The sequence below is a fragment of the Lepus europaeus genome, chromosome 3, assembly GCF_033115175.1.
Source record: "Lepus europaeus isolate LE1 chromosome 3, mLepTim1.pri, whole genome shotgun sequence".
Taxonomy (NCBI): Eukaryota; Metazoa; Chordata; class Mammalia; order Lagomorpha; family Leporidae; genus Lepus; species Lepus europaeus.
Window position 1 is genome coordinate 105,955,667 of NC_084829.1, and position 71,918 is coordinate 106,027,584.

The 71,918-nt window shown below is 46.2% G+C and overlaps 1 protein-coding gene across 1 annotated transcript; it reads right to left on the reverse strand.

The window, feature by feature from the left end:
* Positions 1 to 22,451: 22,451 nt before the first annotated feature.
* Positions 22,452 to 53,454, reverse strand: OSTM1 (osteoclastogenesis associated transmembrane protein 1). The gene is made up of 6 exons (XM_062186579.1): positions 53,031 to 53,454; positions 44,732 to 44,846; positions 35,400 to 35,497; positions 29,802 to 29,960; positions 28,131 to 28,296; positions 22,452 to 24,387 (listed from the first exon to the last, which is right to left on the reverse strand). The coding sequence occupies exons 1-6, from the start codon at positions 53,430 to 53,432 to the stop codon at positions 24,332 to 24,334; spliced, it is 996 nt and encodes a 331-aa protein (XP_062042563.1). The 5' UTR covers positions 53,433 to 53,454; the 3' UTR covers positions 22,452 to 24,331.
* Between the last annotated feature and the right edge of the window lie 18,464 nt (positions 53,455 to 71,918).

Sequence of the window (71,918 nt, forward strand, 5' to 3'; positions counted from 1 at the left end):
GGAGCAACCAGGACTTGAACCAGTGCCCACATGGGATGCCGGAACTACAGGTGGCAGCTTAACCCCAGTGGCACAGCCCCATAAATCTTTTTAAAAAGTAAAAAACCCACACAATTTGCACAATAAAAAAGATGAGAGTGAATCTAAAAAGAATAATAACTGCTCCTGGATCTCCTTTCCTTCAGCTGAGCAAAACCATTTTGCAAATGGTTTAGGACTTTCAGTAAGAAAGCAGAAAAAGGAAAAGATTCTAAGTTCTCTCAGTGATGGGAAATTTTTCCAATTAACTGTTAATGGTTATTAACTGGCCAGCATGGGCTTACATAATTAATGATTTTCATGACTTTCATTTTTCTTCTGCCTTTAAACATATTCTTCAATTGTCCAATTATAGGAAGGCACTGTAGGTGGCGAGAGGCATAAGCTGCTGAGTGTGATGCTCACCTGGACACTGCAGCACAGTGCAGGTGCATCTGGACTGGCCTCGTAGAGCCTCACTTTTCTCACCTGTCGTATATCGGGTGCCATGGTGTGTACACAACCAACACGGAGAAAACTCACTGTCTTAGCTCGGGTGGCTGTAACAAAATACCATGGCCTGGGTGGCTTAAACCACAGACCTTTCTTTCTCACGGTCTGGAGTATGGGAAGTTGAAGATCAAGGTGCTGGCAGGTGCAACTCACGGCTCAGGCCCTCTTCCTGGCTGGCAGCTGACCGCCTTCTTGCTGTGTCTTCACATGGTGGAAAGAAAAACTCCGCTGTCCGCCCCTCTTCTTCTGAGGACCCCAGCCCTGTCGTGGGGAACCCACCCCCATGACCTCACCTGAAACTGTCACCTCACAAAGGCCTGCCCTCCTGGGGGTGAGGGTTTCAACATAAGAATTGGGGGGGGGGGGAGGAACAGAAACATTCAGTGCATGATAGTAGTAAGAAGCGTTGAGCATCAATGACAAGCAAACCAGCAGCTGGTGATAGATAATATTCATGGGATATGTTATGAGAGACAAGGGTTAAGCAAATACATAGCTTGTGAAACATAAAACTCATAAAAATAGGTTAAGGATAGGTAGTAAGTAAATTAGCAACCACAAAACAAGTTACAAGCTAAAAAGGACAAAATGTCAAGAGCAAAAAAGTTGCAAAGACCACGTCATGTAGTATGGATTATTCCACCTCTGGCAGACAGTAACATCACTCTGTGTATCTGTCACCATTCTGTGACCTCTTGTGCTAGGTCTCCAAAATTCAGATAAAACCCAGACTTGTTCAGCACCCTGGTTGGCAACCTCGGCTCCAAGCGGGTGTTTATGCTCTGTGTCTTCCCAATAAAGCATGCAAGGGTGGGTTCCAGGCACTTTCTGCTCCACACTCCCCTGCTCTGGTCCTCTCAGCCACACCATAGGCAGTGAGAGAAAGGCCTCCACCCTGCTAAGGGCATTATCCTACCCAACCTGTGTCTCCCTGCTTCCCATTGTACGATTTCAATGGATTCAGTAAATCCTGATTCCATCCATTAAAGCCGGTCTGTGAGTCTTTCAACTCCATGTCTCTGAGACAGCTTTCCCCGAAGTGCACTTGGGGACTGCTATTCTTTACAACACAGCCTGATTTAGGTGAGAGCCACAGCAGCCCAACACAGGCAAGTAAACTGTTTCTACTCCGGAGTTCCCACCCCCAAGTCAGTGTTTATTCAAGCAACGCTCCCTCACATGCCATGTCGGCACGCATGAATGCTGGTATCGCTATGGCGGATGGACAGGGGCGGGAGAAGGGATTTAGAGGGAGAGGCACATCCCTCCATGACTCCCACCCAGTCATTGATTCAACGACCACTTAGCGAAGCCTCACCGTGCTCCCCCATGGTGGTGGGGTTGGAATGTTAAATAGGCTCCAGTGCCACCCCCAGGGGGCACCCATCCTCCAGGAGAGCCCAGATGCACAGCGCCTAAGCAACTAAGTAAGCCAAGTGCAGGAGAGGTGTTCATAAAGGGCTGTGGGGAAGACAAGTGGGTGTGGGTGTGGGTGTGATGTGGGTGTGTGAGCCCCGGGGGTGTGTGCGGGTGTGCCTTTGTGGAAGAGCAGGACTCACAGAGGATTACGATCTAGGAAGTGTTGAGAGAGGACTAGGACAAATTTGCTGGCCACGTGACCTTAATTTGGAAATCCAGTGGGAGGGATGACTACAAGCAAAGACCCAGGCTTGGGAAAGAACGTGAGTGTGCAACCTGGACAAACTGGGTGTGGATGGCGCACAGGGCACCAAAGGGTAGAGGCAGATGACCCCCAGGGAAGTGAGCTGGACAGAGTTCTAGGGAGAAAGACCCAGAGGCTCCCTCCTAAGCTAGCCCTCCAGAGGCAATCATATTTTTAAACTGCAGTCACACTTGATTCCCCTCTCCCTCTCTCTCCCTCTCTCTACTTCCACTCCAGTTGTGAGTCCTGTTTGCTCTAACTTCAAAGAACCTGGAGTCCAGCACTTACCGCCTGCAAGGTCCACCTGGGAACAGAGGCTGTCATCTCCCCGTGGGATTGCTGCAGCAGCTTCTGAACAGCTTTTCCCACTCTGTCCTCACCCACCCCTGCCCAGCGTTCCACACAAGCCAGTAGCCAGAGGGAACTTTGAAAAACTGAAGTCAGATCAAAGTGCTCTCGGCTGAACATCCGTCAAAGCGCCTCTCTCACCAGAGGGAAACCTGAAGTCCTCACAATGCCCTCCAAGCCTGCTGGGCTCTCCCTGCACCTCGCCTGCCATTCTCACCCTTGCTCTGCTCCAACCACACTGGCAAGTTCCTTTTGGCCACAGGACCTAGCTTCGCCTAGCTGCCCCTCTGCCTGGTGAGCTCCTCCCCCAGGTGTCCTCCTGCTGACTCCCTGTTCTCCTCATGCCTGCTCCATGGTTCCCATCCATGGGTCGATTCCATAAAACTTCGTGAAATCCCGCCATCCTGCACAGTGGTGCTGGGCTGAGGCCACACCTGGGCACAGGAGCGTTTCCTAAGCCACCTGCCTCTTCTCTTCCCACATTTGATTTCTGGTTCCTGTAGCTTATACGGCCACTTGACATAAAGCTGTCCCTCAGTGTCTGACATGAATCCTCAAGCCCCTTGTAGAACATTTTCATATAACCTGGGGATATCCTCCCATATACTTTAAATCACCTCTCACTACTTACAATACCTAATACAATGTAAATGCTATGTAAAGAGTTGTTATACGACATTGTTTAGAGAATAATCACAAAGGAAAAAATAAATGTGTTCCGTATAGATGCAATCATTGTAGGCTGAACTATCCGACATGCAAATGAGATGCAAAGTGAACAATGCTTGGCTAACAAGTGCTAGAGGGAGTTGATGGTCTGGGAGACAGGGAGGGACTATGGCAGGGTGTACCTGCACACACATCACTCTTTCTCATGGAATTCACAGAAAATTCAGGTTTTGCTTGGTGGAAGTTTCTGGAATCTTTTCCCTGATCTTTTTGATCTGTGGTTGGTTGAATCCGAGGATGTGGAAACTGAGAACGCAGTGGGCCAACTGCACTGCCTCCCTAGTTGCTTGTGTGTTGTTTGTCTCTCTTGCTAGCACAGGGGTGTTTGTGTCTGCTCACTGCTGAATTCTCAGCACCCCAGACCCAGGAAGGGCTCTGTAAATAACTGGGAGGAGTTGCACGAGGGAGGAACTCTAGAAGGTTTTAAGCAGAGGACTCCATGACCTTGACGTCGGAGTAAGGCAGCCAGAGGGGCCTGACAGTGAGGCGCGGAGCGCATGGGGTAGGCAAGCTCCGGCCACAGAGGAGGACTCTGTTCCAGGCATGGGTGTGAGCAGCAGAGATCAGAAGAGTGCAGCCTGGCGACAGAGATCAGTGCCAGCAGCAAAGAGTAAATTCAATTCAACCCAGCAAAGATTGAGTGAGTACTTGCTGTGGGAAAGCAATCATGGGAGAAACGGATGAAGGCATAGATGCGGGGTAGATGGGTGGCAGAACTTACGGCACTCCTCGGGATGCCTGCATTCCATATTGGAGGGCTTGGTTGAATGCCAGCCACTGCGCTCCTTGTCGTTTTAGCTAATTCCCACTCTGAAGGCAACAAGTACTGGCTCGAGTACTGGGGACCCTGCCACCCATATGGGAGACCTGGATTCAGTTCCCAGCTCCTGGCTTCAACCTGGCCAAGCCCTGGCCATTGCGGGCATTTGGGACGTGAGCTAGTGGATGGGAAATCTCTCTCTCTCTCTCTCTCTCTCTCTCTCCCTCTCTCTCTTTCACAAAAAAAGCAAAGAAAAAAAATTTTAAATACATAAACATAACACAAATCTAGGAAAGAGTTAACTCTTTTTTAAAAAGCAAAGACAACACACATTGTGCCCCCAGAGGCCCGGGATCAGTTGAGAAGAGAGGGCAAGCGAAGCTGTGTGTGTGCTGGGAGAGGTTGCAGGGCTGGCAGGAGGTACCTGACTCCTGTGAGTGGCAGAAATCAAGGAACGTGTCAGGGAGAAGGGAGTATTTAAGCTGGGTCTTGAAAAATGCATAGAATTTCAAAGGCAAAGAATGGAAAGACCAAGGTGGTGCATGATAAATTTCTCTGACTCTAAGGCCGGCGCCGTGGCTCAACAGGCTAATACTCCGCCTAGCAGCGCCAGCACACCGGGTTCTAGTCCCAGTTGGGGCGCTGGATTCTGTCCCGGTTGCCCCTCTTCCAGGCCAGCTCTCTGCTATGGCCCGGGAGTGCAGTGGAGGATGGCCCAAGTGCTTGGGCCCTGCACCCCATGGGAGACCAGGAGAAGCACCTGGCTCCTGCCTTCAGATCAGTGTGGTGCGCCGGCCGCGGCAGCCATTGGAAGGTGAACCAATGGCAAAGGAAGATCTTTCTCTCTGTCTCTCTTTCTCACTGTCCACTCTGACTGTCAAAAATTAAAAAATAAAATAAAAAAGAGAAAAAAAAAGATTTCTCCGACTATGCTGTCACTTAACATGACTTTTGATGGAGCTACTACTGATTCAAAAATAGTTCTTTCTATACTCCATCCTTTTTTTAAAAAAGATTCATTTGTGTATTTGAAAGGCAGAGTTACAGAGAAAGAAAAGGAGAGACAGAGAAATCTATCTGCTGGTTTCTTCCCCAAATGACTGCAATGGCTGGGGCTGGGCCAGGCCAAAGCCAGGAGCCAGGAGCTTCTTCCAAGTTTCCCATGGGAGTGCAGGGGCCCAAGCACTTGGGCCATCTTCCCCTGCTTTCCCAAGTACATTAACAGGAAGCTGGATGGGAAGTGGAGCAGCCAGGACTCCAACCAGCACTGATATGGGATGCTGACATCAAAGGTGGCAGCTTAAACTGCTATACCACTACACCAGCCCTGACCTCCATAAAATTTTTAAAAAATTTTAAGAAGTCTTGGGGGCTGGTGTTATGGCATAGTAGGCTAAGCCTCTGCCAAGCCTCCCATACAGGTGCCACTTCATGTCCTGGCTTCTGGGAGACCCAGAAGAAGCTCCTGGCTTCTGGCTTTGGATCGTCCCGGCTCTGGCCATTGCAGCCATTTGGGGAGTGAATCAGCAAATGGAAGATCTCTCTCTGTGTCTGTAGCTCTGCTTTTCAAATAAATAAATAAATAAAATCTTTTTTTTTAAGTTTTAAATAAATAAATAAAAGAAGTCTAGAGAAACTAAGAAGTGGAAGGGGAGTTATCCATTAATTATCCATTAATCTACCAATCTGAGTAATCTGGTCCTGTCTAGGGAACCATGCCAACAAGGTTTTAAGGAGCCATGACAGAATCATTTCCTTGTTCAGATGTGTTACAAAGGGAGCAGCAAGCCTGCAAAAGAAATGACTGCTGACTCCCGGACTTCGCCCCAAACGAACAATCCCCTGCCAAAGCCATGCTATGTTACAGGCAAGTTAAGATCCTTGGTAAGCAGGATGCCTGCAAAAAAGCCGACAGACACATCGGCTTGCTGAGCCTGCCTGCATTTTTAATAAAACTGTCAGATTAAGCCATGCCTAGCTGCCGTATGTTATTAATACACATTCTTAACCGTCAATTAGTTAACTGCCTAGTAAAAAGAACCTGGCTTATAAGATTGTTGCTAATGAATATAGTGCTTTGTTCTCCAGCAAAACATATGCTTAGGTTGTGCAATTAGGAGAAGGGCCCCCTGCCTCCCTCCCCATAGGGGGAACACGTGCAGCCCCGTAAAGGCGCTTATTATACCTGCGAGGGGGCAAAGTCTGTGGGTCTGTGGCTTATGGTATTATGACAGATAACAAAATCGCTCCATTATGTCAGTAGATCAATTTCTAAGCACTAGCAGGCAACTGGCTGCACACTGGACGCACCAAAACAAGGCTCCCATTGGTTTTGGTCCCAGCGTCTTATGACGGTTCAGCTGCTGCTGCCAGCCCCTCACCCCACCCAGGGGCTCACATGTCCATCAGAGCCTCTGCATGTGACTTCCGCCTCTGCTCCTGCCCAGCTCTCCTCTGCCGGTCAGCCTGGGCCTCAGGCCACAGCCAGCTCCAAGGAGAGCTCAATGAGTTTGAGCCCGGGGGTGGGGGTCATTTGGGCTCGTGAGAGAGACAGGACGCAGAAGCGTCAGAGCCTGCGGGTCCTCAGCTTCTGCCTCTCCCTCTCTCCCCTCTTTCTCTCCTCCACCCCCCCACCCCCACCCCCCCGCTCCTCATCCTTGTCCTCCGCACCGTGGGTGTTTGTGGGTGTTTGCCCTCTTAGAGAACGTGGTTAGAGAGCAGCTAGCGGAGACCTGTCTCCTCCAAAACGCTCTATATCGATGCCGATGGCCACACAGCCGTATAAAACCACGTCAATCTCAAGAGGGCCAAAGGTCTTTGCCTGATACTCCAACGGAGCACTTTAGAAGGCAGGGGAACTTACAGCCTCAGCAGAGTAGTAATCGTTCTTGCACATGCATGTGCCGGCAACACCCTGCCTTCAGCGGCACCCCCCGTGTGGGCTGGGAGGGGGCAGATGGCTTACGCCCCTGCCGTCCCCACTCTCCCTGCTCAGTTTCTGCAACTGTCCAAGCAGCCCCAGGTTTTTGTTTTTTTCAAAAGATTTATTTGAAAAACAGAGTTACAGAAAGAGGTAGAGACAGAGAGATAGAGAGACAGAGAGAGAGGTCTTCCATCTACTGGTTCACTCCCCAAATGGCCGCAATGGGCTGGAGCTGAGCCAATCCAAAGGCAGGAGTCAGGAGCTTCTTCAGGGTCTCTCACATGGGTGCAGGAGCCCAAGCACTTGGACCATCTTCCACTGCTTTCCCAGGCATATTAGCGGGGGAGCTGGATCAGAAGTGGAGCAGTCAGGACTCAAACCTGTGCCCATATGGGATGCCTGCGCTGCAGGCGGCGGCTTTTATCCGCTATGCCACAGCGCTGCTCCTGCAGCCCTGGGTTAACAAGGAGGAAATTCACTGAGGTATGGGCCATGTCAAATCATAATGTATATAAGATTTCATGAGTAAGAATAAAACCACAACCGTCCAAGTAGTAGTAATCTGGTGGGAAAAAAATGTGAACCCCATGAAAATCCACAGGGGCTTTCAGAAGCAGCTGGGGAAAGAGTCGGGCTCCATGGGAGGCCAGTGATCACAGCTGCACATGCATTGGGGAAGCCACACGGCATGGGCGGCACAACCACACCTCATCAATGCATGCTTTATATGTGATCATTTGGGACTGACAACACCCATGGTGTTGACTGGGACAGACCTGGGGGTGCCTGGGGTCACCCGGAAGGTGTAAATGAGGATGCAGTAGCCAAGCCCATCAAAGGTCTACCATAGGTCACGTTGTTAGGTCGGAAGTTAAAAATTAGCCTATATGTGTGTGTGAGAAGGGCCCAAAGAAACCAGCACCTGCTTTGGAAGCCCCAGCAGCCCAGCATTCTGCACTTCAGAGTCCTGCCCGGACCCTGATAACCTTCCAGGTGGTCCCAGCCCTTCCCCTGAGGAAAGCCCCCAAGAGGATTCTCTCTCCTCAGAATTAAATGGGTACCCTTTTGCCAGGGCTCCCCATCCTTTGTCCTGGAGGAGAGGGGGAGATGGGTAAAGAGACTCCCTTAAAAACTGGGAGTCCAGGCTGGTGCCACGGCTCACTAGGCTAATCCTCCACTTGTGGTGCGGGCACCCTGGGTTCTAGTCTTGGTTGGCGCTCTGGATTCTGTCCCGGTTGCTCCTCTTCCAGGCCAGCTCTCTGCTATGGCCCGGGAAGGCAGTGGAGGATGGCCCAAGTGCTTGGGCCCTGCACCCCATGGGAGACCAGGAGAAGCACCTGGCTCCTGGCTTCAGATTGGCGCAGTGCACCGGCTGTAGCAGCCATTGGAGGGTGAACCAGCGGAAAAGGAAGACCTTTCTCTCTGTCTCTCTCTCTCTCACTGTCTAACTCTGCCTGTCAAAACAAAACAAAAACAACAACAAAAAACCGGGAGTCCAAACAAAGACTGTGCTCAGCCCTCTGCTCTCAGTGAGCCGCCCGCCTGGCCTGCCCAGTGTGTTCTCCGTTCCACCGCGTAACCTCGCTCTCCCCAAGTCCCAGTGACTGGCGCTCTATCTGTCCCTTCCATTCTGACGGATGCCTTATCCCTAATAAAACCTTATTACTTCGCTCTCTGTCTCGGGCCTGACTTCTTTCCTGTGTGAAGACAAGAACTCCACAGCTTCCATGGCTCTTTTCTTTGGTAACAGTGTCCGTATGGGGGAGCTCTGTGTTATCTGCCCCCAGGTCTTCTGTGTACCCCTATGCCTCCTATAACCTGATCTAGTGGCTCTGGCACTACAACTTGCCGTTGCATTTCACCCTCTCTGCCAAGAGGACTGTGTGGCTTTCACGGGATGTGTAGAGCATGTCCTCTGGTGTAAGTGGAGCAGAGGGGAGGGGAAGGGATCTGTTGGAAGTGACACGTGGAGGAACTGGGTCCCGAGACACTTGAAAGAGAAGCCTGCGGGGAAATGCAAGAAGCATGAGCCCGTGCATCCAGAGCACCTGGGCCCGGCTCAGGCTCCCCGCTTCACGGCTGTGTGCCTTTGGACAAGTACTGACCGTCCCTGGGTCTCGGCTTCATCCAGTGTAAACGTGAGTGTAACAGGAGCCAGTACTGTGGCGCAGTGGGTTAAGCCACTGCTTGTGATGATGGCATCCCCTATCGGAGTGCTGGTTCGAGTCCCAGCTGCTCTGCTTCTGATCCAGCTCTCTGATATGGCCTGGGAAAGCATTCTAATGGCACAAATGCATATGTGGTATTGCCATGATTTTTTTGCAATAAAAATATTTTTCTGCAATATATGATGTTTCCTTCCCTGTTAGAAAAGCAAGGCAGAGGCTGGTGCTGTGGCACAGCGGGTTAATGCCCTAGCCTGAAGTACCAGCATCCCATATGGGTGCAGATTCGAAACCTAGCTGTTCCATTTCCATCCAGGTCTCTGCTATGGACTGAGAAAGCAGTGGAAAATGGCCCAAGTGCTTGGGCCCCTATACCCACGTGGGAGACCCAGAAGAGGCTCCTGGATCCTGGCTTCGGATCGGCGCAGCTCCAGCCATTGTGGCCAATTGGGGAGTGAACCATTGGATGGAAGACCTCTCTCTCTCTCTCTCTCTGCCTCTCCTCTCTCTGTGTAACTCTGACTTTCAAATAAATAAATAAATCTTAAAAAAAAAAAAGAAAGAAAAAAAAAAAGCAAGGCAGCATTACAGAGTAGAAAGAACTGAGGGGCGTGAATCAGCAGATTTGGTTTCCCACTGTCCTGGGTAAATCATTTCATCTGAGACTCCATTTCCCTGAGGAGATATTAAGCCAAGTAATGGAGAATCTTTTGGAGCCCTTCTGGCTCTAAGAGTCTGTGATTCTAGAGGGCAAGGGGGTGTTTCTGAGGATGAATGAAGGAAATAGAAAGAATAATGAATGAGACAAGAAGAGACAGAAGCAAAAAAGACAGAAAAATTCACAGGAGTTCCCGGCGTGGCATCGCACTAAGTCAACCTGCTCCCAGTTTCACTTCTTCAGAAATGTTCAATTCAGTTTTTTCTCCTGTGCACCTGCTGGCAGAAGTGCAATAGAGAACTAAATTGGAGAAAGGCAGGGGGAGCTGGAGGAAAAAGAATGAGAAACGAAATGATGACAGACGACGGCTCCTTCAGGCAAGCACACAGCCAGCCCTCCGGTGATGCGGATGGGGAGACAGCTCTTTCCTCACCTGACAATTCAGACTGGAAGTCCAGAAAGGTGAGAGTGTGCTATTTTGGGAGCTGGCACTGTGCCAAGCATCCCATATGGGCAGTGGTTTGAGTCCCAACTGCTCCACTTCCAATCCAGCTCTCTGCTATGGGCTGGGATAGCAGTAGAAGACAGCCTAAGTTTCTCCCTGCAACCGCATGGGAGACCTGGAAGAAGCTCCTGGCTCCTGGCTTCAGATCAGCGCAGCTCTGGCCATTGGGACCATTTGGGGAGTGAACCAGCAGATGGAAGACCTCTCTCTCTCTGGCTCTGTAACTCTGCCTTTCAAATAAATAAATAAATCTTTTTTTTTTTTTAAAAAAAGCATGTATTTTCCTCTGTGTGCTGCTCTCAATAATAATAAAATAATAAAAATAAAATAATAAAAATAAATCTTTCAAAAAATCAATCTGTGGTTTTCTCTTTTAAGGCATTTAAACAAATTTTTAAACATTATGTGTATTTATTATCTATGTTTTAAAAATTTATTTTATTTATTTGAAAGACACAGTTACAGAGAGAGGTAGAGACAGAGAGAGAGGTCTTCCATCTGCTGGTTCACTTCCCAGATGGCCGCAACAGCTGGAGCTGCGCTGATCCAAAGCCAGGAGCCAGGAGCTTCTTCCAGGTCTCCCATGTGGGTGCAGGGGCCCAAGGACTTGGGCCATCCTCCACTGCCTTCCCGGGCCACAGCAGAGAGCTGGATCGGAAGAGGAGCAGCCAGGACTAGAACTGGCGCCCACATGGGATGCCGGAGCTTCAGGCCAGGGTTTTAACCTGCTGCGCCACAGCACTGGCCCCTGTTTTCATTTTATTTGAAAGGCAGAGAGATACAGACAGAAAGAAGAGAGATTTTCCATCCTCTGGTTCATTCCCCAAATGCTCACAACAGCTGGGGCTGGGCCAGGACAAAGCCAGAGTAACTCAATCCAGTTTTCCCTCATGGGTGGCAGGGCCCCAAGTACTGCAGTTGTCATCTGCTGCCTCCCAGGTGCACATTAGCAGGAGTCAGGAACTGGAGGACTTGAACCCAGGCCCTCCAAAATAGGATGCAGGTGTCCCCAGCAGTGTCTTAAACCCCAGGCTAAATGTCCACCCCTCACTTGACACATGGGCACCAGTGCAAATTTTGGCTGCTCCACTTCCTATCCAGCTCCCTGCTAATGCACCTGGGAAGACAATGGAAGATGGCCTGAGCGCTTGGGCCCCTGCACCCACCTGGGAGACCTGATGGAGTTCCTGGCTCCTGGTTGTGGCCATTTGGGGAGTGAACCAGCAGATGTAGGATCTCTCCTTGTCTCTCCTTCTCTGTCTATAACTCTGCCCTTCAAATAAATAGTCTTTCTTTTTTTTTTTTAATCTTTTATTTAATGAATATAAATTTCCAAAGTACAGCTTATGGATTACAATGGCTTCCCCACCCCCATAACTTCCCTCCCACCCGCAACCCTCCCCTTTCCCACTCCTCTCCCCTTCCATTCACATCAAGATTCATTTCAATTCTCTTTGTATACAATAAATAGTCTTTCTTTAAAGTTGGTTATGGACATAAGATTGGTTAACCCAGCAGGAAACCATCTTGATCTACGGTCAACTTTGCTTTTCATATAACACTAGCATTCTTTATTAAAAGTCACAGAAACAATATCCGTTCAATTAAAAAATGAAGATGCAGGAGGCCAGCGTGGTGGCGCAGTAGGTTAATCATCCGCCTGTGGCGCCAGCATCCCATATGGGCGCCAGTTCTAGTCCCAGCTGCTCCTCTTCCCATCCAGCTCTCTGCTATGGCCTGGGAAAGCAGTAGAAGATGGCCCAAGTCCCTGGACCCCTGGACCCGCATGGGAGACCAGGAGGAAGCTCCTGGCTCCTGGCTTCGGATCAGCGCAGCTCCAGCCATTGCGGCCATTTGGGGAGTGAACCAATGGAAGGAAGACCTCTCTCTGTTTCTCCCTCTCTGTCTATAACTCTACCTGTCAAATAAATAAAATCTTTAAAACAATGAGGATGCAGTTAACATTTCTAAATAAAACACATTGCCCAGGTACAATTAAAGTCCACCCTTATTGATCATTAATAACCAGTAAACCCCGGTCTTCTTATTTGGGATCTTCCTGGTCTGGTCCTGAGTGTGAGAGCATTGTGGGGACACTGTCCTCGCGTCCACAGCTCTGTGAGGTCAGGCGGCATCTGTCTGGGTCACTGCCACAGGCCCAGGGCCTGGCACATTGCCTGCCTCATCTTAGGGCACTGGGATATTTTGTCAATGAATGAATGAGTGGCCCCAGTCCAGCACCACAGCTTTTGGATAAACTGAAGCTAGTGGGTGTGGTGGAATGAGAAGGCAGTGCCAAGATGGCCACTGGTAAGCGAGTGTCAGTTACTCAGGAATGGCTTCAGAAACCCCCTGGGAAACCACGTGGGAAACCACCTGGCAACAGGCTGTGATTGGTTAAGGCATAAACCACCCCTTGACCAGATTGGCTGCCTCGGCTATATAAGCTACTATACCAACTGAAATAAACGAGTCTGCGGGCTGCTCCCCTCTGGCCTGCTTTCATCCAACTCCCAGGGTCTGTGTGGTGACTCTGCACATCTTGCCCCCACTGCGCTCCCCCTCTCAAAACAAATCCACAGCAACAAGTGGGGTTACTCCAGGGACAGCCAAAAGGAGATAGAATTGAAGGGACAAATGGGACTCCAGGCAGCGGAGGGAGCCAACGTCCAGGGAGCATGCAATGTGCTGTTTTGGTTTGCTCTCAGGGGCCAACAATAGGAGGGAAGGGGACAGTGCAGGCAGAGGAGGCCCCCGGGGTGTGAACAGGGCAAGATCTGCAGGCTCACAGCAGAGGGAGGCCAGAGTGGGGGGTGGGGCAGTCCTGCTGGTGCTGTCACAGGACACTCAAAGATCAGACTTGGTCCCCAGAGGACTTTTCTTCTGGGGTGGCTTAAACAAATCAACGCAACCTGGTCTTTGTCCTGTCTTCCATGAGCTACATCACAGCCACATCGCCAGCAACAGGATGGAAGGAGAGAGAAAGACAAAGAACCCCCAGCGGCTCTCCCTGGGGACGAGGATCCCTGAAGCTGCCATTCAGTGCTCCTGCTCCACAGTCAGATGGCCACGCGGCTGTAAGGGGGCCTGGGAGCTGCTGTCATCACGCTGGGAAGTCACTTGGGACCTGAAGCTTCCCTAGCCATGGAGGCACACACAGTGGCTACGGGGCCAACCAGCAGGCTCTGTCTTCCCTTCTGTCGCCGGGGGAGTATTTAAAACTGTCGGCATTCCTGGAGTGCAAGAGGGCATCCTGACTGGTCTTCAGCCCCTCAGAGGTGGTGAGGGCGAAATCAAGAGAACGCTGGATCCTGGGTGTGGGTTGTCCTGGGTCTCCTCCTGTGCCCCCTCACCAGTCTCCAAAGTGAGCCATCAGCAGACCCATGGGCTTGCACTGGGTCACAGCCCGAACACACCAAACAGCACGGTCCGGGTGAAGAGGGCGTTGGCAGTAACTGGAATTACAGAAGGCACTCTATGGAGACAGCCCGGGTTAGCGCTCTGAAGCGGCTTCGCTAACCACGAGGGCACATCCTGCCGCCTGTGGCCGCCCCCATAATTCACAGGACTGGACTCCACTGAGTGGATGAGCACCACTCAGTGCTTTGGAGTGGATGAGTAGGGTGGTAAGTGAATGGGGAAAGGGGAGAATGGAGATGACACAGTAAGAAGACACTGCCTTAGCCCCTGCTGGTGGCAGCAATGAGCAAGGCTCGCGATGGGAATGGAAAGGTTCCAGAAAGAGATCTATTTAGAAGGATCCGGAAGTAGTTTGCTCTCAGGGGAGACCGCTGGAGGACGTTTGAAGCATCAATCTGCTAATTTTGTCTTTTCAGAATTCCTCTTTGAGGGGAACTGCTTCCCTCTACCGCTTTTCGTGGTTTTGATGACACTGCCAGTGGCAGGGTCTTGCTTTCTGACCACAGAGGGGTGTGTGTGTGTGTGTGTGTGTGTGTGAGTCGTGGGAGGCCAAGCATAGAAGCCAGGCCAGCCAATCATGTACCTCATCCTCTTGGGCACTGTGATGTGCTCCAATCTAGCCAATCAGTGCTTTTTCTGGGGCTTTTCCTTTTGGGCCGGAGGAGAAGGGGACCTACCTTTGGAAGTACGTGAGCGGAGACTGCCCACAGCCACTTCATCCACATGGAGCAAACCCCTGCTTGCAGCGGGAAGAATGAAGCCAGAGAAGTGGGTGAAGGGTGCAGGTGGCGACCTCCCAGGAGTTCCTGAGTCAGGTCAAACTGGAAGCCAGATCAGTTTCGGAACTTTCCAGTTATGTGATCCAACAAATCTCCTTTTATGCTTAAGCTAATTTGAGTTGGGTTCCTGTCACTTGTAATTAAAACAAGCCTGAGCTAAAGAAAATAGAGATAGAGAGTTAAATAACATGCTTTTTAAAAAAATATTTTTATTTATTTATTTGAGAGGCAGAGTTACAGACAGTGAGAGGAGGGAGAGGCAGAGAGAGGTCCTCTGTCCGTTGGCTCACTCTCCCCAAATGGCTGCAACACTGGAGCTGTGCCGATCTGAAGCCAGGAGCAAGGTGCTTCCTTGTGTCTCCCACGTGGGTGCAGGGCACCAAGCACATGGGCCATCCTCCACTGCCTTCCCAGGCCACAGCAGAGAGCTGAACTGGTAGAGGGGCAGCCAGGACCAGAACTGGTGCCCACATGGGATGCCAGCGCCACAGGCAGAGGATTAACCTACTGCGCCATGGTGCCAGCCCCGTAACATGCTTTTTTAAAAAATAAATTTGTCTAAGCCACATTGACTGAGTTGTAATTTCTACCCCCGATAAATAAGAAAAGGCTTGGAGTAGAAGATGGTCCGTGCACCTGTGGACTCTCACAGTCTGTGATTATAGTACATCCCCTCTTTCTAGCAGGACAATGAAGGGAGTGGGTGGAGGCGCATCTCTGTTACAGTCACAGTTGTCAGAGGGGGACCTCGCGATTCCCAAGAAGCAGTGCCCCCAAGCCAACTTCAGATCATCCACGGCCCTTTCCCTGGGAGGTCACGGTCAAAGGCAGGTCCCCTGGTTTTGCTGAAGAGTCCACACGGTTGCCTCGCAGAAAGGGCAGAACCAATCTTGCCTCCCCCTTCCCACCCTGCCCGTTGCACGCTCAGTGAAGGAATCGGGACCCAAACTAAACCCCACCTGGAAGAGCATACTTAATACTCATCCAACCTTGCAAGCGCCACCTGCCTAGCACAGACCTGTACCAACCTGCTTCACAGGGGAAAATTCAATAGCCTGCTATGCCCCCCGCCAGGAAGGCAGGCGAGGAGCTGTCCTGCTGATCACAGCCATCTGAGCCGGAGGTGCGGAGGTGCGGTGAGGCTGGGAAGTGGCAGAAAAGAAGCTGGAAGCTTGCTCCTCTCCCAGGCTGGCTTGGAAGTGCAGTGGGTGAGAAGGAGTTTCCTGCCGGAGCTTTCAAACTTTCTCCCCCTTTCTGCTACAATGGTCAGCCAGGGGCTGCTCAATTCTCAGGCTCCTGAGAAGGAAGACTTGGCATATAAAGACATGGCTGCAGGCCCAGCCTTGAGTAACAGGAGGGAAAGTGTTATCACCATTAGAGTGCAAAGAAAGGAGGGCTCAGCGGAGCTCAGTCTAGAAAGTTCCGCTGAAGGAGTGAGATGTGACCTGGATGCAAAGAATAGGTGAATGTCCACGGACGTGGGGGAACTTGGGTTCATTTTCTGGACCTTGACCCCACTTGGGGGCATTGCAGTGCTGTTTGCCAGATGCATGCCCAAGGCCTCTTGCAATTTTCCTAGCACGGTCTCACGGCAGGTGAGAGTCTCACCACTGTTAGAGCACGGGGGGCCTGCACCAAAAGCTGTACAATTGGAGCGCCGACAAGGCCTTTGGGTTTGGTTCTGCAGGTTGTTGCTGCCCCCAGGCTGTAACCTAGACATAGAAATTCACTGCTCCCAACGTTGCATCCGGAGAGTCGGCTGGGGAGCGCTAATCCTCCATGAAGCCGTCTTGATTGCCAGGGGAGAAACGACAACACCGTACAGTTTAACTGCTGACCCTTACAATGCAATACAAAGCAGCAGTAAAGTCCTCTGCCTGTAATGCCATGCTTTAAGCAGTTAATCTTATTTTAGCTGAATGGCATGTTCATCACAGCAAATAAGTAGGTAATGTGCGGAATTACTGCCGGGGAAAGAGAAATTAAATCAGTTATGAGCATCCTGTTGATGGGCTGAACTGTCCAATTGAACAGTCAGATCTAATGAATGTTCATTTAGCAGAGATTAAGCCGCAGATGGGACGCCTGCCCAGAAAAGGTATTATGAGAGACTTAAGACGCTAGATTCGGGGCGCAGTCCATGAGCCTTGGCGCTGGTTCTGGCTTCAGCGGGAGGGTTCCGGCACGGGCAGGTGCACCCTGGACTTTCCTGTTCGGAGGCTGCTTCCTCACCACGTACACTCCTCATGGGAAGCTGGAGGACTTTTCTTCCAGATCTCAGACGTCCTTCCCCTGGCCCTGCCACGAAGATGCCTCCCAACATGGCCGTTCAGGGGTTCAGGGCCGTATTTTGCCATCCTTCTTCAAACAAGTGTGACTGTGACTGCAAAACCACTCATTGAACTACAGACACAAAAGATGAAGCAGACATAGCCCCTGAACTGGAAGAGTTTATAATCCAGTTGGGAGAGGCGGGAGAATAGTTACAAACATGAGGAGCTAGAAACCGATGTGAGAGGACTTCATTGAGCACCAAATCACGTCAGGCAACCTGCGCCTGGTGTAGCCAGTAAGGAAAAAGATGGACTGGTACTTCCTAACAGTAGGGTAAATGAAGCCCTAGGAGCTGGCACTGTGCTGTAGACTCTCAGTTTACTTTCATTTTAGTTGCAGTCATCTTGCAAAGCAAGCCCATTTCACAGATGTGGAAACTGAGGCTCAGAGGACTAAGCTGCTTGTCCATATTCTAACAGGAAGAGCAGGAGTTTAAACCTAGGTCTAATTTCAAGGTCATGGCCTTTTCTTTTACGGCAAGTTATTTCTTAACAAGAAGCACGATGAGTCAAGAGCCAAAGGGCCTCATACAAGACGTCATGGAGGGTTTACCGGGGGCCGCCCAGTTGACACTCAGGAACTAAGCCGAAAGAAAAAACTGAGAATGTCTGTATCCATTTGCACTCTCATGATGAGTGCTGGAAATTCTTCTTCTCAGGCCATCCTCACTGCTATTCTTTTTTTTTTTTTTTTTTTTTTTACTGACAATCCATTTGATAGAACACAGTACCACCATGTAGTTGTAATGTGTGTTTCTTTAATGGACTGACTGAACACCTAATCATTACTCCATTAGCTTACTTTGTTTTAGAATTCTGTGCCTTTCCTTTGTTGATTTTTCCATTTAAAATGATTTTACTTTAAACTTAGTTTTACCAATTAAAATGTTAAATTATCCCATTTGTTTATAGCATTTTACATAAGGGGACTTCAGAAGTTCACAGAAAAATGGAACTAAAATATGAACTTTCCATTAACTTTTGAAAAGTCCCCTCATCTGTCAATACTAGTAACTCTTTGCCTAGGCAAAATGTTTTGAGATGCAGAGAGTGAGTGACAGAAAGTTCCAAAACACCTTCGACAGCCCAGGATGGCCCAAGCCAAAACATGGGTGGCAGGGACCCAAGTCCTTGAGCCCCACTGCTGCCTCCAGAGTGTGCACCAGCAGGAAGCTGGAGTCATGAGTGGAGCCAGGACTCAAACCCAGGACCTCTAAGTGGAACGCAGGTGCCTGAATGGCTAGGCCCTACTATGATCAACTGTTTACCACATGGGTTGCATTTTACTTCCCCAACTGATTGTTGATTTTCTTAAAAAATGATGCAAGTCTTTTGTTTTTACATTTATTTATTTTTCATATTATTTGGAAGGCAAAGAGACAGTGAGGTAGATCTTCCAACCACTGGGTCACTCCCTCATGCCTGCAGCGGCCAGGACTGGGCCAGGATGAAGTCAAGACCCTGGAACTCAATCAGGGCCTCCCTCATGGGTGGCAGGGACCCAAGTTCTTGAAGTCATCATCTGCGGCCTCCCAGGGTGCACCTTGGCAGGAAGCTGAAATCGTGAATGGAGCCAGGACTTGAACCCAGATTCTCTGACACGAAATGCCAGCATCCCAGGTGGTGTCCTACCCACTGCACCAAACACCTGCCCCGAGCCGTCTTCTTCATAACTTCCGCGGCAGCAGCCCAGAAATATGGTGATAACAACAAGTGGCCTCCAGAGAGTAGACAGCTTTCTAGAAGTGGTAGCTCAGGTGGCAAGGGACAGAGAGCACACAGCTTCCTAGCTCAGAAAAAGGGGCAACTAAAGCAGATGTGCTCGACTTCCAAGTGTGCTCTGGGAGCACAGTCCTGGGGTTGTGCAGAATCAGGGCTCCAGCAAGGTTTGAGGGCATTAGAGGGCCAGCGGCCACAGACGGGTATGAAACTGAGGGACACCGCAGTCCTGCTGAGCGTACTACCTTGACCCCCTAGAGTAGACTCTAACTTGTGCAAGGCGCACGACTCTTCTCGCACGCTGATGGAATGAATTCACATATGGTGCATTTGGAAGGTTTGCCTCTCTGTTTTTAGTGAGGTTTGTTCACTTTCTTATGCTATACCCGTTGGGATGCTCTCAAGATTATGTTCTGCCTGCCTTCTTTTCTTCCTTCCTTTCTCTTTCTTCTTTCCCTTTCTGTGTGTTCTACTTACTGACGTTTGGGTTTAAATCTGCCATTCACTACTCGTCCTGCCTGTTCTATGTCCTCATTTCTCTCTTCTCTTGGTTTTTGTTATACTGGGGCTTTCCCCTTCTGTCAGTTCAGTAGTTACACCCTCTCTTACTTTTATTAGTAGTAGTTACATTAACGACTTCAACGTTAATCCAAATCCCCAATGTAAGTTGGAATTTTTTCCTTCTTCACAAATAATGCAACAACCCATTTCCCACTGCTGCTGCTGAGTAGTGAGTTGGAGCAAGGCCGAAGTCCCGAGTGGAGAATGGGCGGAGTGTGCCAAGGAGTGCGAGGGCAAGCAGAGTTGTAGCCCTCCCATAACCTCCGTCATCTCCCGCAAGCTTTCCCAGTAAATATACAGCCTAACAGTACACACTGAGCTTGCTAGCACACACAGCTTCAAGACAAGTGACCCAATCTATTCCGTGCAGACTGCCACTCCTGAGGTCACTCCCTTACATACTCAGGAATCACAGGATGGAAGTGTGGCTGGGGGCAGTGGAAATGCAGTCTGAGGTTCTAATTGCTCCCCTCCCCATTTATGCTATCCTTATGGCTACTGCTTGCCCACACCATGTTGCTAACTCTCCAATTCTATAGGAGAAAAGCAGTGAAAGAAATGTGTGCGCGTGCGCGCGCACGCGCGCGCGCGCGCGTGTGTGTGTGTGTGTGTTGGACTTTGACTGGCAAGTATCCCTGGGTTGTACAAATAAACCCTGTGCCTGATTTAGTGGGAGGACAGCCAAGATACAAAGAGGATTTTAAAAAAGCCAAGGTCAAGCCCTTTGTGCTTCAGCTTCTATTACAAAATTGTTGGCAATGGCACCCCCAGTGAATGTAGACAATTAGGTACTAATAGGAGAGGGGGAAGAGAAGGAATAGCTCCGGTTCTATCTGGAAGCAGGGACGGAGACAAGGCCTTCAAGCGTGGGCCTCTGCTCCCAAAGACTCACATAGACGTGGCCGGAAGCCTTCTCCTCCCTTCTGATTACTTCCTGCTTCAGAAATCAAAGTGAATAGCAGTTAATAATTTTCAATCCTATCTACACTCCAGTTATATAAAACAATCCCGGAAATTACAATTTCCTTTCACTTCCAATGCTATTGGACAAATCTTTTGGATACAACCCTGAGGATTTAAGTGGACAACAGAGGAATTACAGTATCTGGCTACAAAGGACCAACTGTTCCTTTTATTTATTTAAAGATGTATTTATTTGAAAGTCAGAGCATGAAGGGGGGAGACACACACACACACAGGTATATCTTCCATATGCTGGTTACTCCCCAAATGGCTGCAACAGCTAGGGCTAGTCCTGGCCCAAGCCAGGAGCAACGAACTCCATCTGGGTCTCGCATGTGGATGGCAGGGGCTCAGGCACTCAGGCCTTCATGTACTTGAGCTATCATCTGCTGCTTTCCCAGGAGCATTAGCAGAGAGATGGATCAGAAGTCGAGTAGCCAAGACTCAAACCAGCACTCCAGTAAGGGATGTGAATGTCCCAAGTAGCAGTTTAACCCACTGTGCCAGAAGGCCCATCTACGTGTTTTTTTTTTAAGAGGAATCCATGCAGTGGATAGAATGTGGGACCAGGGGGTCTCCAGGGACCCACCCAGCTCTGGGATTCTATGATCATATGGTCTCTAAGTTTTCTTCTAGTTCAGAAAATACAGGAACTTGGAAGACAATTTTTTCCCATTTAAAATTGTTATATAGGTAAATAGATTACTTTTGCTTTTGAAATCCATCGCTGGTGATGTCTATTATTTATCTGATGTCAAGCCTTTGGTCATGAATGCAGTCTTAACTATGATGTTGTTCCAGGAAACAACTCACTTTATAAGGAGTAAACTACAGTACAGAGCAGAGCCCACCTGTGGAACACTAGAAAGCACTGATTCCCATGGAGGGGGTCTGACATGGTGGTTAAGACACGGGCTAGGATGTCCATATCTCACGCTGGAGTACCTGGTTCTGAACCCTGAATCCAGGCCCCTGCTAGTGCAGATCCTGGGAGGGAGTGGTTACAAACGGGCCAGGTAGCTGTGGCTCTGCCACCCATGTGGGAGATCTGGACTGACGGTTTTCAGCCTGCCTGAGTCCTGACTGTTGCTGGCATTTGGAGAGGGAACCAGTAGATGGGACACCTGTCTCTCTCTCTCTCTCTTCCTCCCCCCCCCCCCCCCATAAATAAGTATTTAAAAGAAAATACGATCCCAATAGGAGTAACATCTACCAGCTAACTTGTGGTGTTACTCATTGATTTAGTCACATTTTCAAAACAACTGCTGTCGGGGTAGGCATCTGGAGGTGCTGTAAAGATGCCACTGGGGATGTCCACATCCCAGACGGGAGTGTTCGCATTTGGGTCCGGGCTGTGCTTCCAAGTCCAGCTCTCTGCTAACATGCGCTCCAGGAGGCAGAAGTGACAGCTCACGTAGCCTCCACACGGGAGAGCCAGCCTGAGGTACAGCCTCCTGACTTTGGCCGTGCTTAGCCTCAGCTGTTAGAAGCATTTGGAGAGGGAAACCTGTGGATGGAAGATCTCTGTCTCTTTGCCTTTCAAATAAGTAAATAAAAAATCTGATGTTAGTTTTAATCCTCAAATCCCCCTCCCCACCCCGCAAATCCAAAAGTACATTTTCATTTGCAGCAAAATTCTAAGACAGACGGTACTTTTAAAGTAGGCATTTTTGCACCCAGCGCTGTGGTGTAGTAGGCTAAGCTTCCGCCTGTGGCACCAGCATCCCATGTGGGCGCTGGTTTAGGTCATAACTGCTTCTCTTCCAATCCAGCTCTCTGCCGTGGCCTGGGAAAGCAGGAGAAGATGGCCCAAGTCCTTGGGCCCCTGCACCTGCATGGAAGACCTGGAAGAAGCTCCTGGCTCCTGGCTTCAGATAGGCCCAGCTCCAGCTGTTGCAGCCAACTGGGGAGTGAACCAGAGGATGGAAGACCTTTCTCTCTATCTCTCCTTCTCACTGTCTGTAACGCTATTGTTATGAGGCTATTTTTTAAAAAATTAAGTAGGTATTTTTTTTGAAAAAGAGGAAAACAGAAATCTTTCATCTACAGGTTGATTCCCCAAATGCCCACAACAGCTGGGGGAAGAGCCAGACTGAAGCCAGGAGCTTAGAACTCCAACCAGGTCTCCCATGTGGTGGCAGGGACCCAATTACTCAGGCTGTCACTTGCTGATTCCCAGGATGTGCAGGAAGCTGGAATCTGGGGCAGAGGCAGAACTCAAACCCAGGTGCTCTGATGTAGGACAGAGCATCCCAAGCAGTGTCCTACCTGCTGTGCCACATGCTTGCCCCTAAAGTAGCCATTTAAACTTTATACCTGAAACGCCGGACTTTGACATTAAATTACATCTGAAGTTTTCAAAGCGCATTTAGAAATCCAAATACAGCACTGCAATGTTCTTAAATTACTGCCTTTATTTTAAGGTCAAAAAACTTGGATATTCTTGTGCATACACATCAGCTATGCATCTCAGAATTCAGAACTATGCAACTTTTCACTTTGACTCCACAATGAAGTATTTATACTTGTTAGTCTAATACTTATTTTTGAAGTCTATTGCTGATGCTTTTTAAAAGCAATGATCCAACCAGACAAATAGTAAAGGCTGCCTTTTCTTTTTTAAAGTGCTTATTAGCTTTAAATTCCAAAGCAAGGGTTTTTGCAAATATGTAATAATGAAAGGTGCTGAGACAGCCACTGCTTACAGCATTGAATACCTCATTTTTTAGCTTCCCACACGTGAACTGGTTCTCTCTGCACTGAAGATTGCCTTCAGTGGCCCTCAACCATGTGCTTCAAATGAAGACAGTGCCCTTAGCAGCAGCAGCGAGAAGGATGGCAGGAGAAGGAGTCCCAGCACATTGGGGACACGTCAGAGCACACCAGGCTGTCTTCTCTTTCACTCAGTGTATATGGTAAACATAAAACAGTAAAAGAAAAACATTTTTTTGTCTCTGTAGAGCATTTTACAGTAGATGAAGGGATTCGAATTCTTATTACTTTACCAAACTCTTCTACCCATACAGAGGAGACTTCATATTCTCAACATTTAAAACAAAACCTACTTCCAGCAAGAAACCATGAAGGGATTAATACATGAATCCTCAACTCTAAAAACCTAACAGATACGACTGTGAACAATTATGAAACAAAGCATTTATTTTTAAATACCAATGCAAATATTCCAAAACAGAATTTTTCTGCAAATGAAATACGTGACTTCATCTCAATCATTTCACTTTGATCTAATTCAAATAATTAAAAATAAGCATCATCTTAATCTACCTGCATGTTGTATGAGACTATCATTATGACTCATGCCTCCAGTGTGAACCATGCAGCAGTCTTACAGCAAACATCTACTTCCTGAACCTTAAGCTTCTGTACTCCTTCTCTCCCCCCAAATCCCCATATTTCTCCATTAAAAAAGAATTCACAATTAAATACAGTGTGACTGCTACACTTGATTCAAAGTAGTAATAAATTATAAATTGCCAAATAACTTAATGTAATTCATAATGTAAATTCCTGACCTAAGAAGAATCCATCTTGCCCTAAATGTAATAAAGCAGTGCAATGACTTCAAATTATTTATGACATAAAGGCAAAAATAAGATGCAAAATACTATTTATAAAAGTCAAGTAAGAAACCAGTTACCAAAATCTTTTATCCAAAGATAAATGTGATGGGACTTACCACTTCTAAAAACTGTTATGGGAGCTTGTAATTAGGGGTTTCAAAAGTGACTTTCGGGGAAAGTGGAGACTGAATTCTACACTATTGTAACATACAACGTATTAAATATACACGCAATAATACTGCTATAGGGAAGAATTTAACCTTTGGACCTATGACCTTCCGGCAAGTATATTTCTTTTCCAAAGCCTTTTTCTGTAACTGGTTAAATTTTAAGTCCTAGTTTTCAAAAACTTTCCTACTTGAGGTACTGTCATTAATAAGGAAATACCAGAAGTCTCAAACAGTAATTACATGCCCTAAAAGCAAAGACTGTTCTTGTGTCTTATTATTGTAACAAATACACTTTCAAACAGACAACATTGCTATTCCTGGAAATTAAAAATACACAAACCCTTACAAAAAGAGGTGGAAAAGGAAAGAAAGATTGAGAATTCTTATTTAAAAATAAATCAGATGTCCTTGCATTTCTCAAGAACTTGACTCGTCAAGCCACAGCTTATCTTCTTTCTGACCAAGCTGTGTCGTTCACCATTCATCCACGTGGTGCAAATGTAGCATCTCCATTTCGTAGGTTTCAGTTTGAATTTTCTTGAATGTTTGCAAAACTAGTACTGGACTTGAGACGTTTGGCTGCATAAATCAAAGGTAGCATATTTTAACTTAAATTTAATTTTCCATGCATGGTTATTCATTATTGTTATACAAACTACAATATCTGTCTATTAATTCTTCTTGAGTCTGTAGAGACTGAATCTTCTAAGAATTAAAATGTAAGCCTATTTTTCTCTGCCAACTTCAGATAATAGAACTTGGTTAGAAACTAGCCATGACTTTCAGAAGCAGTACCAAAAACCCAAAAACAGACATCACTTGCACCTTCTTAAACACCACAATCTCAAATATGTAATGCAGGTAAAAGCGGTCTACTTAGAAAAGTGCTCTAAGGTATAATAATAAAATTACATATTTTAAAAGTCTGGCTTAGAAATTGAAATCTAATTTTTTTTGACAGGCAGAGTGGATAGTGAGAGAGAGAGAGAGAGAGAGAGAGACAGAGAGAAAGGTCTTCCTTTTTCCCGTTGGTTCACCCTCCAATGGCCGCTGCAGCTGGCGCATTGCACTGATCCGAAGCCAGGAACCAGGTGCTTCTCCTGGTCTCCCATGTGGGTGCAGGGCCCAAGGACTTGGGCCATCCTCCACTGCCTTCCTGGGCCACAGCAGAGAGCTGACCTGGAAGAGGGGCAACCGGGATAGAATCCGGCGCCCTGACTGGGACTAGAACCTGGTGTGCCGGCGCCACAAGGCAGAAGATTAGCCTGTTGAGCCATGGCGCCGGCCTGACATCTAAATTTTGCTTAGAGCAATTCAGTGAAAACTTCCTCAGCCTGTTCAAGGGTATCTCCAAAGATTCTACAGCAATCATCAGCTTAACTGTGAAAGACTGAATGGCTTCCCCCTAAGGTCTGGGACAAGACAAGGATATCTGGGCCCGTATTCAAGATCATGCCACCAGTGTAGCTGGTGCACTAGGGTGAGAACGAGAGAAAGAAAGGTATTTATATTGAGGAGAAAGAAATGAAACTGTCTCTATTTTCATACAGAAAAACAACAACAAACCTGCAGTGAAATTACTCTGCCATGTTAAAAAATTAAATTATGTAGAAATGGCTTGTACATATATCATATGCAGACAAATATATATGGCTGCAAATAAGGTATGTTAAAATTGGAATGGTATTCACATACCAATCTACCTTTACAAAGAAGTGGGGAGCCAGGTGAGAGACCACAGCCTCTGGTTTCAGTACAATAAGAATGCTGCTTGAGAGGTCGGCGCCGTGACTCACTAGGCTAATCCTCCGCCTTGCGGCGCCGGCACACCGGGTTCTAGTCCCGGTCGGGGCACCGATCCTGTCCCGGTTGCCCCTCTTCCAGGTCAGCTCTCTGCTGTGGCCAGGGAGTGCAGTGGAGGATGGCCCAAGTCCTTGGGCCCTGTACCCCATGGGAGACCAGGATAAGCACCTGGCTCCTGCCTTAGGATCAGCGCGGTGCGCCGGCTGCAACGCGCCTACCGCAGCGGCCATTGGAGGGTAAACCAACGGCAAAAGGAAGACCTTTCTCTCTGTCTCTCTCTCACTGTCCACTCTGCCTGTCAAAAAAAAAAAAAAAAAAAAAAAAAAAGAATGCTGCTTGAGGAAGGCAGGAAAGGAAGACTTGCCAGCATCACCCCTCCCCCAGCTACAGGCGGCACGGTATGGAGAGCAACTCCTTCCTTAGAGAAGGGAGAATGAATTAAGTCCAGGCGTTAGTACCAAACGCAGGCCTAGGGCTACCTGGGTGAAATGCCGTGCGAGGCAAAGCCCTGTGGCCCCTACTCTCAGGCCAGTGCACCTGCCCATGGACTGAGCCTCGGGAACCTCCTCAGCCATGTGCCCAAGGGCCTGCCTCCACGGACCACTCCCCCAGTCTCAGAAGGGGTGGGCCAGGAACCGGGAACACAGGGCACGGCCTTGCCAAGCATGCAGATACACAATAATCTAATAAAGAACAGAGTGAAGCACACAGCATCTGCCCTTCTGCCTCTCAGGTTCAACTCTGAACCAAGAGGGACTCCACTTGTGGGGGAAGGGTAAGCAGGAGGTTCCCAGCAGTCTCCACTCTCGTCACCGACACCTGAAATATTTACTGCTGGAGACCCTGAGGCCCCTGCAAGCTCTGACCCCAGCTTAGCAAGCTGCTGGGCTGCACCGCTCAGAGAACGAGCCCGCCCACACCGCACTCTCCACACCTGGGCTCTTACTGCAGGCAGCCGCCAAAAGACCCTGCCGCACTTGGGGTCTTGTGAAGCAGCTGCTCCAAGCACCTCCGCAGACTGCACGTGCCCTCTCCCCACCCAGAGAAGATTCTGGGAAACAGACTCCGAGCCTGAAGAGGCCCCCCTACCCTCCTGATGCCCAGGAAGCAGTCACGTGGCCCAGTCCAGGCAACCCTGGCCTTGGGGAGCAAGCAGCCCCAGCCACCTATCCATGACCTCAGGAAGCAGCCCAGCAGTCTTTCCTGAATGGTTAGGTTTACAATGGGACCCAAGTACCTGTATTTTTTTTTTTAAGTTCTGCAGATAATTCTGATAGTCAGTCAAGGATGAGAACCACTGCTCTGGTTCCTATGAGAAACCAGTGGTCTCCCCTGATGGCTACTGTCTGTGCAAAATGCCAGCATGGGAGCCAGTGTTGTGGCAGAGGGAGTAAAGTCGCCACCTGCAGGGCCGGCATGCCATATGGACGCCAGCTGGTATCCCAGCTGCTCCACTTCTGATTCAGCTCCCTGCTAATGCACCTGGGAAAGCCCCAGAAGATGGCCCAAGTACTTGGGCCCCTGACTCCCACGTGGGAGACCCCTCAGATGCAGCTGTTGCAGCCATTTGGGGAGTGAACCAGAAGATGGAAGATCTGCTTCTCCCTCTCTTAAGTTTATTTCAAATAAATAAACTTTTTAAAAACAGTTAAGGGGCCAGTGCTGTGGTGTAGTGGGTTAAGCCCATATGGATGCCAGTTCAAGTCCCAACTACCAGCTTCCTGCTAATGTGCCTGGAAAGGCAGCAGAGGATGGCCCAAGTGCTTGGGCCCCTGCCACCTATGTGAGAGACCTGGATGAAGCTCCTGGCTTTGCCCTGATCAAGCAGTGGTGTTGTGGCCATTTGGAGAATAAACCAGTGGATGGAAGATCTCTCTCCCTCTCTCTCTGTAACTCTGGCTTTCAAATAAATGAATGAAATCTTTTGTTTAAAAAAAAAAAAACTAAAATTACTAAAAGATAAACCCGTAGTGATGATAAACAAGTTGCATGATCTACAGGCCAGTCCTCTTCAGCTAGATGGGATCTCTTCGTTAATGTTTCCTCTGCCCTATTTGGCAGGGGGAATTCATACATCCTAAGTACGTACCAGATGTCAAGTGATGTCCCTGGTACTACAATTCCAGGATGTTCATAAGCAAACTGCAAACTAGCTATCATTTCTTCCTGCCTACTGCACTTTAGATGGTCCGCATGGCCGAGGAGCCATCTGCGTCTCACTGCCATTGCTGTGCCTAGACCACAGAGTCTTGGGCGCTGCTCCTCTGTGGTTGCCAGCCTTGTTCTGGGTGAAATCTACCCTTCCCATGTAAACCAGCTCAAACCTTCCTTTGAGTATCTGCACGCACAAATATTCTCACACATCTCTTCCATTAGTAAGCATAATTATGAAATGGCAAGCAGAGAGCTATTTAGTATGTTTCGAAACTTGAGAGGATATATCATTTTTAAAACGGGCTTAAATTCTTTAAATGCAGGCTTTCATCTGAACTGATGAATGGTTGTAGAAAGAAACTCACGTAGAATGAGTTTGCGCTTCTTTTGCTCTGAGTGCAGGAAGCTGCTAAGGTAGAAGACAACAGGCAGGAAGAGAATGAACACAGAAACAGCAATCACAGGCACCGTGTCGCTGCAGGGCACTGAACAGTTGAAAGTTCGACTCCAGAGTTTCCGAGTAATGTTCATCTGCAACAGTAACAAACATGATTCCAGTTGATATTTAACTTTCCTACAATTATTTTGTTACTACCCAACAGGCCCTGAGAGTCTAGATGAAGTACACACCCATGAGATCCATTCGTGGTTGAGGATCATTTCTTGCCAGGGAAATAAGCTGGTTCACAGACACTGGGTAAGTTCCCATCTATGTGGAAATTTCCTTTTCCAAATTTATAACTTTAACCAAACTATTCTTGAATGTCAATCATTTATAGCTTTCTGAGAACTTATATTAACAGTCACATAGTTAGACTCTGTTTTCTTCATGAAAACTCATTCATTATTTGAGGCAGACATACAGTGTGTGGTTAAGTTGAGGCTTGGGATGCCCACATCCCATATAAGAGTGCTGGTTCAAGTCCTGTCTACTCTGTTTCTGATCTAACTTCTTGCTAACATGCACCCCAGAAGGCAGCAGATAGTGACTCAAGTAATTGAGTCCTTGTCATCGACAAGGGATTCCTGGCTGGAGTCTAGGCTCCTTCCTGGCTTTGGCTCAGCCAGCCTTGGCTGTTTCCAGTGTTTAGGAGTGAACCAGCATATGGAAGATCCATCTCTGTCAATGTCTCTCTCTGTCTCTTTCAAATACAATGAAAATAAATAAATAAATAAAACCTTTAAAATTATTATTGAAAGCCTACTATAAACTAGGTACTGTTGTAAACAAGAGGAATGAACAAACAAAAATCCTCACAGCACATCCATTTTAAGTGCTTCTTGCTATCCTCAATATTAAATTATTATTGGTCCACTATACTTCTCTCTGAGCTGCTGTGCTAATTCACACTCATTATTCTCAATCATTAAACTTAGCAGTTTTGACCCCAAGTCCTCTACTTTGAGCATCATATTGCCTAGAAAGGCATGATTGCCATCTAGTGGTGCCCCACGTAAAGACAGGCCGAAAAAAAGACTGGCCGAAAAAGCATTCTGTTGGTGGTGACTATTCCTTCAGTGTATACTCACTGAAACTTGGTTATATGCCAGGCATTGTCTTAGACACCGAACAGTGGACAAAAATGATGAGGTCCTTATATTTTAGAGAGAAGCTACAGACTACAAATAAATGCTTTCAGATGGTAACAGAGGTAAAGAAATAAAGCAATGTGATACGAAGTGACTGATGATGGCTTCAGAAACAAGCTGCAGTTATATCTAGAAACTGCTTGAATTAGCAACAAGTGCAGCAGAAACTCAAATGTAAACATGTGACAATACCCACACATCTGAAAATGAAACACATTTTCAAACTAAAAAAAAAAAGTACCACATTATCAGCTCACTTACTAGTGCCCCATTTAATGTCCATTTCAGTGTGAGAGACCAGCATACTCTGGAACTCTATGACTTTACCACTACTGTAGATATTTCTGGTTGAAGACAGCATGTGCAAAGTCCAATTCACCCCCCAAAGGGTAGCAGGAACATTCAACACAGCAAACAATGCGTCGCACAGGAAGTAAAACACTTACAGCATCCTCCACATCAATGCATAAGTGTGTCCCAGGTTCAGCCTTATTCTCAAGTTCATTCGTTCTCTGCATTTCACTGTACACACTGCTCAGAGCTTTGTACGCTTCGCGACAGTTTTTGCAGACTTCTGAGTAATTCTTTGGTGATAGAAGACTCCTCTAAAATGACAAAGGTGCACAACACACACGGTGAGTCTTTCATGTGTGAGCCACACGCCCTCCACAGAGGGAACAATATGGTGTGCAGAACACTGGGCAGTTACTAAACCATTCTGAGTCTCAAGTTCATTCATCTGTAAGCCAGGGTGACCTTTACCTGTATTACAGGTTTCAAGGATAAGAGATCTGCTATGTGAAGCATATGGCACAGTACCTGGAGTCTTTTAGGTGCCCCTGGTTTTTTTTTTTTATTATTTTAAATATGTATTTTATTTGAAGGCAGAATTACAGACACAAAGAAAGAGAAGGGAGAGGGAGAGGGAGAGGGAGGGAGGGGGAAGAGGAGAAAGGGAGAGTGAGAGGGGGAGGGGGAAGGAGGGGGAGGGGAGGGAGAGGGAGGGGGATGGGGAGGGGGAGAGGGAGAGGGAGAGGGAGAGAGATCCTCTATCCTCTGGTTCACTCCCCAAATGGTTGCAATGGCTGGGGCTGGGCCACACCTAAGCCAGGAGCCGGGAGTGTCTTCCAGGTCTCCTACGTGGATGCAGGGGCCCAAGCACTTGGATCACTTCTGCTGGATTCCTCAGGCCATCATCAGAGAGCAGCCAGGCCTTGACCTGGCAACCACATGGGATGTTGGTGTTGCAGGCGGCAGCTTAACCACCAGGCCACACACTAGCCCAAGTGCCCCTAAATTTTGAAAACTGCTGCACTAACCAATGAAACCTAAATACTGAATACCCAAATGGCCAAGTTATCTCATCATTACCTATTTGCACTTATCTCTCCTACTTTAACCAAATAAATAAAAAAAGTCCTGCCTAAACTGACTTCAACACTGAAGTCTGCCTTATTGAGATACAACTTTCTGTAAAATTTTTAAAAATTTATTTAAAAGATAGAAAGAGATAGAGAAGTGGAGAGAGGGAGAGAGATAGGGAGAGAGAGACAAGGGGCGGGGGAGAAGGGGAGAGGGGGAAGGAAAGAGGGAAAGAAGGAGGGAGGGGGAGGGAGAAATTCCTGGTTCACTCCCCAAATGCCCACAATGGCCAGGGCTGGGCAGGCCAAAGCCAGGAGCCAAGAATGGTATCCAGGTCTCCCACGTAGATGGCAGGGACTCAGTTCTCGAGACATCACCTGCTGCCTTCCAGAGGCTGGAATCAGGAGCAGAGCAGGGACTCCAACACAGGCACTGTGGATAACGGGATGTGGGTGTCCTAACCACTATACCCAATGCCCACCCCTGTTGTGGACATCTGGGGAGTGAACCAGCAGATTAAAATCTCTGTTTTAAATTAGAAGAAAATAAGTAAAAAATAGAAATATATATTATGTCAGCAAAGTCAATCTTTTCTACTTCTACTTTCCAGGACAAGTTTGCTAAACAACCAGTTTACACCTTTGCTTTCTAGTCCTTTTATCTTTACCTTGTAGCACAGAGAAAGGACATTAACTGAACATGGGAATGAAAGAGAAAAGGAGAGAAAAATCAAAGCAATTAAACTGATGTAGCCCCTACTATGTTACCCTCATCATCTACCTGACAGCAAAACCAAGCCTCAACTTAGTATGCCACAAGAAATAGCCCACTGCCTGTTTTCCACAAAAGAACTGTGCATTTAGCTAAAACCAAGATCAAATATTGAGCACAGAATCTTGATGAGGTCTAATTTAACCATTTCTATTAAAACTTAAAAGGCATCCATCACTTCACGAGCAATTCCACTTCCAGATTGGACCAAACAAACCCATACAAGTTACATGGGAAAAAGCTGTCTATGGCAGCAGTTTATAAAACACTAAACCAAACATCTTCATCAATATAGGGACTAGCTAGATCAATGGAAAAGTTACGCCCATTTTAAAAATTAATGAGAGGGGGGCCGGCGCCACGGCTCAATAGGCTAATTCTCCACCTTGCGGCGCCGGCATACCGGGTTCTAGTCCTGGTCGGGGCGCCGGATTCTGTCCCGGTTGCCCCTCTTCCAGGCCAGCTCTCTGCTGTGGCCCGGGAGGTCAGTGGAGGATGGCCCAAGTGCTTGGGCCCTGCACCCGCATGGGAGACCAGGAGAAGCACCTAGCTCCTGCCTTTGGATCAGCGCGGTGCACCAGCTGCAACGCACCGGTGGCAGCAGCCATTGGAGGATGAACCAACGGCAAAAGGAAGACCTTTCTCTCTGTCTCTCTTTCTCACTGTCCACTCTGCCTGTCCAAAAAAAAAAAAAAAAATTAATGAGAGGGGCTGGTGCTGTGGTGCAGCAGGTTAGGTCTCTCTACCTGTGGCGCCAGCATCCCATGTGGGTGTATGTTCAAGTTCCGGCTCTTTGGATCCAGCTCTCTGCTGATGGCCTGGGAAAGCAGTGGAAGATGGCCCAAGTGCTTGGGCCCCTGTACCCATGTGGGAGACCTGGAAGAAGTTCCTGGCTCCTGGCTCCTGGCTTCTGGCTTCAGATCGGCGCAGCTCCAGCCATTGTGGCCAATTGGGAAGTGAACCAGTGGACGGAAGACCTCTCTATCTCTCCCTCTCTCTGCCTCTCAAATAAATGAAATGAATCTTTAAGGAAAATTAATGAGAAAGGATTCAAGGAAGTGATGACGTAGCACATGCCTTGTCTCCTGATTTCTTGGGGTAGGTGTTGTGTGGTGCAGTAGGCTCAGCCCTCTCTTGGGATGGTCGTATCCCATCCCAGAGTGCCAGTTCAAGTCCTAGCTACTCTGCTTCTGATCCAGCTTCCTGCTAATGCTCCTAGGAAGGCAGCAGGTGATGGTGCAAGTACTTTGGTCCCTGCTCCCCACATGATAGACCCCGGTGAAATTCCAGCTCCTAGCTTCAGCCTGGCCCAGCCCCAGCTGTTCTCTCTGTCTCTTCCATTCTGTCACTAATCCTTGCAAATCAGTCAATCAATATTTTTTAAAAGGCAAGGCTCCTATTAAAAAAATAAATAAATAAAACAAAACTGAAGGCTAAACCTGGGCACTTGAAGAGCTCTGTAAAATACAAAGGTGCAACCAGCACACCTCATCACTGGAAGAGGAGGTACTACAGTTGCCGTATCACTCCCACAGAAACTGCCAGACCTCCACCCCCTGCCACCACCCACCATTGTCTAGAGATGCAGGAGGCTGGAGTGACAACCTGTGGGGACACCCTTTGATTCCACAGAAAGCTGCCTTTCCACAGTCATCAGGACAGCCCAAGTTTCCAAAGTAGCCATCTGCAAGCTCACCCAAGCTGGATCTCGTATGAAACTTACACCCATCTTCTGAACATTTAGTGGGCTGGAAGCCACTGCCTGGCCACTAGCCCCGATCTCATTGCTATTAAAAATCTGTCTCCATGCCCTGCTCATATGCCCCTATAAAACACCAGATCACACCAAGACTCAGTGCTTGGGCCTCCTCATCATCTCCACGCCCACTCTCTAGTCTCATGGCTGTACGTATCATCTGTACCTGATAACTCCCAAAGTTCTCTCTCCTGCCTGCACCTCTGTCCTGAGCTCCAATCTCATTTGTAACGTTATCTGACATCTCATCTTGGATGTCTGATAGGCATTGTGGACTCCACACATTCAAGTCAGAACCCTGAGCCCCCACTCCCTACAGCCAGTTCCTCCCTGTCTTCTCCGTCTCATTGTCATCCCTTCAGAAAGAAAGATCTTCCATCTGCTGGTTCATTCCCTTAACAGCCAGCCTGGAACTCCATCTGGGTCTCCCATGTGGGTGGCAGGACTTGGGCCATCCTCCGCTGCCCTCCCAGGCACATTAGCAGAGAGCTAGACTGGTAGTGGAGCAGCCAGGACTCAAACCTGTGTTCATGTAGGATGCCAGCAATGCAAGCTGCAGCTTAGCACCCTGCACCATAACGCCAGCCCCTAGAACACTATCCAAACCAAAGAGTTCCCTGGTCTAATAAGAGATTTGATAAACACTGTATACAAAAATCACCATTTATAGTTTCACAACACACTCTCTCAATCTTAGTAGAATACTAAACCATTTTTAATAGTCTATCTGTTAACACCTTACAGAACACATTTTTGGGAAATACTTACCTAATAATTTTTATTATTCTCATGGAAATAATTCTGGGTTATCAAGTTTAGTAAAGAAGAAATCACACATACTTATATCCTAAACATCATTCTATCTTCTTATGAATCTTGTTCTGCAAGATTCAAAATTACAACTTCACCAGAGTTCCAATACTGCCTTCAGTACCACGTAAGTTCTGATTCCAAAATTCAAGGGTCAGAGATGGAGGCAACAAAAATCCGCAAGGTAGGCTCCTCAAAGGCCCCCTTTTACATCATAATTCAACAAAGTTTCCTGAGTAAACAGTGCCTTCTAAAGTAGGGAAAACATATTTAAGCAGCTAGTGATGCCAAAGAATAAGCTGCCTGTAGACGGAATCATAATACACTACAAAAACATACCGTGTTACTGCATGAACACAGTCAAGGAAATCACAGGTTGAACAACACTGGGTTTTAATTAAACACTCACAGGCCTCCCTGAATGTTTTTACACTCATCATCTCACTAGATCCTCACTACAAAATACTTGAGGGTAGGCAGTGAAGAAATTACTATTTCAAATGAGAGAACTGAAATCTCAACGATTTGTAATGAGAATTACTTAATAGCAAAAAACCCAGATCCATTAATTCCTCTACATCATGGGTATAGATAATTATCAACAACTAATGCTATAAAAACTTGGAAGTATGCATTATTTATTTGTACAACATATTTGAGGCCAAACATTTGTCCTAGCAGTGAAGACCCCAGTTAAGATGCCCACATCCAGGCATGGCATAGCACAGCAGGTTCAGCAATGGCTTGAAATGCTGGCACCCATATGAGCGCTGGTTCAACTCCTGGCTGTTCCATTTCTGATCCAGCTCTCTGCTAAAGTGCCCAGGAAAAGCAACAGAAGATGGCCCAAGTGCTTGGGCCCCTGCCAGCTATGGGGGAGACCCGGTTGGAGTTCCTAGCTTTGGCCTGGCCCAGCCCTGGCTGTTGGAGCCATTTGGGGAGTGAACCAGTAGGCAGAAGATCTCTCTCTTTCTCTCTCTGTTAACTCCGTCTTTCAAATAAATAAGTGAATCTTTAAAAAAAAAAAAAAAAAAAAAAAGATGCCCACACCCCAACTGGTTGGAGTACCTCGGTTCAATTCCCAACTTCTGACACTGGCTTCCTGTTAATGTAGCACTGGGAGGCATGGTGACGGCTCAAGTAAATTGAGTTCCTGCTATCCATGTGGGAAACCTGGAGTGAGCTCCTAGTCCCCAGCTTCAGCTCAGCCCACCCTCAGCCACTGTAAGCACTTGGGGAGTAGACCACTGATGATAGTGTGCTGTCTCACTCTCTCTCACTCTCTCGCTTACTCCCAGCCCTGCTTCTCAAAATTAGTTTTTTTATAAAATCACTTATAAAATACCTGAAGGTTATGTTCAAAGCAGGTCAAGGTGTGATTAAACAGATTGAGGAAATGTACTGTGCTGTTTGATAATTCTTCACTGTTGTTTGCCAAACAATCTGTCAGAACAAAGCAAAAAAGTATATTAATATATCTCAAGCAATAATTACATATTGTTATTTATCTCTCAGCCATCTCTTGTTTTATACTATAATTCTTTATTCAAATACAAACATGAAGTATCCTACATAAAAGAATTTTCCAAATACATGAAGCTTACTCCTTTTAGTTTCTAAAAGCTTTTTTAAAAATCATAACCACTGGGCAGGTGCTATGGCACAGTGGGTTAAGCCACAGTCCACAGAGCCAGCATCCCATATGGGTGCTGGTTTGAGTCCCAGCTGCTCTACTTCTGATCTAGCTCCCTGCTAATGTGCCTGGGAAAATAGCAGAGGATGGCCTGAGTGTTTGGGCTCCTGAACCCACATGGGAAACCTGGATGAAACTCCTGGCTTTGGCCTGACCCAGCACTAGCTGTTGTAGCTATTTGGGGAGTAAACCAGCAGGTGGAAGATCTCTCTCTCTCTTGGTAATTCTGACTTTCAAATAAATCTTAAAAAACAACAACAACAAAAAACTTAACCTTTTTTTTTTTTTTTTTTTTTGGACAGGCAGAGTGGACAGTGAGAGTGAGAGAGACAGAGAGAAAGGTCTTCCTTTTTCCATTGGTTCACCCTCCAATGGCCGCCACGGCCGGCGTGCTGGGGCCAGCGCACCATGCTGATCTGAAGCCAGGAGCCAGGTGCTTCTCCTGGTCTCCCATGCGGGTGCAGGGCCCAAGCACTTGGGCCATCCTCCACTGACCTCCCGGGCCATAGCAGAGAGCTGGCCTGGAAGAGGGGCAACTGGGACAGAATCTGGCGCCCCGACCAGGACTAGAACCCGGTGTGCCGGCACCGTAAGGCGGAGGATTAGCCTATTGAGCCACGGTGCTGGCCAAAACTTAACCATTTTCATGAAAATCTTAAAATAATCATACATCCTCTTTTTATACAAGCAACATAGTAGGAACACTTACTTTATTTTATGGAATGAAGTGTTGCCCAATTCTAGAATCATAAAGTTAATTAAGATTGTTAAACTGAAAGACAGGCAAACTTACACTGACTTTTTTTAAAAAATATTTTTAAAAATAACTCTTAGAAATTTTTAAAAAGATTTTATTTTTATTTATTTGAAAGGCAGAGTTAGAGAGAAAGGGAGAGACGGAGAGAGAGAGCTCTTCCATCCTCTGGTTCACTCCCCAAATAGCCGCAACAGCCACTACTGAGTCAGGCCAAAGCCAGAAGTTCCTCCAGGTCTCCTACATGGAAGCCAGATCAGAAGCGGAGCAGCCAGGTGCCATCAGGGATGCCAGTGTCAGAGGCAGTGGCTTACCCATCACACCACGATGCTGGCCCTCAAATTGACTATTGATGGCATGAGGTCATAATCATGAAGATCAGCTTTAATAGTACTATTTAGGCAGAAGACTTTTTACCCTGTATTAATTTTAACTAAATTCACATATCAAATTTAGTACTTCTGTATCTCTTCCAACCTCACTAATGGGTCATTTATTGTACAGGGTAACTTTTGATTCACTCTCTAATCTATCATGAGTTGGAAGCCTAGAAATTTTGCCTGAAGTCCTGGCAATGAGATCTCAGGTAAGTTCTGGAAATAAATAGAATTGCTCACATGTTTTTAAAAATCTTATATAAATGGTATTCCTCTGCAACTTGCTACTCTTGCCTAGCTAGTTCAAGTCCACGCACCCCAGAGTTTATTCATCCGTGCTCCCTTCCTCCGTGACTCTATTCCAACCTCACTCTGGTGTCAGTCACCCTTCCCTGGGTTCTCAGCCTGCTCTCCCCAGTCCAAGGTCAATGGGCTCCAGTCAGCCACTTCACCTCACTCTCCTAGGATCCTTGCCCTCTCTCCCTTCCCTGTGTTCATAAACATCTCCAACCATAGGCAGCCTTCATCTACTCTCTCTACTCCCAACTGTGGCTGGAGAAACCTATTACAGGAAATTCTAAAGTATAATGAAGGCACTCAATTCACATTCATGTCTCTGATCTCAGGGCCATGAAACATTTTTTTATTTTTTTCACCTTTCCTCAGGTTTATTTGTACAAACAGCACACCAGGACATTAGCCCCATGCAGATGTAAGCCCAGGGGGATCACATCAGTCCTTCTGTCTTCACACTGGCAGACACAAGCTGTTACTATGGAGCTTTAGTGGGGGCCTGAGCACCTTTGGGAGCCAGAGTCAGAGTCTGAGCCTGAGTTGAAACTGGAGCATGGCTGCAGCCTGGGCCTGGTCCTTGGACTTGGTTTGAGCCAGGGCCTTGGCCTTTGGCTACAACAGCCTGGCACCCTTAGCCAAGTGGGCATGAGCATTGCTTGTTGAGCTTGGGGTGGGCGTTGTAGACAAGAAAACTGAGCCTGCAGCTGACATCCTCTGGCACTGTGGACTTAACTTCCTTAGGCTTGAGCAGGGCCTTGACAGTCTAAACAGGGGCACTTACAGCCTTGGAACTGTTAGTCTATATCTTCATCAAGCTCTTCTTATTGTGCTTCTTTGCAAAACACATGTGTCTCAGGACCCTGGGGTCCACCCCTCTTAAGAGACTTCTATCTTTGTCATCAGAGTTTCTTGATGCCATTTCTATGCCAATATCAGGACTGGTTGTATGTTCCTTAGTTCTTGGACTTGGCTATGTCTGTGCTGTAATTGCTGCTCCCCCAAGAAACAATTCTGATAGATGCCCAATATCTTGTTCTTCTCAATTTCAACAGGTAGTCTTCAATTACACCCATTGACTCAAATTTAGACCATCTAATAGGCTCTCTCTCCAACTAGGAGTGGAGAGACAGAATAAGAAGCTACTGCAATAATCCAGGAGGAAGGTGGCAATGCAAACAGAAAGAATTTCATAGACAAGAGGGAGAATGAAGAGGCAGACATAAGGAGTATCCATGTACCATGACAAACAGCAATCACATCATGAAAGTTAATACTTTTCTGAGTACTTGTCATGTTCCAAGTGGTATCTTTTTTTTTTTTTTTTTGGACAGGCGGAGTTGACAGTGAGAGAGAGAGACAGAGAGAAAAGTCTTCCTTTTTCCGTTGGTTCACCCCCGCAATGGCCGCCATGGCTGGGGTGCTGCAGCTGGCGCACTGCGCCGATCCGAAGGCAGGAGCCAGGTGCTTCTCCTGGTCTCCCATGGGGTGCAGGGCCCAAGCACTTACGCCATCCTTCACTGCACTCCCGGGCCACAGCAGAGAGCTGGCCTGGAAGAGGGGCAACCGGGACAGAATCTGGCGTCCCCACAGGGACTAGAACCCGGTGTGCTGGCGCTGCAGGCGGAGGATTAGCCTAGTGAGTCGCGGCACTGGCCTCCAAGTGGTATCTTATGCTTTAAAAACATTTAGTCCTTTAATTCTTTTAAAGATTCTATGAGGGGGGCCGCTGCTGTGGCATAGCTGATAAGGCCACCACTGTGGTGCTGGCATCCCACATGGATGTCAGTTCTAGTCCTGGCTGCTCCACTTCCGATCCAGCTCTCTGCCATGGCCTGGGGAAGCAGTGGAAAATGGCCCAAGTCCTTGGGCCCCAGCACCGAGGTGGGAGACCTGGAAGATGCTCTGTGCTTCTGGCTTCAGATCAGCACAGCTATGGCCGTTGCAGCCATTTGGGGAGTGAATCACAGGATGAAAGATCTCTCTCCCAATCTCTCTCCGCCTCTGCCTGTCTGTAACTCTGCCTTTCAAACAAATAAATAGATCTTAAAAAAAAAAAAAGATTCTATGGTAAGAACTATGACTGTCTCCATTTTTATAAATAAGAAGAAGTTGAGAGAAATTAAGGAGATCACCAAAGATCAAAAACCTGGTTAAGTGAAAAAGTTGGAATTTCTACTCAGTCTGACTTGGGCATTCACTCTCAAATACTGTAAAACAAATCCATATTCACAGCTACAAGGACACTTCAAAAAGTTCATGGAAACTGGAGTTAAAAAGAAATGCTGGGGGCCGGTGCAGTGGCACAGGTTAATCCAACACCTGCGGTGCCAGCATCCCATATGGGCACCAGTTCTAGTCTCGCCTGCTCCTCTTCAGATCCAGCTCTCTGCTATGGCCTGGGAAAGCAGTGGAAGATGGCCCAAGTCCTTGGGCCCCTGCACCCACATGGGAGACCTGGAGGAAGCTCCTGGCTCCTGGCTTCAGATCGGCGCAGCTCTGACCAGTGACGCCATTTGGGGAGTGAACCAGCGGATGGAAGACCTTTCTCTCTGTCTCTCCATCTCACTGTCTGTAACTCTACCTCTCAAATAAATAAATGAAATATTTTTTTTAAAAAAATAAAGAACTTAAAAAGAAAAAAAAAGAAATACTGGTGCAAAATTTTTTTTGAAATCTATGTAAATTTTTTTCATGATGGTTGTCCATGACTTTTTTTGAATATAGGTTTCAAAAGACTTCTGCGCCTTCGGGAGAGCACCTGATGCAGCAGTTAAGCTGTCACTTGGGGTGGCTGCATCCTCTGCTTTAGTGCCTGGGTTTGACTCTCAGCTCTGATCTCCATGTCAGTCTCCTGCTAACAAGCACCCTGGAGGCAGCAGGTGATGGCCCAAGTGCTCGGGTCCCTTCCCACCCACAGGGAAGACACAGATTGAGCCCTCCCCTGGCTTTTGCCTGGTCCAGCCCTGGTTGTTGCAGGCATTTGGGAAGTAAACAAGCAGATGGGAGCTCTCCATCTGTCTCTCACCTGTCTCTCTACCTTTCAAATAAATTACTTAAAAAAATTTTTTTTGTACCAAAAACACTTATATTTTTCTTCTTCCCTTCACTGTCTAAAAAAAGTACAAACCAAGATGGCAGCAAAGGTAAAGACAGATGCTCCTTCCCCTTCTGAAGCCAAAGCCAAAGCCAAAGCCAAAGCCAAGGCTTTGAATGCCAAGAAGGCAGTGCTGAAAGGTGTCCACACCCACAACAAAGATCTGTATGTCACTCAGATTCTGGCAGCCCAAATATCCTCAGAAGAGTTCCCCTAGGAGAAACAAGCCAGACCACTATGCCATTGTCAAGTTGCCCCTGACCACTGAGTCTGCTGTGAGGAAGACAGAAGACAACACCACACTCATGTTCAAGACAACTGACATAGCCAAAATATGGACAAAAGGAGTGCATGGCCCTGTTCTGCCCCACAAAGGAAATACAAAGCTCGTTACTATGAGAGAGCAGTGGCAATTTCTTCTATACAAGACATGTGGTTAAAATAAATAATTTCTTTATCAAAAAGTAATTTGTAAAGAAATCTTCTCGGCAGAATAAAAGGACTTAATCTCATCTATTTTACAGACAGCCATTTACTTTTCATTTAGAAGAATTTGAAAATTAAACTAAAAGCTTGTATAGACTGGTCATCTTCTTAAGTGCTGCATTAATGCAGCACCATGAGAATTTTGTCCGTGATTGTTAGACAGTGGTATGCTGAGCACAAAGGAGTTCATTTATATAATGGGATTAAAAATGTCTTCATTATTAAAGAGTCCTGACTTTCTGATTCAAAACAAAGGAATCCCAGTAAATTCCCTTTTCATCCCTTTGTAAGAAATGGGAGCGTAAGGTTATAAACAGTGAGAAGCTACATGTTTTAGAAATTAGTAAGTTAAGGAATCTCAGCAGTAATGAAGCCTGCTGTAAGCACCGAGTGAAGTGGTCATTATGAATTTTCGTCAGCTCGCACAATCAATGGCGCCTCATCAAGGGCAGACGAGTGTCGCTGCCTCCTCGGCGAGGGCTCAGTCGTCGGCTCACGAGGCATTCTTACAGGTTTTAGGATTCAAGTTAGACTTACGTGGAAGCCTACCAAATTGCCCTAACAGGAATCACACATCTTTAAATAAACTATTTGGCATCTATTGAGAGCTTATATAAAGATCTCTGCTGTTTTGAAAAACTAGTTTTATAGAAAACAACAATCAACGATTGCTGAAAAAAATGGGAGGTTCAGAAAATATGGAACAAACTATGGGAACTTTGTACCTGAACAAGCAAGTTCAATAAATATAAAAACAAACATTATTGAATTATCATACAAATAAATGCATCTAGCAGTAAATTTCCATCTACATAAAATATGGGAAAAGGGCGTGGGATGCTGGCTGGTTAACTGACCTTCTGGTTAGGCATCGCATTTTCTTGCTAATTTTAAAGCATTAAGACTTAAGTTAGATGTGTTAACTAAAGTTAATTTTCCTTTGATGAATCAGAATGCACATCAAAGATCATGCAACGGTTCCACAGCATCACTATGCTCACAAATTATCACCCAGATCATCGTAGATACAGGTTACTCAGAAAGAAAGAGTGGGTTTTCGGAACATAAGAACAAATATCTGACCTGATATTATGGGCGTAAGTCTTACTACAATAGCACTTGATATTGGATACTGCTTATCAAGGAACCAAAACACTATCATAAAACAATCCACGGTCTCATCAAATCTACTCAGGGGCCAGTGTTTGGCCTACTGTAAGATGCCTGTAAAATGCCCACAAGGCTCATCACAGCGCCTGAGGTCTGACTACTGGTTCCAGCTTTCCTGAGTATAGACCATAGGAGGCAGCGGTGATGGCACAAGTAGTTGGGTATCAGGTGCATACAGTACATAATCCGAAGGGTAAAACATAAACAGTGCAAACTAGGTCATTTTCCCTTTCCTGTCTCAGCTATGCGATTACTCTCCCTCAAAATACATACGTACTTCTAGGACAAAAAATATCATACTTCTCTGCACCTTGCTTCTTTCACCTGACCATATATGCCTTGGCCAAGTTAACTGTAACTGGGAAGTAAGACTCTTTTGAATAACTCATATCTAGCTGCTTAGCATTTTATTTGTTCTTTAGAAGTTCAACCTAAGGGATATTTTCAAAATAGGATGCCTCACAGAAGAACAAATGAGACCTAAGAGCTTGCTAAAGAGTTTTATATCTATCATGTTCAGCAAATTTGTAGTAAAATATTTTCTTTTTTAACTAGTTGGGGAAGAATGCTACTTTGAATTAGTGAAATCTTCATTTCAAAATATTTTTTTAAAAAAAGATGCTTTTTCCCCCTCTCAAAGAAATAAACCCCAACATATATCTCACTTATTCTGACTCATGATTTTAAATTGCTGATTGTTAACTTATTTCTCTATATTAATGAATTTTTTAAAGATTTATTATTTATTTGAAAGTCAGAGTTACATAGAGAGGAGGATAGGCAGAGAGAGAGAGAGAGAGAGAGAGAGGTCTTCCATCCGCTGGTTCATTCCTCAATTGGCCGCAATGGCCGGAGCTGCACTGATCTGAAGCCAGGAGCCAGGAGCTTCTTTCAGGTCTCCCGTAAGGGTGCAGGGGCCCAAGGACTTGGGCCATCCTCTGCTGCTTTCCCAGGCCATAGCAGAGAGCTGGATCAGAAGTGGAGCAGCTGGGACTCAAACCGGCACCCATATGGGATGCCAGTACTGCACGCAGCAGCTTTACCCGCTACACCACAGTGCTGGCCTCTATTAATGGATTTTTAAAGGCTTCAGATTACTTTAAAACAGGTATTTAAAAAAGGCTAAACAAATTCTCCTCAATCATGTTTGCACCAGAATTCTTTACCCAAAAAAAAAAAAATTTTGCTATTAAAAAAAAAAATGTCAGTCAAGCCTCTGCTCAAACTACTAGAAAGTGTGAATTGACAGAGACAAAATTAAGAGAGTCAATATTGTGGGGTGGATGTTTGTTTGGCACAGTGGTGATGGTGCCACCAGGGATCTCGCTCCTATACTGGAGTGTCTGAGGTCTTAGTTCTACTCCTGATTCCAGCTTCCTGTTAATGGGCACCATGGGAGACAGCAAGTGATGGCTCAAGTGCTCTGGTCCATGTCACCCATGGGGAGTGGGGGTGGGGGCCTGGATTGAATTCTCGGCTTCTGGGTGTGGCCTGGTCCAGACCTAGTCACTGTAGGCATTTGGCAAATAGGAGAGCTCTCTTTCTCTTGGCCTTTTGAATAAAATGTTTTAAAAGAGAGTCAGTATTCAATATATCATGGTATACTGGTAAGGTAAGGAAACTTGGCAGAGGGATTTTCTCCCATTTGTAAAGCTTGCTAATGATGTACAGGTATATAGATTTTCAATCTTTCACGTCCTTTCTATTTCCAAGGCCTCTGACCTTCATATTTTCTTTGCTTCTTGCCCAAACTACTATAATAAATTCTTTACTGGTCTCTCTTTCTCTTCCAGTGGGGTTCCATAAATAAAAGGTCTGATGTTTAAAAAAATGATTTTAGCCTGAGTAGTTTTCCCCGCCTCTAACAATCCATGTGCACTATTACATTCCCAAGATACAACCCAGTATATAACCCTTTCTTAATAGCATGCTGGTGTTCTACACAGTATGAAAAAGTTCACCTCTGCGGCCCGCATTCTGGCACAGCAGTTTAAGCCGCAGACGGCCGTGCTCGCATCCCATAGGAGCACTAGTTCGAGTCTCAGATGCTCTATTTCCTTTTTATTAATTAATTAATTTATTTATTTGACAGGCAGAGTGGACAGTGAGAGAGAGAGACAAAGAGAAAGGTCTTCCTTTTTGCCGTTGGTTCACCCTCCAATGGCTGGTGCACCGCGCTGTGGCCGGCGCACTGCGCTGATCAGAAGGCAGGAGCCAGGTGCTTTATCCTGGTCTCCCATGGGGTGCAGGGCCCAAGGACTTGGGCCATCCTCCACTGCACTCCCTGGCCACAGCAGAGAGCTGGCCTGGAAGAGGGGCAACCAGGACAGAATCCAGCGCCCCGACCGGGACTAGAACCCGGTGTGCCGGTGCCACAAGGCAGAGGATTAGCCTAGTGAGCCGTGGCGCCGGCCCCAGATGCTCTATTTCCAATACAGCTCCCTGCTAATGCACCTGGGAAAGCAGCAGAGGATGGCCCAAGTGCATGGGCCCGTGCACCCACATGGGAGAACCAGAAGAAACTCCTGGCTTTGGATCAGCCCAGCTCTGGCCATTGCAGCCATTTGGGGAGTGAACCAGTGGATGGAAGATATCTCTCTCTCTCTCTCTCTCTGTGTGTGTCTCTCTCTCTGTAATTCTGCCTTTCAAATAAATAAATAAATATTTTCACCAGGAATAAGCCACAATGCTAATGACAGTTCATTCAAATGTGACATCAAAAAGTTTTATTCAAAGATTCCATAATTCGAATAAAATCTGATGTGTATACTACTGAACCAGAACCATAATGCGGAAATGAATTACTTACTTGCACAATTTGCCTCCTGCCAGGTGGTATTAAAAAACTCAGAGAGAATCACAACCATTTGCATTCTATCTGCCATTAAGAGACTTCTGGCACAACTCTGACTCTCAGAAGTGTTCTGTAACAGAAAGGAGACAGAAAAACACAACCTTGAGCATTGTATTTTAGACTTTCCAAACAACTTGAGGCAAAAACATTATAAATATAAAAATATTTATCATAAACCTTTTAACATTTTCATACACTCAGATCACGATAGCACTAAATAATGGTAATAAAACAACAGCTAACATTTATTGATACAAAGTTCACGTGCAAGAAAATCTTGGCTGCTTAAAAATATACTTGCTTCTACAGTACAATCTCAACTACTTAGGTCCAAATTGCTTGTGTACCACATTCTTTATTTGCTATGCACAGGAAGAACTCTGGAAAGCTATTCACCAAAATGTAGCAGTGTGTATCTTTTTTTGAAGAAAGATTTATTTATGTATTTATTTTTTGGAAGGCAGAGAGACAGACTGAGAATCTTCCATCTGCTGGTTCACTCCCCAAATGGCCAGAGCCAGGAGCCAGGAACTCTATCCTGGTCTCCCACTTGGGTGGCAGGGGTTCCAGTACTTGGGCCTTCGTCTGCCTTCCCAGGTGCATTAGCAGGAAACTGGAACAGAAGCATAACAGCTCAGATTCAAACAGGCACTCCAACATGTCAGTGCCACAAGCAGTGGCCTAACCTCCTGAGCCACAACACTAATAGGTATCTTTTGGTAATAAAAACGTTGTTGATTTTTATTCTCACTTTTGCTCTCTTGTGCTGTCAAAAATTTTCTACAGGGGCCGGCACTGTTGCATAACCACCACCTGCAGTGCTGGCAACCCACATGGGCACCAGTGTGAGTCCTGGCTGCTCCACTTCCGATCCAGCTCTCTGCTATGGCCTGGGAAAGCAGAAGACCTGGGGCCCTGCACTCATGTGGGAGACCCCCGGAAGAAGTTCCTGGCTCCTGGCTTCAGATCGGCACAGCTCCAGCCACTGTGGCCATCTGGGGGAGCGAACCAGAGGATAGAAGACCTCTCTCTCTCCCTCTGCCTCTCTGTAACTCTGCCTTTCAAATAAATAAACAAATTATTTTTAAAAAAATTTCTACAGTGAGCATATATTATTTATATAATGTTTTAAATCTAGTGGGTAAATGATCATACACCATTTGGTTCACCTATTGGACAATTTTTGGTTCAAAGTCTTATAATCCACATGAATATCCAACACCACATTCAGTCTGTACTCAGAAAAATATGCTATCTACAGATAATTTTAATAATGAAAGAAAACCAAGCTATACAAATAATAAATCCAAGCTCCTAATTATATAATCCTTATCTATTTCCTTTCGTTTGTGTCCAAGCAAGTAACAGTCCTGCTGCTGCTTCATTCTTCAAAATTAACTGCTACTATTTACCAGCCACTACAAGAATCTTTGAGATTCAAAGATACACACTTTAAAAGAGAATGCCATCAATGCTGGAGCCTTGAGGACCTCCCTGCAAACACACAGATAAGGACTCACACAATGTGATGAGTAAGAAGAAAGAGACAACTCTAGAAGAGAACTGATCAGCCAGGTTGGATAAGGAAAGGAAGGTAGCCTTGCAGAATTCTTGCTTCAAAATACCAGACATTAACTTTGGGAATGTTACTCTTTTTGAGGTTTAGCTTTGTCACTTTGTCACTAAAAGCTGCACCAAGGGGCAGGTGTTTGACCTACAATTAAGATGCTGGTGTGGATGCCGGCATTCCTCATGGGAGTGCTTGCGTACCAGTACTGGCTCCACTCCCACTTCCAGTGGACTGCTGATGCACACTGTGGGAGGCGGCAGGTGGCAGCACAAGTAGTAGGGTCCCTGACACTCACATGGGAGCCCTGAATGGTGACCCTGGCTCTCAGCTTTGCCCTCAGCCTAGTTCTGACCATTACAACCATTTGAGGAGTGAAACAGTGGATGGCAGTGTTCTCTCTGCATCTTTCTGCTTCTAAAATAATTTGTAAAAAAAAAATTTTTTTTAAAAGATCCATCCAAATGAGTGCCTGCTTTTAAAATAGTAAACTGAATAAAACACTTTTAAATAAAGTCCCTTTCTTAGGGAGTAACACAAGCTATAGAAGAAAATTTCTATTAATTTTTTTTATTACACAGGAAAAGTTATAGACAGTGAGAGAGACAGACAGAAAGGTCTTCCTTCCATTTGTTCACTCCCCTAATGGCCGCTACAGCTGGTGCTGTGCTGATCCAAATCCAGGAGTCAGGTGCTTCCTCCTGGTCTCCCATGCAGGTGCAGGGACCCAAGCACTGGGCCATCCTCCACTGCCCTCCTGGGCCACAGCAGAGAGCTGGACTGGAAGAGGAGCAATCAGGACTAGTACCCGGCGCCCCAACCAGGACTAGAACCCAGGGTGCCGGCACCGTAGGCGGAGGATTAGCCAAGTGAGCCACGGTGCCAGCCTCTATTAATATTTCTTAAAGAGAGTTTGGTGGGGCCAGTGCTGTGGCGCAGCGAGTTAACGCCCTGGTCCGAAGCGCCGACACCCCATATGGGTGCTGGTTTGAGACCCGGCTGCTTCACTTTCGATCCAGCTCTCTGTGTAACTCTGATTTTCAAATAAACAAATAAATCTTAAAGAGAGAGAGAGAGTTTGGCTAAGGAATCAGATAAAAACCTCTTTGAGGTTTGGTTTCATATTCCTGTGTCCTGGAGTTACTGTTCTAAATGAAATAATGTTAAACTTAGCACAATGTCTGGCACCTAGTAACTTCATGTATGCTATTTCACCTGGCTACCTTGCCACTAATCTGCTGAGTGGGAGCAGTTTGCCAAGCATAATCACATTACTCAAGTTGATTCTTCGTAAGTAGTTGGCTATTTAAAAACACAATACAGCATAGCCTGTACACATGCTTCAGTGTATAGAACAGTTCTGTTGAGGAAGAAAATAGTGTGGTTAGGAAAGAGCTCACAGAGTGTTGCAGTTCATTTCTCAACAATGTTGCAGTGGATTCTTTCTGAGAAGAGGATAGTGGTGGGGGCAAGAGGTACAGAGTCACCACACAGACCCCTGGAGTGGGGTGAAAGTAGGCTTGAGGCAAGCAGCCCGCAGACTCATTTATTTCAGTTAGTACAACAGCTTATATAGCCAAGACCAGCCAATCCGGTCAAGGGGCGGTCTACACCCCAACCAATCACAGCCTGTTGCCAGGCAGTTTCCAAAGCCATCCAATCACAGCCTGTTGCCAGGTAGGCTCCATCGCCAGATGGGATTCAAAAGGCATTCCTGAGTAACTGACACTCGCTTGCCAGCGGCCATCTTGGCATGGCCTTCTCATTCCACCACAACAGAGGAAGTAGGATTTGAACTAAGCCCTGTATTGAGAAAGGGAAGAGGATTCTAACCTGCGGGAACCAAAAAGTCACATGGTGAGGGTGGGAACAACCACGTGGTCTGCAGGGAGAACAGGGCTGGTCGGCACGGTGAGGGTGGAAAGTACCTCTCTGACAGTAGAGGCATTGCAGGGGAAGTTAGGACAAGGCTGTACAGGGCTTTGAGAGTCAGTGAGAAACACTCGGAGACTTTCGAGGAGGGTGATGTGAAAAGCAGTGTTTGGGGAACGTGTGTCGTGATATATAGGCTGAGAAGGCAGAGAAGTTAATGCGATTTTCCATAGTTCAACCATGATGAAAAGATGGTGGCAACAGTGGGGAAGGAAAGTACATCATTCCAATGATGATGATGTACTTACCTAGAACACATCAGTTCTAAATGCTCCAGGTGCATTAATTCATTTATTCCTCCTAACAACTGTATGAACCAAGTAGTTTGAAATCCAACCTCTGCCACTACACGGCCTTGGATAAATTACTTAACCACTTTGAGCCTCAGTTTCCTGAAGCATGATATTCATCGATATTTGTTTAGCTTCCTCATCTAAACAGAAGTTCCTTTAGGATGGAAACTCCATCATCTTTGTATTTCCAATACCTAGCACAGTGGCCAAAAAAAATTGGTTCCTGATTATACTTAGAAATGTTATGTATGGGGCCAGGGCTGTGGCATAATGTGTAAAGCTGTCACCTGCAGTGCCGGCATCCCATATGGATGCTGGTTCAAGTCCTAGCTGCTCCACTTCCGATCCAGCTCTCTGCTATGGCCTGGGAAAGCAGTAGAAGATGGCCCAAGTCCTTGGGCCCCTGCACCCTTATGGGAGACCCAGAAGACGCTCCTGGCTCCTGGCTTCAGATCGGTGCAGCTCCAGCCTTTGCAGCCAACTGGGGAGTGAACCAGCGGATGAACGACCTCTCTCTCTCTCTCTCTCTCTCTCTCTGTGTGCCTATCCTCCTCTCTCTATGTAACTCTATCAAATAAATAAATAAATCTAACAAAAATAAAAGAAAGAAATGTTACATAGACAAATCTGTCATAATCACTTAGCAGAACCCATTTTCTATTATACCTTGAATGGTCTTTTAAAGAGCAGAACTGGGCATTCCACAGAACTAAACTTTTAATAACAGTACACTGCTTTAAAATCAAACTCTGAAATCTTCAGCATGCCCTGTGGGTCCACATGGCCTGGCACCTGCTCAGTTCTTCAGGCTCAGATCATTATTAGTCTCATCCGTGCTCACTATTCTGAGTTCTTTGTAGTCCTCCAACATACCAGACCCCACCCCATCTCAATCTTCACATCTGCTATTTCTTTACATGTGTAATAGTACCTTCTCTCCTCTTCCCCCCACCTTGTCAAATTTGAGGTGTCAGCTTTAATCACTGACCAACTCTGCCTGACCACAGCAGCACTGAAGATCAGCTCCCTTCCTGTAGGTTTGGTAGAATATGAGATTTTCTTTGTAACACTTATCATACCTGAATTAAATAGGTATTTGTTTAATAATCTATTTAATATCTATATTCAGACTGCAAGCTTTGCTCATTCACAGCTATATCCCAAGTAAGTACAAGAACTTGCACATAATAGGCACTCTAAACTTTTTTAATGTATGCATAAGCATTACATTTTCTGATCTTTAATGAAAGACATAGATTATGTTATATCCCAATTTTCTCTCTATATTCCTAAGAATTTGTTATTAACCTATAAGTATGTTACTCACCAGATACATAATTCAAATGATTAACACCTTCACAAATATTATAGATGTGTGTATGTATCTGTATTGACATAGATACATCTATCTAGGTACCTGAATTTTAAACACTTAGGATAGGAAAGAGTTTACCAGATTAGAATTCAAGAAGCTAAGGCATCCTCAAAACCAATCTGAAGATGCTGAACAACTCAAGGAAACCATGTCCCTACCTAAGCTTAAACTAAAAGAAAGTACAACTCTAAGGAAGACAGAATCTATCAGTTCTATCACTCAGGTTTCAACAAATCACAGTATTCTTTACCTTGAGATAATCAAACTATATTTGGGTGGCACAGCTGGTAAAGCCACTATCTGCAGTGCTGGCATCCCATATGGGCACTGGTTCGTATCCCAGCTGTTCCACTTCCAAACCAGCTCTCTGCTATTGCCTGGGAAAGCAGTACAAGATGGCCCAAGTCCTTGGGCCCCTGCACCCATGTGGGAGAACGGGAAAACGCTCCTGATCAGCACAGCTCCAGCCATTGCGGTCATCTGGGGAGTGAACCAGGGGATGGAAGACCTCTCTCAACTTCTCTCACTCTCTCTGTCTCTGTCTTTCAAATAAATAAATCTTAAAACAAAATAAACAAACAATATTTGGGTCTTGAGCTTTAGTGTAGAAGATTAAGCCTCCGCCTGCAGTGCTGGCATCCCATATGAGTGCCAGTTCGAATCCTGGCTACGCAACTTCCAACCCAGCTTCCTACTATTGTGCCTGGGAAAGCAGCAGAGGATGGTTCAAGTACTTGGGTCCCTGCAACCATGTGGGAGACCCATATGAAGCTCCTGGCTCCTGGCTTCAGCCTGGCCCAGCCCCAGCTGTTGCTTCCATTTGGGGAGTGAACCAGCAAATGGAAGATCTCTTTCTCCTCCTCCTCTCTGTATCTCTGACTTTCAAATAAATAAATGAATCTTAAAAATAAAATAAAACTATATTTTGTCCTCTCCTATAATTCCAAGAGGACTAACAAGAACATGAAATTCTCATCAGATCATTCTATTAATTAGCTTGCTGTACCACCTAAATATCTTGCTAGTTTCTACCATTAATTCTTTTTTCTCTTTATTAGTCTACTCTTCCCAATCAGTCATGTCCATTCACCCTAAGGAAGGCAGGAAAGGATGCCCTGAAGAAAATTTAGCTTGTCAGCTCTCTATTTTGCTCTGTTCCCCTTTCATTCAGCAGCTCCTCCAACCTTTTGTGCTAAACTCCTCTTGTGTAATTCATAATACACTGATAATATTTATCTTTTTTTTCTGTATATAGGTTTAGTTCCCCAGCTGCATTGATAGTTTGAGGCCTTTCCTTTCTATACTCCATCACCAGCCCAATATTTAAGAGTAGTGGGTGTTAATTAAACTGATTTAAATGAAATTCTAATTGAGCCAAAGAAAATACATTACTCTAGAGAAATAAACCTCAGCAAAGACAACTAATTTCTTCAAGTCACTCATCATCATCATAGCGCACCAACACATTCTTCCATAGGTTCATTATTACACATGATGGTTCAACTCCCAAACCAGTCCCAAAAAGTCTATTAAATCCACAAGGTTCTTCAAAACATTGAAAATCATGTTTCTGAGCTAATGAACCATATCCAGTTCTGAGAAAAGAAGGGACCCAGAGATCAAGGTCCAGGCTGAGTAGGAGAGGATATCAGGAGTGGATAAGGCATTGTCCTGACTCTCCTCACCTGTCCACCAGTTTTCCTCTCACACTAACGGTAGGTAAGCGGGGTGCCCAGGTCACCAGCAGAATCTAGGGGGCATAGAGACAGGAAGACATCATCTTCCCCACATTGGGAAGCTTCCCCACATGGTGGGAATTCATGAGGAAATTCAGATTGGGTGATCCCCATAGCATTGTAGCACTATTTGGGAGTAATTTGCCTAACCTCCCCTTAATCCCATCGAACCTACACAAACGCCTCAGAAGATCCAAGCTTTGCATCCTGAGCCACAGCCATTCTGCCCACAAAAGCACTTGCTCTGCAGAGTACGTGGCATCCCAAAACCAGCTCACCCACATGCTCAAGGCTGAGGGTGACACGCCAGATCATTCCCTGCCGCAGCTTGACAGGAACAAGTCTCAGGTGCTTGATTTTAAACCATACCTATATATCCCTTGCTGAACCCAACAGAAGTACGGCTGGAAACCATTCCACGTAAGCCTAAATTTATTTAAGCTACCTGGAAAACTAGCTCCTCACAGAAAGATGGATCGTGGGATTTACTGAGTATGAGTAAATGCTCCATCCACATAAAAGAGAGATTTACACAGGGTCTTAACGTAGGATGCAACTATACACGAGTTTCTCTGCAGTCAGATCAACTGCGATTTATGAAGTCATTCCAACCACCCTGTCATGAGACCAGCAGTCTTCCTCATGGTTTCCCTTCACCAGGCGTATCCGGCCAAACCTCATATGACTCTCACCAGCTCTGTCACCTGAATCCTTTCCGATCTCCCATTTACTGAGAACTGTGTCTATGTTCCAGCTGTCCAAGGCCTCCTGCTGTGCATTCGACAGAGAAGCGAACAGCACTGAGCACCTAAGTTACTCGCCCAGAATGTGCGGCGAATAAGCCAAACGGAACGGGACTCCTGGCAGCCTGTCTCCGGACCATCGGAATCATAAGGATGAACCCCACACAGTGTCTATCTTAATCCTACACAGCCACACCAGGCTGCTGTTCCCACTTTCCAGGGGAGAAAACTAGAGCTCTGAAAAGACAATCACCACGAAAAGTCACAGTGCTAGAACCTGGTGGTCCCGATCTGAACAGCTTGGGCTGCAACCACTGCCGGGTCCTCCACGCGGGATTTCCAGAAAGGGCCTTTCCTGCAATTTCCTGTGCATTACGGCACAGTCAGGGGTTAGGAGTGGGTTGAAGAACACAGGATGGCCAACAGCACGCGTGGAGGCAAGAACCCTAACGCCAGCCCCTTTTTCTGATACCCCAAACTCCACAGACCCAGTCCAACCCCTGTTTCTTTACTGTTAGGGAACACGAGGCCTCAGGGTTGACCGTCCACATACCCTCCAGCTAGCCCAACCCTCCACGCCGCAGTCCACAGGGTGCTCCTCTACCCACCCCCACGGCTCGGCTGATGTTGTCCATCTTGCTGACGACCTGCTGGAAGAGCGGGTAGCAGGTCTGACAGAGGCGCACGGGCCGGGCGCTGCGCACCAGACACCCGGTCAGCTCCGCGCTGCTGTTAGCGAAGTCCAGCAGCAGCTCCCGGCACTCCGGATCCAGCTCGGGCAGGTCCGAGGGTAGCCACAGTGGCCCCAGACCACCGCCCCGCAACAAGGACAGGCTCAAATCCTCCGCCTCCAGCAACTGCTGCTCGGAAAGGAGGTCTGGGAAGACCCGGTGCAGACCGCTGCCGAAAGGGAGCGCGCCCAGAGCCAGCCGCGGCCACAGCAGCAGCACCAGCCGCAGCCACGGCAGCGCCGACCGTCCCCGCCGCGCGACTGTCGGCTTCCGATCCATCCCCCGGCTCACAGATCCCAGGTCGCTCACCACCGCTCCTCCGCCCCCAGCGGGAGCGCCGACAGCCGCCGCTTCCGGCTTCCGCGGGCGCAGGCCTGGAGGCGGGTCACGAGGCGCGGACGTCACGGCCCCGCCCCCCGGCGGCGGCGCCGCGCCCCATTGGCTGCCGACGGCTGGGCGTGCGGAAGCGCGCGAGGCGTCGGCGGCGGCCCCGGGGCTGAGGGCGCGAGGGGCTTGGCGGTCCTCGCGGCTCCGGCCTCCGCGGCCCAGGCTCTCCAGACCTGTCAGCCGTGGGGTGTGCCTCTGTGGGCAGTTACTTCTCGGGAGTCTTGGCTCTGGAACGCCCAGCGCAGTGGGTGTCCCCTTCGTCTTGACGTCTGCGGTGTTACTTCGCGGCGTGGAAGTTACTGCCTAGCGCCTTCCCTGGGAAAGCCCGCTGCAGGTGCCTAGGCAGGCTTTGTGTTCGCGGTTTCTTAGCGAGCCGCACCCCCCACCCCCGCACCCAATTTGGAAAGAGTAACAACGTCTGTTTATTATTAATAGTGGGGCCTAGTGACTCCTCCCAAGCTTTATTAAAAAAAATAAAATAAAAATCTCAATTGTCTACTCAGCGAGGTCCCGACGGAACCTTCGCGGTGGGGGAAGTAGTCTGTATCTACCTTAACGGGGTAGCCACTGGCCACGTGTGCACATGCGGCCGCTGAGCCCTTGCAGTGTGACTACTGCGACTGAGGAACAGCAGCTTTAATTTAACTGAAATGCAAATAGCCACATCTGCATTGGTGGCCACGGCAGCGTTGGACACAGCTCTGGTCCTGGCGTGGCCACCGTGCAGGTTTGCTCGGAACTGATGGGTTTTCCAGGATGTGCACCATGGCCGCTGCTGGAACCCCGGAAGTCCTGGCAAACCGCTCAACTTCAAACCCCAGCCAGTTTCTGACATCCCCAGAGTGGTTGTGGGGGACAACTCTCCCCCCTGCCCCCACAACAAGCGTCCTCATATCGCTGCTGTGCTATACAAAGAATTTAACCTCATGACCTGGAAAACAAATTTCTGACAATATATATGACTCACAAGGGTTAGGTTTAAATAACTTGGGGTTCTGGCCTTTCGTAGTCCCCAGAAGAGGTGGAGACCGACTTCAACCGAGACAAGCTGATATACTGAAGCCGAGAGGTGGCGTGGCGACAGTCCCCGAAGAGAGTGCAGAGCGTGAGTAGGGCTGGGCTTTTACCTGGTCTGGTTGTCAAGGGAACTTGGCACTAGGGGCTGTCTAGAAGCGTCGGGAGCCTTTGCTTATCTAATTTTTTGAGCCATTTTGCAGGTGGCTAGAGAGACAGGCCAAGAGTATATCTGGTGTGTGTGTGTGTGTGTGTATGTATGTATGTGACATTCTGTGAGCAGCATTGTCATTTAACAAGTTTGATGGAAAAATTACTTGCAGTTGCAGGTTGTTTTGTGTCATCCTGTTTTCGAGTGTTGTGCCTTGTAAATCATAGAGTAACTGTACTAGTCTTTAGCTTAGGGTCCTAATTTATGTTTCCGAGGGTTCCTATAGTTTTACTGCATCTATCTGGTAATTGTTTTCTGTTCCCAAATTTCCTTCTGATAACTAAATTTTGTTTCACTTTTGTTACCAAGAAACCACAAAGTAGGAAGTTGGATTTGTGTAACAATAAATGCATTTCCAAACAAGAAAGCTGGTTGTCTTAATTTTTTCAAGTGTCATCATCTAAATTTTTAGTCTATATTATTAGAGTTGCCTTTTTTTTTAAGATTTATTTATTTATTTGAAAGTCAGAGTTACAGAAAGAGAGGGAGAGACACAGATCTTCCATCTGCTGGTTCACTCCCCAGATGGCCGCAATGGCTAGAAGCAAGGAGCTTTGGGTGTTCCACTAAGTGGCAGGGGCCCAAGCACTTGGGCCATCTTCTGCCCTTTTCCCAGACCATTAGCAGGGAGCTGGATCAGAAGTGGAGCAGCTGGTACATGAACCGGCATCCATATGGGATGCTAGCATTGCAGGCAGCAGCTTTACCTGCGACACTACATCGTCGGCCCCTTAGAGTTACCATTCTTATAAGTTCTCTCATGTACCATTTTGTGTTGCTGGGTGATGTGTAAATTATTAAACTTCATGGACAGCAGTATAGCAGAGCCAGTATTACAAATGTACATACTCTGAGACAAGTTCACTTGTCGGAATTTATAACATACACTAACGTTGTATAGACATGATTATTCATTGCGATGTGCTTTATAATATAGTAAAAGAATGGATTAAGAAGGAATGTTTTAAAAATTAAGTACACTTTTCCTCTTCCCTTTTCTTTCCCTTCCAGGGACAATTCAGTCCTCAAGGCCAAGTAGAGCAAAGTGGGAGTCTATGCTTAGTGGGGTTGGGCATCAGAGGCCCAGAGAGATGTCAGAGTTCAGAGAAGAGGAAGACATTTACATGAGGAGGGAGGCCGCGTCGCCTGATGCAGGATATTGGACCCTGAGTGGGGTGACAAGGCTTCCTATACAGATGCGGCATGGCGCAGGGGTTAGGTGGTATCACTTATCAGAGCATTGGTTGGAGTCCCAGCTGCTCTGCTTCCAATCTACCTCCCTGCTAATGCACCTGAGAAAGCTACAGAAGATGGCCCAAGTACTTGGAACACTGCCACCACATAGGAGACCCTGACGGGAGTTCCAGGCTCCTAGCTTCCGGCCTTTGTGAACATTGGGGGAGTGAACCAGTGGATGGAAGATTTCGCGCTCTCTCTCTGTGTCATTGTGCCTTTCAAATAAATAAATAAATTTAAAAAGGTATGGGACCTGCATGGCACAGTGGGTTAAGCTGCCACTCATTATGCCAGCACTGCAAATCAGAGTGCTGATTTGAGTCCCAGCAGCTCCACTTTTTTGCTAATATGCCTGGGAAGGCAGCGGAAGATGGCCCATGTGCTTGGGTCCCTGCACCCATGTGGGAGACCCTGATGGGATTTCAGGCTCCTAGCTTCAGCCTGACCCAGCCCTGGCTGTTGCAGCCATTTGGGGAGTGAACCAGCTGATGATCTCTCTCTGTGTCTCTGTCTCTCTCTCTCTTCCTCTGTCACTCTGCCTTTCAAATAAATAAATTTTTTAAAGGTTTCTATGCAGTGAAGGAAGCAGTAGTGATTGGGAGGTTGCTTACATTTAGAGAAATTGGTCAAATAAGTAAATATATTAAGGATAATGGGAATCTGATTTCTCACTGTCATGGAAGGGAGTTAGAAATATAAAAATATTTCTTCACACTATTTGTTGAACTCTTATTTGGTGTAGTGTTAACTTTACGATCATTAAGTAAACTGAAAGTAGATTTTTGTAAAAATTAAAGAGTGGGAATGGGAGAGGGAGGAGGAAGAAGGGTTGCAGCATGGGAGGGAACAGAGGGTAGGGTGGGAAGTATCACTGTGTTCCTAGATCTTTATATATGAAATACATGAAACGTATAACTTCAGTAAAATTAAAACATTTAAAAAGAAGTGAACTCTGTATTGTTGAAGTAATTAGAAATAACAGAAGTTGTGGCTTGAACTATATAGAGATACAGAAATAAATTCAGAAGTAAGTCTATGTATGTGTTTATATATGTAACTTTCCCCTGGCTGTGTCCACTGAGAATACCTAGAGGCAAAGGCACCCCAATAATGATAAGCACATATAGGAGCCATTGCTGTAGCGTAGCAGGTAAAGCCACCACTTGCAGTGCCAGCATCTCATATGGGTGCCAGTTTGAGACCTGGCTGTTCCGTTTCCAGTCCAGCTCTCTGCTTTGGCCTGGGAAAACAATAAAAAGATGACCCAAGTGCTTGGGCCCCTGCACCTGTGTGGGAGACCCAGAAGAAGCTCCTGGCTCCTGGCTGCTGGCACTACAGACTGGAACTTTAACCTGCTGCGCCACATTGCTGGCCTCCTAAATAAATAAATCTTTTTAAAAAATAAATAAAAGACCTAAAAGAAGCTGACGTAGGTAGGAGAAGGGAGGTGAGAGGTTTGAGTAAAGATTTATGACACAGAGGGAACAAGGATTGATAGTTATGTAGATCCGGAGTGTGAGGCAAAGAAGGCTCCAAGGTTGCAAATTTAGATAACTGGGTAAATGATGGTGCTGTGGGCAGGAAGAGGAAAGCCTTTGGAGAGGGATGGAAACAGTGAATTCAACTGAAATCATCAGTTCATGTTTCTGATAGAGACACCATGGCGAATTTTAAATTACAGATTTAGGTGTATGGTAGCATGAACTGAGCTAGAGGTGTAAAGTCGAGAATCATTGAGGTTTATGTGATAATTGAGTCTCTGAAGGTAAATAAGCCCCCCAAAGATTGACACACTAAGATTAATTCATGATTCTTAGAGGAGATTATATTCATGATGATATACACAGTAGCCCTGAATATAAGAATAAGATCAAGGCAAGGTCTTATCTTGATTATAAACCGCTAACAAAAAAGTAATACCATTGCCTAAATTTGAGTCCTTTGCATCTCTTGCCAAGGTTACTGTAATACCGAAGGATAAAGATCAAAGGAAAAGGCAGGAAACCTAGAGAAGAGGAAGAGAAATTGACCTGCAGCACCATCCACACTCACAGGGTGGGGAACATCTGGCCCACAGGCCCTATAAGGTCTGTGAAATCATTTGGTCTGCCATTGCCAACACAACCACAGGTGGGAATTAAAATTCAATAAATCTACAGGCTAATTTTTAAGTTGATAATTTTGTATGACCTACAGATGATGTTATCAATATCCAAATGGCCCTCTGTGGAGAAAAGCTTCCCCATCCTGTGAATCAAGACTTTGACAGACTTAAATTTTCTTTTCTTGGAAAATTGTTTGGGGCTTTTTTGTTTCTTTTTTTATTTAAGATTTATTTATTTATATGAAAGAGTTGCACAGAGAGAAGGAGAGACACAGAGAGAGAGAGAGAGGTCTTCCATCCTCTGGTTCACTCCCCAAATGGCCACAAGAACCGGAGCTGAGCTGATCAGAAGCCAGGATCCAGGATGCAGGATGCAGGGGCTTCTTCCGGGTCTCCCACGCAGGTACAGGGGCCCAAGGACTTGGGCCATCTTCTGCTTTCCCAGGCCATGGCAGAGAGCTGAATTGGAAGTGGAGCAGCCGGGATTCGAACCGGCGCCCATATAGGCTGCTGGCACTGCAGGTGGTGGCTTTACCCACTATACCACAGTGCCAGCCTCCTGGAAAATTGTTAAGAAAATTTATCTCAAAATTAGGAAATAAAATCAGAGAGCCAGCAGGCTTGCACATTGTTCAACAAGCTCATACAAGGCTTATTACCTTTCAAGTCTAGGAGAGAACACCTCTGAGTATTTGACTGCTTCTTTACTATTTAATTAGAGCCCAGACACAGTGACAGTATGTATATAGATTTCTTTCTGCTGAAACTGATAACCCCAGTGGTTATAGTTTGATTACACTGGGGAACATTAACAGGTTTCATATCTAAGCCACGAAACTAACTCCAACATTTTTCTTTTTCTTTTTTTTTGTTCAGTGCCTATACTCAGCTTGAGACATTAACGAGCTAATAAATATTTTATTTATTTGAGAAATAGAGAGAAATAGAGAAAAAAAAAGCTCCCGTTCACTGATTCACTCCCCAAATACCCAAAAACAATAGGAACCTGAAACCAGAAGCAGGAAAACTCAATTCAGGTCTCTCCCATGGGTAGCAGCAATTTAACTACACCAGCCATCATGTGCTGCCTCCCACAGTGCACATTAGAAGGACGCTGGAATCAGGAGCTGAAAGTAGGACTCCGAACCAGATATTCTGATATGTGATGTAGCTATCCCAGCTGATGCCTCAACCATTAGGCAAAACAACATCCCCTGAGTGAATAAACATTTGAGACATTTGCATTCTATATTTGTATAGAGTCATATTTTTTGGTCTTTAAAAATTATACTTTGAAAGTTCTTTCCATTAAAACATATAGAATGAGGGTAGAAGGGGAAAGAAAATCTGTAGGCTGCTAAGGTATTCACAGATGATTGGAGGCCTAGGGACATGAGTTTGGTGCAGTGGTTAGGCTACTGCTTGGAATACCCGTATGCCATATTGGAGTGCCTGGGTTCAAGTCCAGACTTCACTTCCAATACAATGTCCTGTGATTGTGCACCCTGGAAGGCAGCAGGTGATATCTCAGGTAGCTGGGTCCCTGCCATCCACATGGGAGAACCTAATTGAGTTCCTGGTTCCTGGTTCCTGGTTCCTGGCTTTGGCCTGGCTCAACTCTGGATATTTCAGGCATTTGTGAAGTGAACCAACATACGGAAAAATCTGTCTACCTTCTCTATTTATCTCTCCCTTTTTCTGTATCTCTCACTATCTCTCTGACTTTAAAAATAAATAAGAAAAAGAGAGACCCAGATGCCAAGGCCAATACACAGTGTCCCTATAGACATACTTTCTCCTCTGTGGTCTATTCTTACTACAGCAGGCAGACTGACCCTCTCAAACCCAAGTGGTGGCTGGCGCTGCGGCTCAATAGGCTAATCCTCCACCTTGCGGCGCCAGCACACCGGGTTCTAGTCCCGGTCAGGGCGCCGGATTCTGTCCCCGTTGCCCCTCTTCCAGGCCAGCTCTCTGCTGTGGCCCGGGAAGGCAGTGGAGGATGGCCCAAGTGCTTGGGCCCTGCACCCCATGGGAGACCAGGAGAAGCACCTGGCTCCTGGCTTCGGATCAGCGCGGTGCACCGGCCGCAGCGGCCATTGGAGGGTGAACCAACGGTAAAGGAAGACCTTTCTGTCTCTCTCTCTCACTGTCCACTCTGCCTGTCAAAAAATAAAAAAATAAAAAATAAAAACAAAAACCCAAGTAGTGTCGTGTCACTCATTATGTTCTGACCCACCATTGGATACCTAGCTCACCCAAAGGCATTATGTCCTAGAAGAATGCACGCGATCTGCCACCCGCCCAGCACACCCTTTCCCCAAACCTGCTTTATTTTGCTCCTTAGCACTCAACACATACAAAACATATGCATTTGTTTGTTTTCTGTCTCCCACCACTGAAACATAAGCTCCATGAAAGCAGACTGCCTGTGTTGTCAACGGCTCTCTATATTTAGAGCAATGCCTGGCATATAAGAGTATTTATATATATAAATAATATATATTATTTACATATTATATAAAATATGTATATATTAATAAACTCTATAAATATGTATTTGCGTATATTTATAACAATGCCTGGCATATAATGAGTATTTATTGAAAGATAATTTCATTTAGAGAGAGGCTTGCAGTATAAGAAGTTTCATGCCTGAAAGCAAGGTTTTGAAAAAATTGTCCTGGATCGTGAAAGAATGGACATATTAAGTAAATATGATACTATTTCCAGGAGGTATTGAGTGCCTATTGGAGATTTGAAGACTTTTTTGTTTGTTTTCAGAGACAAAGAAGGAGATAGAGAGGACAGACAGAGACAGCTACCATCTACTAGTCCCTCCCCAAATACCCACAATATCCAGGGTTGGGACAGGCCAAAGCTGGGAGCCTGGGACTTCATCCAGCTCTCTCACATGGGTAGCAGGGACCCAGCTACTTCAGCCATCACTGCTACCTACCAGGGTGTGCATGAGCAGAAAGCTGAAATTTGGAGCAGGGCCAGGGCTCCAACCCAGCAATCCAGTATGGGATGCTGGTGTCCCACCCAGCATCTGAACCAATGCACAAACCCCAAAGCCTGTGGACACAATTTTAAGGTCAGACCAGCAGCCTAATTATGTGTTCTCTTTGTCAGTGTTTAATCATTTAAGTGAAACCATAGAGCCACATAATGGTTGAGCTTAAAATTGTTGGGGTATTGCCTATGCCAGTCTGATGAAAGGAGAGAGCACACATCACCTTATACATGGGTACTTCAAAATGTAGAAAAAACTGGAATTAAGCTTTTGACTTGATTCCAACAAATTTTGAAACCCACACATTCTTCTGTGGTCTTTTGAGGACATCTTATATGCATGGATTTCAGAAGTTTTTAACCAAAAATTAACTGTAAAGACACAACTTTGGATACCTGCATAGATTGGATTGGAGTCTCCTGGCTTCAGCTTGGTCCCTGTTGCTGGCATTTGTGGAGTAAACTAGGAATGGAAGATTGAGCATGTGCTCTCGCTCTCTCTCCCTTTCTGCCTTTCAAGTAAAGTGAAAAGTGAAAAAAGAAACAAAAATGATTTCATGGCACTTCCTATGAAGTAGCTCCTAGGTTGAGGGTAAGAGGTCAAGTAGTATTGTAGTTATCTTTGATTTTCTTTAAGCCCTAGAATTCCGTACAATTTGTAAAAATTCCATTAGGGTGAAAGTAGTTTGGAGACCACTGTTTTGTTACATTTTGCAGTAGGCTAATGTCTGATGTGTCTCCCATCTTCCCATTTCTGAGGTTATCCTGGTATTTCCACCATCGCATATCTGTATATGAGGAGAGAGAACTTAGCCTTTTTTTAAAAAAAAGATTTATTTGAAAGAGTTACAGAGAGAGGTAGAGCCAGAGAGGTCTTCCATCTGCTGGTTCATTCCCCAGAGACCTCAACAGCCAGAGCCGACCTGATCTGAAGCCAGGAGCCAGGAGCTTCTTCCAGGTCTCCCACACAGATGCAGGGGCCCAAGGACTTGGGCCATCTTCTGCTGCTTTTCCAGGCCATAGCAGAGAGCTGGATCACAAGTGGGGCAGCGGGGACTTGAACCGGTGCCCATATGGGATGCCAGCACTGCAGGCCATGGCTTTAACCTACTCTGCCACAGCGCCAGCCCCCAGAGGGGCCACATTTGAGCCTGCCATAGAGACTACCCTTGAATCACCCAAAGATTCTAGACTTCAAGCTTTGGGTTATGACTTGGTGGGACCTTTGCCGTTTTCTCCTTTGGAGGAGGTCTGTTAGCACAGCAAAATCTAGTCACCCACTTTTTTTTTTTTTTTTACAATTTCCACACTATTATTTTGTCTGGCTCTCCCTTTTGGATCTCCTTTCATTTGGATGTTAAATTTTAAGGTGGAGATTGCTTTACTTCCTCCAATATCCATTCTGTCCTTCATTTTAGTAACAGAGCTCCTGAGTTTTAGTTGAACATCTGAGCACATGGGCAAGACTGCGTACCCCGGCCTCCGGTACAGCCAGGTGTGAGAGGAAGTGATGTGTGTACCTTACCAGTCAGCTCTTTAAGTCTCCGATGTTATGCACCCCCTTCCTGTGGGACAGGAAATGTGGACAACTAACATAGCAGCCCTGGATACAGAGGTGGAGGAACGGAACATGTTTAGCATGGCAGAGCCTGTGGTCACAACGCAGAGCCGTCTACCTATGGCAGGCCACAGAAGAATAAACTTCGGTGTTACCTAAGCCTCTGTATTTCAGTCCCTTTGTTAAAGCAACTTAACCGCTTTCAGATACAGTCCTCTACACTGTTACTTGAGTTTTCCCATCTGTGTCGCCTTCTTTTTTTCCATCTCTTTTTACTCCACTTTCTGGAGGTTTCATAAGCTCAATTCGCCAAGCTTCTATTTGACTTTTCATTTCTGCTGCTATATTTTTAATGTCCAAAGTTCTTGTTTTGTAGAGTTACATATTTTTAAGGTTTTCTTTTTCCTCATAGTCTGGTTCTTCCAAGTTGCTGCTTTCCTGTTTTCTTTTCTCTATACTTTTCCGGAAATGTCTGGGGAGCCCTGGCTCTCTGTGTTGAAGAGACAGGTACTCCGAAGTTGAATGGAACTCTGTGCTCATGGATGGGGCTTTCGGCTCCAGGATTCACTATAGGCCAGTGATTCTCTACTGGGGGAAATTTTGCTCCCCTTCTTCCACTTTCTGAGATATTTAGCAGTATCTGGGGACATTTTTGGTTGTCATAACTGGGAGCAAGGGATGCTATTGACCAAGAATGCTGCTAACTATCCTACAGAGCACAGTTTACCCAAGACAATGAACTGAAAACATCACAATTTAAAATCTTTTCTCATTAGTAGGTCATACTTTCTGGAGAAGACTCTGTCACTGTGCTCTCTGGATCCAGCAATCTCAGGTCCTGACGGTGAGAAAAGGCTGGTAGCTGAAGAGTTAGTAGATTTTTATTTAATAGCCTTATTTTCAGCAAAATGTCCTTGTGCTCAAATATGCTAATGTCTGCTCTTCTAGACTCTGCTTCACTCACTCTCTCTAGAGATCAGAACTTCAGGGGTATTCAATTGGAATTGGGGTGGGACATAGAGTTGTAGGGAGGGTATCACAGATAGACTTTCTCTTCTTTTTTTGACAGGCAGAGTGGACAGTGAGAGAGAAAGACAGAGAAAGGTCTTCCTTTTCCATTGGTTCACCCTATAATGGCCGCTGCAGCCAGCACGCTGTGCTGAACTGAAGCCAGGAGCCAGGTGCTTCTCCTGGTCTCCCATGGGGTGCAGGGCCCAAGCACTTGGACCATCCTCCACTGCACTCCCAGGCCACAGCAGAGAACTGGACAGGAAGAGGAGCGACTGGGACAGAATCTGGTGCCCCAACTGGGACTAGAACCTGGGGTGCCGGCACCACAGGTGGAGGATTAGCCCATTGAGCCGTGCTGCCAGCCAGATAGACTTTCTTTCTTTTTTTTTTTTTTTTTTTTTTTACAGGCAGAGTGGATAGTGAGAGAGACAGAGAGAAAGGTCTTCCAGGTCTTCCTTTTTGCGGCCGGCGCATCTCACTGATCCGAAGCCAGGAGCCAGGTGCTTCTCCTGGTCTCCCATGCTGGTGCAGGGCCCAAAGACTTGGGCCATCCTCCACTGCCTTCCCAGGCCATAGCAGAGAGATGGCCTGGAAGAGGGGCAACTGGGATAGAATCCGGTGCCCTGACCGGGACTAGAACCCGGTGTGCCGGCGCCGCAAGGCAGAGGATTAGGCTGTTAAGCCACGGCACCGGCCTAGCCAGATAGACTTTCAATCAGCCTGCCTTGGGCTCTTCCTTCATCTACACTTCCAGAGGTAGTTTACTACCTGGTTCACTTGATGGTGATATGCTATGCTATATATAATACATTTTTTCTGCTTCAAGGTTAGGATTCAGATTTCCTGGCTCTATTAAGTCACTTGTTATTAGTTCATCTTCTTCCCCAGCTTCCAATATTTTTCTTTTGATTTCTCTTAATTTTCTACATCCTTTTATATCTCCCTTTTTCTTTTTAGAAGTTGTTTGAGAGGAAGAGAGACACAGAGAGGTACCTCATCTGCTGGTTCACTCCCCAAATGCCAGCAACAGCAGGACTGGACCAAAGTCAGGAGCTAGGAATGCAGTCCTGGTTTCCCACATAGGAGACAGGAACCAAATTACTACTGCCTCCTGGGGTCAGCATCACCAGGAAGGTGGAGTCAGGAACCAGAGTTGGGAATTGAACCCAGCTACTCTGGTGTGGTACGTAAGCATTGTAAGCAGCACCTTAATCACTAGGCTAAACATCCACCCCCTCGTGTGTCTTCTTAGGAATCCTTTTACTGTTTGGAGGGATTTCAGGAAGGAGCAAATCTAATCTTACATACAACCTACCACTACGAATGGCATCTCTTCACTGGCCGTTTGTCTCATTCTCTGTTGAAGTCAGAATGTGAATCTTATGCCCTCTGCATCCTCCAGCCGTGAGATGATAATCTCATGGAGAATGTAGACTGAGTCCCATTTATATTTATGTGCTCAGAAGTGCCTGGCTTGATGCTTTGCACATAGAAAGTACTCAACACATTGTTATTACTGAATTTATGTATGTTTATGCTTTAAATGCTTTTGATAGGGATTTATCATTTTACTACTTCTTGAATATGCAAAAATGTCATAAGTTAACTCCTAATGTCTACAAATCTTACATAACTGAGTGGGACGACCTGAGCACATGGAACGTTTCATCATGTTGTCCATCTGTGACACTTTACAGAGTTTCATGCATTCCTACTGGCAGCCAATCTCATGTCCAGATCCTTTACCCCTTGGATAGACTATTTTACAGCTCCAACATAAGGAGATATTTTTGAAAAACAGTAAAGTTTAGTCACATTTATCTGACAGGCTATGTGGTTATAAATATACATTCCTAACACATTAATCTTATTAGAACTTCCGGTTTATACCAACATATTTTTTAATATTTTTTTGACAGAGTGGACAGTGAAAGAGAGAGACAGAGAGAAAGGTCTTCCTTTTCCGTTGGTCCACTCCCCAGTGGCTGCTGCGGCTGGCGCACCGCGCTGATCCAAAGCCAGGAGCCAGGTGCTTCTTCCTGGTCTCCCATGCAGGTGCAGGGCCCAAGCACTTGGGCCATCCTCCACTGCCTTCCCGGGCCACAGCAGAGAGCTGGACTGGAAGAGGAGCAACCATGACAGAATCCAGTGCCCTGACTGGGACTAGAACCCGGTGTACCGGTGCCACAGGTGGAGGATTAGCCTTTTGAGCTGCGGCGCTGGTCATTATTTGATAAATAAAGTGAATGGAAATATATGTGAACAGGTGTCCTTCACCTGCTTATGTGAGATCTTCAGAAAGCTCATGGGAAAGGCATAATATGAAAAAGCTGTTTTTGCACCAAACTCACTTACCTCTTAATTTTATTTTTACACTAACTTTTTGAAATAACTTCATATTATCAGTAACTAAAGGCTGATCACTGAATCAGCTGTTGCTGATTAGATAACCGTTACAAGATGCTGTTTCTCCCATAACCACCATTCACAGATCCAAGTATCAAGGGGTAAACATGAGAGTGGCTCCATGCACTGTCACCCCTGCTGAGCTGTGGTGGAATGAGAAGGCCATGCCAAGATGGCCGCTGGCAGGTCAGTGTCAGTTACTCAGAAATGGCTTCGGAAACCCCCTTGGAAACTCCCTGGGAAACCACCTGGCAACGGAGCGTGCCTGGCAACAGGCTGTGATTGGTTAGGGCATAAACCACCCCTTGACTGGATCAGCCGCCTCAGCTATATAAGCTGCTGCACCAACTGAAATAAACGAGTTTATGGGCTACTCTCCTCTGGCCTGCTTTCACCCAACTCCCAGGGTCTGTGTGGTGACTCCACAACTCTTGCGCCCACCACACTCCTTTTCTCAGAATGAATCCACGGCAACCCTGAGCCACCAGCACAGTGCTCACTTGCTTTTCCCAGGCCTATGATCTGCTGTTCTAGAGGCCTTGGTCCAAAGGGAGAGGTGCTTCCACCAGGAGATACAGCCAGGATTCCACCGAACTGTAAGTGAAGACTGCCACTCGGCCACTTGGGGCTCCTCATGCCTCTCCATCAACAGGCAAAAGCAAGGAATTAGTTTGCTGGATCAGGCAATTGATCCATTTTCAAATGCAAATGCATGTTGATTATCAAGATGGATTTTGCAGAGATTTCACTCAATTATGGTGCCTGCAAAGACCATAATGTGTAAGCAGTGACTTAGCACTTCCATACTGTAAACCAGTGTATTCCAGCCTGAGATTCCTGGATCTCTGTATACCCACAAAAGAAGAACTGAAGACCCATAAACTATTGCCAAACTTTCATGAAGTCCAAACGAAATAATAAATATGCCAGGGCCAGAGTTACAGTGCAGCAGGTTAAGTCACCACTTGTGATGCCAGCATTCCATATCAGATGTCCTAGCTGCTCTGTTTCCTAGCTAGCTTCCCACTAATGTGCACCCTGGGAGGTAGCAGGAGATGGCTGCCACCCATGTAGGAGACCTGGATGGAGCTCCAGGCTCCTGGCTTTAGCCAGGTTTGCTGCCATTTGGGGAGTAAATCAGCAGGTGGAAGACAGCTCTGTCTCTCATTCTGTTTCTCCTTCTTCAGTCACTCTGCCTTTCAAATAAATAATTTAAAAAAATAAATATGGGCTGGCATTGTGATATAGCAGGTTAATGTCCTGGTCTGCAGTGCCGGCATCCCATATGGGCATGGGTTGGAGTCCAGCTGCTCCACTTCCAATCCAGCTCTCTGCTGTGGCCTGGGAAAGCAGTATAAGATGGCTGAAGTCCTTGGGCCCTTGCACCCTCATGGGAGACCCCAAAGAAGCTCCTGGCCCCTGGCTTCATATTGGCGTAGCTCCGGCCATTGCAGCAGCCATCTGGGGAGTGAACCACCGGATGGAAGACCTTTCTCTCCCTCATTCTGCCTCTGCCTCTCTGTAACTCACCTTTCAAATAAATAAATCATAAAAAGTATTCCATAAAATAAATAAATCAATCAATAAATAAATTTGGTTAAATAAATTGTTAAAATGCTGCCATAGGCCACCTAAAACATGAAATTTTTCTGCTTTAGAATGTAATTATATCAACTCGGGTCAGCAAGCCTGCTTTTCTATGGTGATTTTTTAAAAAATGATTTTATTTATTTATTTGAAAGAGTTACAGAGAGAGAAGGAGACACAGAGAGAGAGGGATCTTCCTGAACTCTTCGGTCTTACTTCACCTAAGCTCACAGCTGTATTTTAACTTTCCACCTTTCAGAATAGTGATTGATTGACAGAAGACCCAAGATTGCAAGTCACCTGGAAGTGTCCCCTCCGACTTGGACATGAAGTATCTAAATTTGAAAAATAGTTAAGGATAATAGAAGCAATAACAAAGACCCAAATTCTAATAAACACTAGTTTTTTAGAGCATTGTTTAAGTATAAAACTACATGGTTATTCAAAATCAATTCAGATGGGATAGACAAATCACCTCCCAAAGGTTCTTTGTGAAGCTAGAAAAGGGGGAGGAGAAGTAGTCGGCCATACTTTAGTAAAGAGTGAGGTCTTCTCACCCTTGAATGCACGTACAGGAGGGTCTTTGTAAAGCAAATGCACTGAAAATTCCCCTTTTCTTCCTTGAAGCATCTGTGAATCTTTCTTTTTTAGATAAAATGAGCCTCTTTGGTGGGCACATGACAAGGAAGAGGTTCAGTGCAACAAGCAATCAAGCATTTTAAAAAGCTCCGTCTCAAATTAGGTTTATATACGGCAGCTTTTGGAGGAGGATGGGTTGCAACATATGAGCAATTTAGCAGTGTAACATTTCATTTACAGGTTCAGAGCAGCTTTCAGTTCCCTTACTAGTGTGCTTCTAATTGAATCTTAATTGTACCGTCCATTATGAAATGAAAGACATACTGTTATGCTGGATTTTCCTCAAGAAGATAACAAAATGGCCCTCATAAAATGGCTAAGGAGCAAAACTGTGAAGAAATGAGCCTTAAAATTAAAGCCTAACATTTGCATAATTATAAAATTATCATACATTATATCTTTGTTGATAGATTCAAATGATTTTAACATAGGTGATTCAGTTTGGGTAAATCACCTGAATGTGTGAGGAACACTGAACAGATGGCAAGATGCAATAAAAATGTTGTATCCAATAATTTAAGTTGCTACTCTGTCATATACAAGTTTAAAAATTTATTTTTGCAAAATAAACACTTTTTTAAGTGTGCTTACCTTAAAGTCAAATGAAGAATGCATCAAATGTCAGTAACCCCAGGGCTGCATTCTTATGGGAGAGGGGTTTTATCTGAATTGTAAAATAATTGTTTCACTTGTCTCCTTATACCTGTTTGTCATGTGCTTGAGTAATTTATATTTTCAACTTTACATGAAATAATTTTCAAAAATAAATCAGTCCTCCTTCTATTTTTAATTACCCCTGTCTATGTGATCATCATTCTTGAAATCTGGACATCTTGAATTTAGAATTTAAATGAGCTTTCTCTTCTCCGCCATCTCCTACAAATAAATAATTAATGGTAATTTAAATAATATACCAGAAAAAGAGGCTCCAATAACTTTGTGGAACTGAAGTTGAACACAAAAATATATTTCTAGGGCCAGCTCTGTGGCACAGCGGGTTAAAGCCCTGGCCTGAAGCACTGACATCCCATATGGGTACCAGTTCTAGTCCCAGCTGCTCCTCTTCCAATCCAGCTTTCTGCTATGGCCTGGGAAAGCAATAGAAGATGGCCCAAATGCTTTGGCCCCTGCACCCACATGGGAGACCCAGAAGCAGCTCCTGGCTCCTGGCTTCAGATCAACACAGCTCCGGCCATTGTGATCACCTGGGGAGTGAACCAGCGGATGGAAGACCTCTCTGTCTCTACCTCTCCCTGTAACTCTGTCTTTCAAACAAACATAATAAATCTTTAATATATATATGTATATATATTTATACATATATATATATATTTCTTACAGTCAAAGAGTGAGAAAATAGCATCCCAGTCCTAGGCTTTTCCCTAAATCTAAGATTGGTGATATGTTCTTTCTTTTTTTTAAAATTTTTTATCAATTTCTTTGCGAGGCAGAGAAACACACAAATAGAGAGCTTCTGTCCCCTGGCCCACTCTCCAGATGCCCACGATGGCTGGTATCTGGCCAAGATAGAGCTGAGAGGTCTCCCACGTGAGTGGCAGGAACTCAACTATTTGAGCCATCGCTGCTTGTGGGGAAATTAGGCACACGAGGCAATTCAAAGATGGTGCCCAAAGGAAGTAAGGTGGGCGGTAGCCAAAGTCGTTTACCACCAAAGTTGATTGGCTGCACAGTATCAGGGGAGGTGACAACAACTGATGACGAGTGTACAGACATATGGCTGGTCCTGTAAAAAGTCGCCCCGTAAAATGATCTTTTAAATAATTGGTTGGTCCTTATTGCCCTGCCCCAGTAATCCTGTGGTCTTGTGCTTTAAAAGGCATTGCTACACATGCAATAAATGAGTTCTTGCTTACTTTTTTTTTTTAACTTTTATTTAATGAATATAAATTTCCAGTATACAGCTTATGGATTACAATGGCTTCCCCTTCCCATAATTTCCCTCCCACCCGCAACCCTCCCCTCTCCCGCTCCCTCTCCCTTTCCATTCACATCAAGATTCATTTTCAATTCTATTTATATACAGAAGATCAATTTAGTATAAATACTTCAACAGTTTGCACCCACATAGAAACACAAAGTGAAACATACTGTTTGAGTACTAGTTATAGCATTAAATCACAATGGACAGCACATTAAGGACAGAGATCCCACATCAGGAGCAAGCGCACAGTGGCTCCTGTTGTTGACCCAACAAATTGACACTCTAGTTTATGGCGCCAGTAACCACCCTAGGCTGTCGTCATGAGTTGCCAAGGCTATGGAAGCCTTCCAAGTTCCCTGACTCTGATCATATTTAGACAAGGTCATAAAAGACAGAGTGAGGATAGTAACCAATGATCCTAAGAGTGGCCTTAACCAGGTCTGAACAATTATACAGCATTAAGTGGGGAAGAGGACCATCAGTACACACAGGTTGGGAGTAGAGCCATTGGTGGTAGAGTAGAGGTTATGATTACAAAGGAATGAGGCCCAAGTGCACTAGACAGGGTCTAGAACAAAGGACAGAGTCATTATTAGAGGAGCTAAGAAAGGTGCTGTCTAAGCTACAAGTAATTTTTCTGATTGAGAGGCAAATAGAACCTGATAGAAGGGGCTTGATAATAATCTGGTGGGCTTTAGGCCTTGTAAGTTAAGAGGCCCAGACCTATCTATCTCTTCACATGGGGTATATCCTAAGGGAGGTGTGAACCTCCTAGGGGAAGGCACTCTGTTGACTTTCATTACTTGGCTGGCCTGGGAGGAGAGCAGACCGGGTAAAGGCAGGGGGCTTCTCTAACAAGAAATTTACAGTTCTGCCTGCAATGTTGCTGACCCTACTTGGCTGTCCCCTCTACTGCAGTGGTCACTTTGGAAGTTGGGCTGAGTGAAGGGCTTTTCAGCTTGGAGCCAATAAGATCTGTGGCTCTGACCTGGGCATCCTTCGACTCCAGGGCAGGTCCATTTCCAGTGATCCAACTCTTGGCAGAGCTGCCAGGGCTCTTCACAAGCTGACTTCTGCTGAAGCCCAGGCTTACCACATTGAAAGCCACTGCAGTGGACTGGCCTGTTGGGTCTCCTTGAGGGCAGATCACTGTACAGATCAGCCATTAATAGGCCTGCCACCCATTGCTTCTGATGCCTAGCTTTCTTTTCCTCCTGGTTTGTGTTAAAGCAGACCAGACGATGCAAGTCAAGGGAGTGCCCATGTCCCATCTCTAATCTTCGGTGGCCTGAACTACAAGTCTATAGTCACAGGCATGTTCTGTAGTAGTTTTTCTAAGGTAGACAATGCCCATGAGGAAAATTATATTCTCACTTTAAAACTTTCTTTCCCTTTGGTCTGAAAGGGAGGTTTTTTTTTTTTTTTTTTTTTTTTTTTTTTTTTTTTTTTTTTTACTTACTGTATACTTCGCTGATGGCGATGTGAATCTAGCTATGAGATTATTAGTTAAGTTCTTCTTTTGGCTATGCTATTACAGAAAAATGTTAGCCATCTCTTTTATAAGGTCTAAAGATTAAATTGTGCGTCCTACAGATTCCTTCATAATAGAATTAGTTCCCTACCTTGAAGAGAATAGAGAAGTGAAAGAACAAGTTGGG

Coding starts and splice junctions, on each gene's coding strand:
- OSTM1 (XM_062186579.1), bottom strand. CDS start 53,432: ATGGATCGGAAGCCGACAGTCGCGCGGCGGGGACGGTCGGCGCTGCCG. Junction 35,498..44,731: donor GCAGGAGGCAAATTGTGCAA/GTAAGTAATTCA, acceptor TTGTTCTGACAG/ATTGTTTGGCAAACAACAGT. Junction 28,297..29,801: donor GCATTGATGTGGAGGATGCT/GTAAGTGTTTTA, acceptor TTACTGTTGCAG/ATGAACATTACTCGGAAACT.